We start from the raw sequence: 72,089 nt of genomic DNA on the forward strand, positions 1-72,089 counted from the left end.
ACATCTAGTTAAATTTAAAACAAGAAAGATGAGCCAATACTCTCTGCAAAGATTACTATTATATGGGATACATTAATAATGTTTATTATGTCCTCATAGACACTATTGCCCGTTTTAAGATGGCTGCTTGTTATGTTGTTTTCTTACCTTGTGCCTTTAAATATGTTATTCTTTTGTGTTCTTAAGGGCGAGACTTGGAATGTTTGTTGCATTCTCCTTGCTCATTCCACTTCCAGCTGGGAGTCAGTTGATGTCTTGCTCCGCAGACTGAAGCTGTGCTCCCTGGCTCTCTCCTGTTTACCAATAAACTCCTAACTACTTCCCGCGCAGAGGCTCATCATTGCAATTGGCGACGAGGGTGGGATTTGGCCGACCGTTACGTTGCTGCTGTATCTTTCAAGCGGTGGTAACGTTCTGAGGCACTGTACTGTGACGCGCATCGCTGGATCCCGACGCGCACTGCTGTGACTCACTCTGTGACGTCGTTGCGCTAGGCCACGCTGCACGACCCATACGTGGGTATTTTGCGGAACTGCTCGCAAGTCGAGAGAAGTGTTATTGTTCGGAGCAGTTGTCCAGCTTGCATTAAAAGTGTTCCTTGTTATTATTACTGCAACAGAAAAATTATCGGTTTGTTCAACAGGAGAGGAGGTCTGGGAGGCAGGTATTTTTGTGAATTATTTCATTTTTTTTGTGTTTTGGACTTTGACTGTCAAGTTTACTTATTGCTGTCATTACTTGGATCATACCTATAGGAATTGGCATTTATATTTCGAAGAGTTCTTTTCGGCCATTTCACCATGTTAGCCTTGCATGCTCAATAATCCTATGGAAGGGAGTAATAATCAACAAAGAGAGACAATGGCTCAACAATATTTCACCTTAAGTTCCCCTCACCCCTTTTGGTCTTCAGGCTCGCGACCAGCTATGGAATGGTTGGAATGGAAAAATTATTTCATTAATTACATCAGTGCTATTGATGAGGCAGGTAAGATGAAGCCTGATCAGAAGAAAATTATTCTTTTACATTCTTTAGGCCCAATGGGAATAAAGACTTATAATCGCAAGCCAAAGATACCTGTTACTGCTGAATTAAATGACTTTGATGCGGCATTAAAAGATTTCGATAAATATTTTGCGCTTAAGGTCTGCAGGGGAGTGGTGCGTTACAATTTTTTTCAAAGGAAACAAAACAAAGATGAACCTGTGGATGACTGCAAGTTTGGTGATTTGCATGATGAGTTACTAAGAGACCAGGTTGTCATGCATGGTAACAATTCTGTGATACAAGAACGCTTACGGGTAAATGGTGACTCGCCTTTGGAGGATATTCTCTCTATTGTAAGGAAGGCAGACATGTCAGGAAGATGTGCGACACAGCTTAAGGATTCTAACAAGGATACGGGAGCAGTGCTTAAGGTTCAGAGTAAGATTCGTGTGCAACAGCAACATGGTTTCAACAAGAACTCCTACCAAATGCAAAAGACAGGGTGGAAAGATCGAGAAGTAGAAGATAGATGATGTTATCGCTGTGGAAGCAAGGATCATTTAGCGTTTAGCAGGAATTGTCCTGCTGCAAAGAAGAAATGCAGTATTTGTGATTTGATTGGCCGTTTTAGTTAAATTGTGCTGGAGAAGGAAGAGTAATGTTAAGTACGTGTGTGATGATGAGGATTCAAATAATCTTGACACAAAAAAAGAAGGTTATGAATGGGAGTGTGTCAAGAGTATCCAGGGGAATTTCGTAATTAATATCACTGATGTTTCAGTGAAAGATAAACCTATTCGCGATATATCCATAGGGGGTGTAATAATCAAGGTGTTTGCAGATTCAGGATCACCTTATACTATAATTGATTAAGAAGTATGGAGAGAGAAATTTGTTAAGAAGGTTGGAGAACAACTAATATCTACTGATATTAGTCCGGTGAGTTTCACGGGCGAGAAGATCAACATGTTAGGGTTCCGTTGGTTGACTTTTTTATTTAAAAGGAGATCTGCAAGAGCAAAACTGTATGTTTCTGATTTTGGTCCTTCTGTCTTAGGTTGGATGGACCAAAAGAGTTTAAATATTATTTTGGATCCCAACAGTGAAGAAAAAGTATTAGTTGTGGATGACTCCAGAAGACTGCAGGATGATGTCAGCAAGTTATTTCCTAAGCTGTTTAGCAAGGACTTGGGGTCACTCAAAAGTTTTGAGCACACCATTGTGCTTAAGACAGATGCGGTACCTAAAGTTCACAAAGTGAGGCCTATTCTCATTCTAATAAGAGATGTGGTAGCAAAGGAATTGGAAGGGTTATTGGAAAAGGATATAATTGAAGAAATAGAAAGCTCGGAGTCGATTTCTCCGGTGGTGGTGGCACGCAAGGGGAACGGTAAAATCCGTTTATGCATTGACTTGCGCCACCTTAATAAAACATCGTCATAGATAGGTTTCCGCTGCCCAAAATTAATGAGATGGTATCGTCGCTTGATAGTGCCAGCTGGTTTTCCACCATCGATTTATCAGCGGCTTACCATCAAGTGATGTTGTCACCAGAGTCGAGGAAGTTGACTACTTTTATAACACCTTACTGTTGTTATCAATTTAAGCGCATGCCTTTCAGCCTCGCATCAGCGGCTGCTGTTTTTCAGCACCTGATGTACAAGTTGCTAGGGAAATTGAGTGAAACTAAATGTTTTCAGGACGATATATTGATTGCTGCGAGCAGTAAGGAGAAACATGACTGTAAACTTAAAGAAGTTTTAAGTGTTTTACAAAATGTGGGATTAACTGTGGAGATCAGCAAATGCAAATTTGCTCAAAGAAGTGTGTCTTATTTGGGACACGTTATTGGTCAGGATGGAGTGAAACCTAAACCATCTTTAGTAAACACTCTTGGTGATTCACCTGTGCCTACGAATAAAGAAGAGGTGAAATCATTTTTAGGGATGGCCGAATATTGCGCGTAAGGTGTTCAAAATTCGTGCCTTATTAAAAAAGAATACTAAATTTGAATGGAATGATGAGTGTGATGCTGAATTCAACTGTGTTAAAAAGGATTTGCAAAACGTAATTGCCCTACATAGCTTCGATCCTAATTTGGAATGTATTGTAACTACAGATGCATGTGACAAGGGATTGGGAGCTGTATTATCGCAGAAAGGTACTGATGGTCATGAAAGGATCATTTTGTTTGCTTCCAGATCTTTGTCTCCAGCAGAAAGTAAATATCCTTTAATCGAGAGGGAGGCATTAGCCTGCGCTTGGGCTTTAGAACATTTTCGTGTATTTGTGTGGGGTAAGCCAGTTTTGATTTGCACAGATCATCGCCCTTTAGTTAAAATCCTCACCTCTGAGGGCTGTGTTATGACTTCTGCAAGGTTGGCAAGAATTTCAATGAGGATGAAGGAGTTTGTTTATAGTTTGGTGTATGTGCCAGGAAGGGAAAATGCTATCGCTGATTGTCTTTCCAGGTTGCCGGTTCCTATGGAGGAGTGCTTGGAGGACCCGTGGGGTGAGTTCAGCATTGCATTTGTGCATGATGCTGGTGTCCCGGCTATTGGCAAGGATGAGTGGATGATGGAGCAAAATAAGGATTCAGTATTACAACAGGTGTTAGAGTGCTTATCCAAAGGATGGCCTCAGAAGGAAAATGTTATTGACAGTTTGAGACCATTTTATGAAATAAGAATGGAATTATCTGTTGTTAAGGATTTGATCGTGAGGGGTGACAGAGTCATTCCTCAGCAGGAATTGAGGGATAAGATTTTACTTTTGTGCCATAAAGGCCATTTTGGCATTGTGAGAACCAAGGTCATTGTTAAGAGTATATTTTGGTGGCCGTGTATTGACAAGGCTGAAATGAAGTGAAATGAGTCTTATAATGCGCTACTAAGCCCGGAGGCATCAAGGCGCCTTGAGAGATTTGTGAGAAATTGTGGGTTTTGTTCATCTGCGGATAAATCTTTAGGAACCTTAAAGTCACCAATGAGTGAAGGTTTCATACCTAGATTGCCATGGGAAACCATTGCAGTGGATATTTTTGGTCCAGTTGGTAAGTTTAGAGAGTATGGGTTGGTCGCTATTGATTTATTTTCTAAATGGCCAACTGTGAAAATTGGAGGAAATGTGGATACAGACGTAGTTTTAAAATTTCTTGACAAGATGTTTGTTTATGAAGGGTTGCCAGCAAGCATTTTAAGTGACAATGGTGTGCAGATTACATCCAAAAACGCCAAAGAATATTTTGACAGAGTGGGGATTAAGCACAAGACTACCACCTTGTATAATCCCAGTGGAAATGGCACTGTTGAGCGATTTAATCGTGTAATCAAAGGTGTCATTCAAGCTGCTATGAACAAAGGACATGACTGGAAACTGGAGGTGCAGAAGGTGGTTTGGGTGTACAGGGTCACCATGCATAATTATACAGGATTGTCTCCTTTTGTTATAATGAGGGGTAGGAGACCAAGATGTACATTTTTTCCAGCTTGGCTTTGTGATGGCACAATTCAACAATGGTCTGCTACAGAAGTTAGGGATAGATTGATTCAGGTTTATGATAAGAGCAAATTGCATTATGATAAAACCCATGATGTGAAGGAAGTTAGAATCAATGTTGGAGATTATGTTAGTGTGAAAAGACCTGGCAAAGTGGCTAAAGGTGGGAATCAATTTGGGCCACCACAAGTAGTCGTGGTATTTGTATGCAATGCTGTCCGTTTGGATGATGGAAGGGTGTGGAATTTAAAAAGCATTGCTTTGTGTTCAAAGAAAAGTTCTAATGTTTTACTTGAAGGTCTTAAATGTTCTGATGACAATGAGAATACTGAATGGATGGAAGACTTTATTGATCCAGAAGTTATGCGTTCTACGGATCTTCCTGTTGAAAATTTGGAAAGGGAGGATGTGGAGTGTGCTGGGAAGAACGGTTCTATGGTTCAAGAGTCTTCCAGTTCTAGAAACGTTGTAGATGAGGTAATGTCTGACACGAGTGACTCTACTGTAGAAGGTGTGACATCTGGAACTAGTTACACTCTTTTTGACTCCACAGATGCTGCCAAATCAACTGTAATTACACATGATTCTTCTGTTGATGGTACTAGAAGAAGAGTGCTTCCGGGATGGCTGAAAGAGTTTGTAATGTGGTTATAGAATGTAGATTATTGGGGGTATTTGTGTTATTGTTTTTTTTGCTTTCCCTTGGTAAGAAAAAAGGGGGGGGGTGTATTATGTTGTTTTCTTACCTTGTGCCTTTAAATATATGTTATTCTTTTGTGTTCTTAAGAGTGAGACTTGCAATGCTTGTTGCATTCTCCTTGCTTGTTCCAGCTGGGAGTCAGTTGATGTCTTGCTATGCAGACTGAAGCTGTGCTCCCTGGCTCTCTCCTGTTTACCAATAAACTCTTTCTAACTACTCCCTGCGCAGAGGCTCATCATTACACTGCTGCTTTTGTGTGCCACTCACGTCTCACATACCATCATAGAGTGTCACGTACAGGCGTTACTACTGTTACAACCTATGACCCTTAGATCGAACCACGCCCCTTGATACGAATGTCCTGTTCAGTGGCATCACAACACGCACGTGAGATACGTGCTGCATCATGCCGGATAACACAACACGTTCACCCATCCTGAATCCATTCTGGTACTTCTTATTTCCTTTGTAACAGTGCTCCCACTAGCGAGGACCATACACAGCTGCGTGTACTTTCAAAAAACTGGAAGACGATCTGAGTGTAAATATGGATTCCCCCTAACCCAACTTGATAAATCTGTATTCGTAAATCGCGAACTACTCACCCTTACGGGGCTCAAGGCTCGGGGGGCCTACGTGGAAATTAAGTGAGCTATTGCCCAGACTCACAAGGTGCTGAGCTGAGCTGCCACCAGTGCCGGGCATTGAACCATGAACCCTGTGCTCTGAAGTCAGCTGCCCTGGCTGCTGCACCACACCTCTCCACAGGCCTACAGGCTGGCAGAGGAGGGTAGGTCAAGGGCAGTGCTCCAGCAAAGATCACATGAGGTTTTTTTTACAGAAGAATGCCTCTATTTTTGAGGGTGGTTTTATAATTCTCTTACCCTTACTTTACCTTTTGGCACCCCTTGGGTGCACAAGTCTATCCGTAGCTGATCCACAACCCTATGCCTCACCTAAGGGGTACTCCTTCACAGACCTCTGGGTAAATAGACTAAAAGAAGCAATGTTCTGCTATTAATGACACCTAAGCAACATGATATATATTAGATACATTTGAAGTTTTCTAATCTGTAATTTTTATCTTTGTGATGTGAATTTCAACTATACTACCCACAGATAGAGGACCATTTAAAATAAGTGTGTTTTAATGTCTTGTTTTAACAAACGCCAACCTCCCATTCGCACAATGATGCCAAAGGGAGAACAACAGAACAACTGCCTTCTATGTTGTGTGAGTGTGTTCTTAGGTCTGTAGGCATACTGTTATAATTGACTTGTGCTATTCCTTTCTCTAGCTGTGTCTTCCCCTGCTGCTCAGCCAGGATGAGTGTTGGAATGCCTGTTGACCTCACAGAATTCTTGAGTGCTGGCTTGTGTGTGGAGTGTCAGTTGGGGGATGCAGGCTGAGCGGCAGGGAGGTTGCTCCTGGTGGGGCTACATTTCCATCTACCTATCTTCTTCTAATGAACTTACCTTGTAACTAAGCTTCAATAAATCCAGCCTGTTTTATATACCTGGCTCAAGGAAGTTCAATTTACCACATTTGGGGACGATTTTAAAGAACCTACATGTTGAGGAAGGAAGACTGCTTTCACACTATTACGGATACTGCAACTAAGGAGCCTACTTAAGAGATTGAAATTAAAGGTACTGAAACTTGATGGAAAAGCAACGCCCTGGTCAGTCCCACCAGTGTCCCTCGTCACCTGGACAGCCTGCAGCCCAGGGCATTTGACTTTCTACTACTGGTCTATTAACAGGTTAATACGTAGTCTGCTGTCACTCTGCTGCCTTCGATAAGGGGAGTCACTGTCCTGTTGCCTTGAGAGAGTGGCTCCAGTACCGGTGACCAGCCCAGAAATTTCCCAGTTGAAGTGCCACTGGCAAGTACTTCTTTACTTAAGGACCGTCGTGAAAGAGAAGTCCGCTTTTCCTGTGGGTCAGTCTGACATAAAGAAGAGCGATAATCAAATGTTTGGGAGGTGTGTCAGCACTTGGCTTTCTGGTGTACAAAATGGGTGAGGAGTCCCTGGAGTTGGTGCTACTGACGGCTTTGGGCAATGAGATGGAGCAAGCTCGTCGTAGTGAGGAGAATTGAGATTGGGCACATCGTTTGCTTTTGAAATGTATTCCTGAGGAGATTTTCACCGCTGGAGTGCGCAACTTTTAAATGGCTGCTACATTTCCTATACAGGAGCAGACTTTTGTGGGTAAGTCTACTTTGGTTTTATTATGGTCCTTGGCTGCCCCCTGGAAATTTGGCAGTTCAACCGCTCCTTAGCCCAATTAAAATATGGCACGAGCTGTGCGCAGCGGGCACACAGTGAGCTCGTGCAATCCTACCTGGTTTCCAAATGTGCAACGATGTCGTTGTGGATCTCATGTGATGTTCCTTTCGTGGATCCTTGCTGATGTTCGATGGATCATCAGTGAGATGTTTTGGTGTACAAACGGGCTGTGAACCATCCAGTGCAACGTACGCAGCGTGTTGCCATCTTGGGATTGGAGAATCTCTGCCGTTCATTATCTTCGTGATTACCTTGTGGTGTGCATGTTTTGCCAACCACATTCTTACATGCTTTGCCAACCGCCTTTTTTTTTTGGGTTGTCATTTTCAATAACGTTATTGGAAACATTGTCTTAACGGAGCAACAAGTAGGATCCTCCTTCATCCAAGAGCCCCGGTATTGGGTGTGTGGATATTTCGTTTGAGCCATTGTGTGTTTTGTTCTCTTCCTACGTAACTGTATGTACTGTTTTTTGGGGGAGTTTTTGGCGAACATTTAGTCTCCACGTGCAGAGGTCTAATATCTGCATTCCTGATGTCTTCTGTGTAAAAGCTGGATGTTTTAGGCTGAGTGATGCGTTTTGAATGAGATTCATAAAAGGGGGTGGTGATGGACAGAGTATCTGAATTAAGCAGAATACTCCTACCCATGTCAAAAGATCAGGGCTTGATCCATCACCGTTTTTTAGCTCACTGCACCATCCCAGCTCAGAACCTGGCTACATGCAAATTAGTCTAACCCTGGCCCAGTGCATCATGGGAACAGGGCAGACCAAACTACCAAGCCAATTCTTTACTGGAAAGGAAACAAGCTTCCGGGGACTGGTTTCTGGCATTGCAGCCGTCTTCGGCCCGGCTTGCTTGAATCCTGATGGTGCAGTGAGCAAGGAACTCACATCTGAGTATACCCTACCACACTTATGGTGGCCAAAACGATTCATAAAAGGGGGGTGGTGATGGACAGAGTATCTGAATTAAGCAGAACACTCCTACCCATGTCAAAAGATCAGGGCTTGATCCATCACCGTTTTTTAGCTCACTGCACCATCCCAGCTCAGAACCTGGCTACATGCAAATTAGTCTAACCCTGGCCCAGTGCATCATGGGAACAGGGCAGACCAAACTACCAAGCCAATTCTTTACTGGAAAGGAAACATGCTTCCGGGGACTGTTTTCTGGCATTGCAGCCGTCTTCGGCCCGGCTTGCTTGAATCCTGATGGTGCAGTGAGCAAGGTACTCACATCTGAGTATACCCTACCACACTTATGGTGGCCAAAACGATTCATAAAAGGGGGGTGGTGATGGACAGAGTATCTGAATTAAGCAGAACACTCCTACCCATGTCAAAAGATCAGGGCTTGATCCATCACCGTTTTTTAGCTCACTGCACCATCCCAGCTCAGAACCTGGCTACATGCAAATTAGTCTAACCCTGGCCCAGTGCATCATGGGAACAGGGCAGACCAAACTACCAAGCCAATTCTTTACTGGAAAGGAAACATGCTTCCGGGGACTGTTTTCTGGCATTGCAGCCGTCTTCGGCCCGGCTTGCTTGAATCCTGATGGTGCAGTGAGCAAGGTACTCACATCTGAGTATACCCTACCACACTTATGGTGGCCAAAACGATTCATAAAAGGGGGGTGGTGATGGACAGAGTATCTGAATTAAGCAGAACACTCCTACCCATGTCAAAAGATCAGGGCTTGATCCATCACCGTTTTTTAGCTCACTGCACCATCCCAGCTCAGAACCTGGCTACATGCAAATTAGTCTAACCCTGGCCCAGTGCATCATGGGAACAGGGCAGACCAAACTACCAAGCCAATTCTTTACTGGAAAGGAAACAAGCTTCCGGGGACCGGTTTCTGGCATTGCAGCCGTCTTTGGCCCGGCTTGCTTGAATCCTGATGGTGCAGTGAGCAAGGGACTCACATCTGAGTATACCCTACCACACTTATGGTGGCCAAAACGATTCATAAAAGGGGGTGGTGATGGACAGAGTATCTGAATTAAGCAGAACACTCCTACCCATGTCAAAAGATCAGGGCTTGATCCATCACCGTTTTTTAGCTCACTGCACCATCCCAGCTCAGAACCTGGCTACATGCAAATTAGTCTAACCCTGGCCCAGTGCATCATGGGAACAGGGCAGACCAAACTACCAAGCCAATTCTTTACTGGAAAGGAAACAAGCTTCTGGGGACCGGTTTCTGGCATTGCAGCCGTCTTCGGCCCGGCTTGCTTGAATCCTGATGGTGCAGTGAGCAAGGGACTCACATCTGAGTATACCCTACCACACTTATGGTGGCCAAAACGATTCATAAAACGGGGTGGTGATGGACAGAGTATCTGAATTAAGCAGAACACTCCTACCCATGTCAAAAGATCAGGGCTTGATCCAGCACCGTTTTGTAGCTCACTGCACCATCCCAGCTCAGAACCTGGCTACAGGCAAATTAGTCTAACCCTGGCCCAGTGCATCATGGGAACAGGGCAGACCAAACTACCAAGCCAATTCTTTACTGGAAAGGAAACAAGCTTCCGGGGACCGGTTTCTGGCATTGCAGCCGTCTTCGGCCCGGATTGCTTGAATCCTGATGGTGCAGTGAGCAAGGGACTCACATCTGAGTATACCCTACCACACTTATCGTGGCCAAAACGATTCATAAAAGGGGGTGGTGATGGACAGAGTATCTGAATTAAGCAGAACACTCCTACCCATGTCAAAAGATCAGGGCTTGATCCATCACCGTTTTTAGCTCACTGCACCATCCCAGCTCAGAACATGGCTACATGCAAATTAGTCTAACCCTGGCCCAGTGCATCATGGGAACAGGGCAGACCAAACTACCAAGCCAATTCTTTACTGGAAAGGAAACAAGCTTCCGGGGACCGGTTTCTGGCATTGCAGCCGTCTTCGGCCCGGCTTGCTTGAATCCTGATGGTGCAGTGAGCAAGGGACTCACATCTGAGTATACCCTACCACACTTATGGTGGCCAAAACGATTCATAAAAGGGGGTGGTGATGGACAGAGTATCTGAATTAAGCAGAACACTCCTACCCATGTCAAAAGATCAGGGCTTGATCCATCACCGTTTTTAGCTCACTGCACCATCCCAGCTCAGAACCTGGCTACATGCAAATTAGTCTAACCCTGGCCCAGTGCATCATGGGAACAGGGCAGACCAACCTACCAAGCCAATTCTTTACTGGAAAGGAAACAAGCTTCCGGGGACCGGTTTCTGGCATTGCAGCCGTCTTCGGCCCGGCTTGCTTGAATCCTGATGGTGCAGTGAGCAAGGGACTCACAACTGAGTATACCCTACCACACTTATGGTGGCCAAAACTATTCATAAAAGGGGGTGGTGATGGACAGAGTATCTGAATTAAGCAGAACACTCCTACCCATGTCAAAGATCAGGGCTTGATCCATCACCGTTTTTTAGCTCACTGCACCATCCCAGCTCAGAACCTGGCTACATGCAAATTAGTCTAACCCTGGCCCAGTGCATCATGGGAACAGGGCAGACCAAACTACCAAGCCAATTCTTTACTGGAAAGGAAACAAGCTTCCGGGGACCGGTTTCTGGCATTGCAGCCGTCTTCGGCCCGGCTTGCTTGAATCCTAATGGTGCAGTGAGCAAGGGACTCACATCTGAGTATACCCTACCACACTTATGGTGGCCAAAACGATTCATAAAAGGGGGGTGGTGATGGACAGAGTATCTGAATTAAGCAGAACACTCCTACCCATGTCAAAAGATCAGGGCTTGATCCATCGCCGTTTTTTAGCTCACTGCACCATCCCAGCTCAGAACCTGGCTACATGCAAATTAGTCTAACCCTGGCCCAGTGCATCATGGGAACAGGGCAGACCAAACTACCAAGCCAATTCTTTACTGGAAAGGAAACAAGCTTCCGGGGACCGGTTTCTGGCATTGCAGCCGTCTTCAGCCCGGCTTGCTTGAATCCTGATGGTGCAGTGAGCAAGGGACTCACATCTGAGTATACCCTACCACACTAATGGTGGCTAAAACGATTCATAAAAGGGGGTGGTGATGGACAGAGTATCTGAATTAAGCAGAACACTCCTACCCATGTCAAAAGATCAGGGCTTGATCCATCACCGTTTTTTAGCTCACTGCACCATCCCAGTTCAGAACCTGGCTACATGCAAATTAGTCTAACCCTGGCCCAGTGCATCATGGGAACAGGGCAGACCAAACTACCAAGCCAATTCTTTACTGGAAAGGAAACAAGCTTCTGGGGACCGGTTTCTGGCATTGCAGCCGTCTTCGGCCCGGCTTGCTTGAATCCTGATGGTGCAGTGAGCAAGGGACTCACATCTGAGTATACCCTACCACACTTATGGTGGCAAAAACGATTCATAAAACGGGGTGGTGATGGACAGAGTATCTGAATTAAGCAGAGCACTCCTACCAATGTCAAAAGATCAGGGCTTGATCCAGCACCGTTTTGTAGCTCACTGCACCATCCCAGCTCAGAACCTGGCTACATGCAAATTAGTCTAACCCTGGCCCAGTGCATCATGGGAACAGGGCAGACCAAACTACCAAGCCAATTCTTTACTGGAAAGGAAACAAGCTTCCGGGGACTGGTTTCTGGCATTGCAGCCGTCTTCGGCCCGGCTTGCTTGAATCCTGATGGTGCAGTGAGCAAGGAACTCACATCTGAGTATACCCTACCACACTTATGGTGGCCAAAACGATTCATAAAAGGGGGGTGGTGATGGACAGAGTATCTGAATTAAGCAGAACACTCCTACCCATGTCAAAAGATCAGGGCTTGATCCATCACCGTTTTTTAGCTCACTGCACCATCCCAGCTCAGAACCTGGCTACATGCAAATTAGTCTAACCCTGGCCCAGTGCATCATGGGAACAGGGCAGACCAAACTACCAAGCCAATTCTTTACTGGAAAGGAAACAAGCTTCCGGGGACTGTTTTCTGGCATTGCAGCCGTCTTCGGCCCGGCTTGCTTGAATCCTGATGGTGCAGTGAGCAAGGTACTCACATCTGAGTATACCCTACCACACTTATGGTGGCCAAAACGATTCATAAAAGGGGGGTGGTGATGGACAGAGTATCTGAATTAAGCAGAACACTCCTACCCATGTCAAAAGATCAGGGCTTGATCCATCACCGTTTTTTAGCTCACTGCACCATCCCAGCTCAGAACCTGGCTACATGCAAATTAGTCTAACCCTGGCCCAGTGCATCATGGGAACAGGGCAGACCAAACTACCAAGCCAATTCTTTACTGGAAAGGAAACAAGCTTCCGGGGACCGGTTTCTGGCATTGCAGCCGTCTTTGGCCCGGCTTGCTTGAATCCTGATGGTGCAGTGAGCAAGGGACTCACATCTGAGTATACCCTACCACACTTATGGTGGCCAAAACGATTCATAAAAGGGGGTGGTGATGGACAGAGTATCTGAATTAAGCAGAACACTCCTACCCATGTCAAAAGATCAGGGCTTGATCCATCACCGTTTTTTAGCTCACTGCACCATCCCAGCTCAGAACCTGGCTACATGCAAATTAGTCTAACCCTGGCCCAGTGCATCATGGGAACAGGGCAGACCAAACTACCAAGCCAATTCTTTACTGGAAAGGAAACAAGCTTCTGGGGACCGGTTTCTGGCATTGCAGCCGTCTTCGGCCCGGCTTGCTTGAATCCTGATGGTGCAGTGAGCAAGGGACTCACATCTGAGTATACCCTACCACACTTATGGTGGCCAAAACGATTCATAAAAGGGGGTGGTGATGGACAGAGTATCTGAATTAAGCAGAACACTCCTACCCATGTCAAAAGATCAGGGCTTGATCCAGCACCGTTTTGTAGCTCACTGCACCATCCCAGCTCAGAACCTGGCTACAGGCAAATTAGTCTAACCCTGGCCCAGTGCATCATGGGAACAGGGCAGACCAAACTACCAAGCCAATTCTTTACTGGAAAGGAAACAAGCTTCCGGGGACCGGTTTCTGGCATTGCAGCCGTCTTCGGCCCGGATTGCTTGAATCCTGATGGTGCAGTGAGCAAGGGACTCACATCTGAGTATACCCTACCACACTTATCGTGGCCAAAACGATTCATAAAAGGGGGTGGTGATGGACAGAGTATCTGAATTAAGCAGAACACTCCTACCCATGTCAAAAGATCAGGGCTTGATCCATCACCGTTTTTAGCTCACTGCACCATCCCAGCTCAGAACATGGCTACATGCAAATTAGTCTAACCCTGGCCCAGTGCATCATGGGAACAGGGCAGACCAAACTACCAAGCCAATTCTTTACTGGAAAGGAAACAAGCTTCCGGGGACCGGTTTCTGGCATTGCAGCCGTCTTCAGCCCGGCTTGCTTGAATCCTGATGGTGCAGTGAGCAAGGGACTCACATCTGAGTATACCCTACCACACTAATGGTGGCTAAAACGATTAATAAAAGGGGGTGGTGATGGACAGAGTATCTGAATTAAGCAGAACACTCCTACCCATGTCAAAAGATCAGGGCTTGATCCATCACCGTTTTTTAGCTCACTGCACCATCCCAGTTCAGAACCTGGCTACATGCAAATTAGTCTAACCCTGGCCCAGTGCATCATGGAACAGGGCAGACCAAACTACCAAGCCAATTCTTTACTGGAAAGGAAACAAGCTTCTGGGGACCGGTTTCTGGCATTGCAGCCGTCTTCGGCCCGGCTTGCTTGAATCCTGATGGTGCAGTGAGCAAGGGACTCACATCTGAGTATACCCTACCACACTTATGGTGGCAAAAACGATTCATAAAACGGGGTGGTGATGGACAGAGTATCTGAATTAAGCAGAGCACTCCTACCCATGTCAAAAGATCAGGGCTTGATCCAGCACCGTTTTGTAGCTCACTGCACCATCCCAGCTCAGAACCTGGCTACATGCAAATTAGTCTAACCCTGGCCCAGTGCATCATGGGAACAGGGCAGACCAAACTACCAAGCCAATTCTTTACTGGAAAGGAAACAAGCTTCCGGGGACTGGTTTCTGGCATTGCAGCCGTCTTCGGCCCGGCTTGCTTGAATCCTGATGGTGCAGTGAGCAAGGAACTCACATCTGAGTATACCCTACCACACTTATGGTGGCCAAAACGATTCATAAAAGGGGGGTGGTGATGGACAGAGTATCTGAATTAAGCAGAACACTCCTACCCATGTCAAAAGATCAGGGCTTGATCCATCACCGTTTTTTAGCTCACTGCACCATCCCAGCTCAGAACCTGGCTACATGCAAATTAGTCTAACCCTGGCCCAGTGCATCATGGGAACAGGGCAGACCAAACTACCAAGCCAATTCTTTACTGGAAAGGAAACAAGCTTCCGGGGACTGTTTTCTGGCATTGCAGCCGTCTTCGGCCCGGCTTGCTTGAATCCTGATGGTGCAGTGAGCAAGGTACTCACATCTGAGTATACCCTACCACACTTATGGTGGCCAAAACGATTCATAAAAGGGGGGTGGTGATGGACAGAGTATCTGAATTAAGCAGAACACTCCTACCCATGTCAAAAGATCAGGGCTTGATCCATCACCGTTTTTTAGCTCACTGCACCATCCCAGCTCAGAACCTGGCTACATGCAAATTAGTCTAACCCTGGCCCAGTGCATCATGGGAACAGGGCAGACCAAACTACCAAGCCAATTCTTTACTGGAAAGGAAACAAGCTTCCGGGGACCGGTTTCTGGCATTGCAGCCGTCTTTGGCCCGGCTTGCTTGAATCCTGATGGTGCAGTGAGCAAGGGACTCACATCTGAGTATACCCTACCACACTTATGGTGGCCAAAACGATTCATAAAAGGGGGTGGTGATGGACAGAGTATCTGAATTAAGCAGAACACTCCTACCAATGTCAAAAGATCAGGGCTTGATCCATCACCGTTTTTTAGCTCACTGCACCATCCCAGCTCAGAACCTGGCTACATGCAAATTAGTCTAACCCTGGCCCAGTGCATCATGGGAACAGGGCAGACCAAACTACCAAGCCAATTCTTTACTGGAAAGGAAACAAGCTTCTGGGGACCGGTTTCCGGCATTGCAGCCGTCTTCGGCCCGGCTTGCTTGAATCCTGATGGTGCAGTGAGCAAGGGACTCACATCTGAGTATACCCTACCACACTTATGGTGGCCAAAACGATTCATAAAACGGGGTGGTGATGGACAGAGTATCTGAATTAAGCAGAACACTCCTACCCATGTCAAAAGATCAGGGCTTGATCCAGCACCGTTTTGTAGCTCACTGCACCATCCCAGCTCAGAACCTGGCTACAGGCAAATTAGTCTAACCCTGGCCCAGTGCATCATGGGAACAGGGCAGACCAAACTACCAAGCCAATTCTTTACTGGAAAGGAAGCAAGCTTCCGGGGACCGGTTTCTGGCATTGCAGCCGTCTTCGGCCCGGATTGCTTGAATCCTGATGGTGCAGTGAGCAAGGGACTCACATCTGAGTATACCCTACCACACTTATCGTGGCCAAAACGATTCATAAAAGGGGGTGGTGATGGACAGAGTATCTGAATTAAGCAGAACACTCCTACCCATGTCAAAAGATCAGGGCTTGATCCATCACCGTTTTTAGCTCACTGCACCATCCCAGCTCAGAACATGGCTACATGCAAATTAGTCTAACCCTGGCCCAGTGCATCATGGGAACAGGGCAGACCAAACTACCAAGCCAATTCTTTACTGGAAAGGAAACAAGCTTCCGGGGACCGGTTTCTGGCATTGCAGCCGTCTTCGGCCCGGCTTGCTTGAATCCTGATGGTGCAGTGAGCAAGGGACTCACATCTGAGTATACCCTACCACACTTATGGTGGCCAAAACGATTCATAAAAGGGGGTGGTGATGGACAGAGTATCTGAATTAAGCAGAACACTCCTACCCATGTCAAAAGATCAGGGCTTGATCCATCACCGTTTTTAGCTCACTGCACCATCCCAGCTCAGAACCTGGCTACATGCAAATTAGTCTAACCCTGGCCCAGTGCATCATGGGAACAGGGCAGACCAACCTACCAAGCCAATTCTTTACTGGAAAGGAAACAAGCTTCCGGGGACCGGTTTCTGGCATTGCAGCCGTCTTCGGCCCGGCTTGCTTGAATCCTGATGGTGCAGTGAGCAAGGGACTCACAACTGAGTATACCCTACCACACTTATGGTGGCCAAAACTATTCATAAAAGGGGGTGGTGATGGACAGAGTATCTGAATTAAGCAGAACACTCCTACCCATGTCAAAGATCAGGGCTTGATCCATCACCGTTTTTTAGCTCACTGCACCATCCCAGCTCAGAACCTGGCTACATGCAAATTAGTCTAACCCTGGCCCAGTGCATCATGGGAACAGGGCAGACCAAACTACCAAGCCAATTCTTTACTGGAAAGGAAACAAGCTTCCGGGGACCGGTTTCTGGCATTGCAGCCGTCTTCGGCCCGGCTTGCTTGAATCCTAATGGTGCAGTGAGCAAGGGACTCACATCTGAGTATACCCTACCACACTTATGGTGGCCAAAACGATTCATAAAAGGGGGGTGGTGATGGACAGAGTATCTGAATTAAGCAGAACACTCCTACCCATGTCAAAAGATCAGGGCTTGATCCATCGCCGTTTTTTAGCTCACTGCACCATCCCAGCTCAGAACCTGGCTACATGCAAATTAGTCTAACCCTGGCCCAGTGCATCATGGGAACAGGGCAGACCAAACTACCAAGCCAATTCTTTACTGGAAAGGAAACAAGCTTCCGGGGACCGGTTTCTGGCATTGCAGCCGTCTTCAGCCCGGCTTGCTTGAATCCTGATGGTGCAGTGAGCAAGGGACTCACATCTGAGTATACCCTACCACACTAATGGTGGCTAAAACGATTCATAAAAGGGGGTGGTGATGGACAGAGTATCTGAATTAAGCAGAACACTCCTACCCATGTCAAAAGATCAGGGCTTGATCCATCACCGTTTTTTAGCTCACTGCACCATCCCAGTTCAGAACCTGGCTACATGCAAATTAGTCTAACCCTGGCCCAGTGCATCATGGGAACAGGGCAGACCAAACTACCAAGCCAATTCTTTACTGGAAAGGAAACAAGCTTCTGGGGACCGGTTTCTGGCATTGCAGCCATCTTCGGCCCGGCTTGCTTGAATCCTGATGGTGCAGTGAGCAAGGGACTCACATCTGAGTATACCCTACCACACTAATGGTGGCAAAAACGATTCATAAAACGGGGTGGTGATGGACAGAGTATCTGAATTAAGCAGAGCACTCCTACCCATGTCAAAAGATCAGGGCTTGATCCAGCACCGTTTTGTAGCTCACTGCACCATCCCAGCTCAGAACCTGGCTACATGCAAATTAGTCTAACCCTGGCCCAGTGCATCATGGGAACAGGGCAGACCAAACTACCAAGCCAATTCTTTACTGGAAAGGAAACAAGCTTCCGGGGACTGGTTTCTGGCATTGCAGCCGTCTTCGGCCCGGCTTGCTTGAATCCTGATGGTGCAGTGAGCAAGGAACTCACATCTGAGTATACCCTACCACACTTATGGTGGCCAAAACGATTCATAAAAGGGGGGTGGTGATGGACAGAGTATCTGAATTAAGCAGAACACTCCTACCCATGTCAAAAGATCAGGGCTTGATCCATCACCGTTTTTTAGCTCACTGCACCATCCCAGCTCAGAACCTGGCTACATGCAAATTAGTCTAACCCTGGCCCAGTGCATCATGGGAACAGGGCAGACCAAACTACCAAGCCAATTCTTTACTGGAAAGGAAACAAGCTTCCGGGGACCGGTTTCTGGCATTGCAGCCGTCTTTGGCCCGGCTTGCTTGAATCCTGATGGTGCAGTGAGCAAGGGACTCACATCTGAGTATACCCTACCACACTTATGGTGGCCAAAACGATTCATAAAAGGGGGTGGTGATGGACAGAGTATCTGAATTAAGCAGAACACTCCTACCCATGTCAAAAGATCAGGGCTTGATCCATCACCGTTTTTTAGCTCACTGCACCATCCCAGCTCAGAACCTGGCTACATGCAAATTAGTCTAACCCTGGCCCAGTGCATCATGGGAACAGGGCAGACCAAACTACCAAGCCAATTCTTTACTGGAAAGGAAACAAGCTTCTGGGGACCGGTTTCTGGCATTGCAGCCGTCTTCGGCCCGGCTTGCTTGAATCCTGATGGTGCAGTGAGCAAGGGACTCACATCTGAGTATACCCTACCACACTTATGGTGGCCAAAACGATTCATAAAACGGGGTGGTGATGGACAGAGTATCTGAATTAAGCAGAGCACTCCTACCCATGTCAAAAGATCAGGGCTTGATCCAGCACCGTTTTGTAGCTCACTGCACCATCCCAGCTCAGAACCTGGCTACAGGCAAATTAGTCTAACCCTGGCCCAGTGCATCATGGGAACAGGACAGACCAAACTACCAAGCCAATTCTTTACTGGAAAGGAAACAAGCTTCCGGGGACCGGTTTCTGGCATTGCAGCCGTCTTCGGCCCGGATTGCTTGAATCCTGATGGTGCAGTGAGCAAGGGACTCACATCTGAGTATACCCTACCACACTTATCGTGGCCAAAACGATTCATAAAAGGGGGTGGTGATGGACAGAGTATCTGAATTAAGCAGAACACTCCTACCCATGTCAAAAGATCAGGGCTTGATCCATCACCGTTTTTAGCTCACTGCACCATCCCAGCTCAGAACATGGCTACATGCAAATTAGTCTAACCCTGGCCCAGTGCATCATGGGAACAGGGCAGACCAAACTACCAAGCCAATTCTTTACTGGAAAGGAAACAAGCTTCCGGGGACCGGTTTCTGGCATTGCAGCCGTCTTCGGCCCGGCTTGCTTGAATCCTGATGGTGCAGTGAGCAAGGGACTCACATCTGAGTATACCCTACCACACTTATGGTGGCCAAAACGATTCATAAAAGGGGGTGGTGATGGACAGAGTATCTGAATTAAGCAGAACACTCCTACCCATGTCAAAAGATCAGGGCTTGATCCATCACCGTTTTTAGCTCACTGCACCATCCCAGCTCAGAACCTGGCTACATGCAAATTAGTCTAACCCTGGCCCAGTGCATCATGGGAACAGGGCAGACCAACCTACCAAGCCAATTCTTTACTGGAAAGGAAACAAGCTTCCGGGGACCGGTTTCTGGCATTGCAGCCGTCTTCGGCCCGGCTTGCTTGAATCCTGATGGTGCAGTGAGCAAGGGACTCACAACTGAGTATACCCTACCACACTTATGGTGGCCAAAACTATTCATAAAAGGGGGTGGTGATGGACAGAGTATATGAATTAAGCAGAACACTCCTACCCATGTCAAAGATCAGGGCTTGATCCATCACCGTTTTTTAGCTCACTGCACCATCCCAGCTCAGAACCTGGCTACATGCAAATTAGTCTAACCCTGGCCCAGTGCATCATGGGAACAGGGCAGACCAAACTACCAAGCCAATTCTTTACTGGAAAGGAAACAAGCTTCCGGGGACCGGTTTCTGGCATTGCAGCCGTCTTCGGCCCGGCTTGCTTGAATCCTAATGGTGCAGTGAGCAAGGGACTCACATCTGAGTATACCCTACCACACTTATGGTGGCCAAAACGATTCATAAAAGGGGGGTGGTGATGGACAGAGTATCTGAATTAAGCAGAACACTCCTACCCATGTCAAAAGATCAGGGCTTGATCCATCGCCGTTTTTTAGCTCACTGCACCATCCCAGCTCAGAACCTGGCTACATGCAAATTAGTCTAACCCTGGCCCAGTGCATCATGGGAACAGGGCAGACCAAACTACCAAGCCAATTCTTTACTGGAAAGGAAACAACCTTCCGGGGACCGGTTTCTGGCATTGCAGCCGTCTTCAGCCCGGCTTGCTTGAATCCTGATGGTGCAGTGAGCAAGGGACTCACATCTGAGTATACCCTACCACACTAATGGTGGCTAAAACGATTCATAAAAGGGGGTGGTGATGGACAGAGTATCTGAATTAAGCAGAACACTCCTACCCATGTCAAAAGATCAGGGCTTGATCCATCACCGTTTTTTAGCTCACTGCACCATCCCAGTTCAGAACCTGGCTACATGCAAATTAGTCTAACCCTGGCCCAGTGCATCATGGGAACAGGGCAGACCAAACTACCAAGCCAATTCTTTACTGGAAAGGAAACAAGCTTCTGGGGACCGGTTTCTGGCATTGCAGCCGTCTTCGGCCCGGCTTGCTTGAATCCTGATGGTGCAGTGAGCAAGGGACTCACATCTGAGTATACCCTACCACACTTATGGTGGCAAAAACGATTCATAAAACGGGGTGGTGATGGACAGAGTATCTGAATTAAGCAGAGCACTCCTACCCATGTCAAAAGATCAGGGCTTGATCCAGCACCGTTTTGTAGCTCACTGCACCATCCCAGCTCAAAACCTGGCTACAGGCAAATTAGTCTAACCCTGGCCCAGTGCATCATGGGAACAGGGCAGACCAAACTACCAAGCCAATTCTTTACTGGAAAGGAAACAAGCTTCCGGGGACCGGTTTCTGGCATTGCAGCCGTCTTCGGCCCGGATTGCGTGAATCCTGATGGTGCAGTGAGCAAGGGACTCACATCTGAGTATACCCTACCACACTTATGGTGGCCAAAACGATTCATAAAAGGGGGTGGTGATGGACAGAGTATCTGAGTTAAGCAGAACACTCCTACCCATGTCAAAAGATCAGGGCTTGATCCATCACCGTTTTTAGCTCACTGCACCATCCCAGCTCAGAACATGGCTACATGCAAATTAGTCTAACCCTGGCCCAGTGCATCATGGGAACAGGGCAGACCAAACTACCAAGCCAATTCTTTACTGGAAAGGAAACAAGCTTCCGGGGACCGGTTTCTGGCATTGCAGCCGTCTTCGGCCCGGCTTGCTTGAATCCTGATGGTGCAGTGAGCAAGGGACTCACATCTGAGTATACCCTACCACACTTATGGTGGCCAAAACGATTCATAAAAGGGGGTGGTGATGGACAGAGTATCTGAATTAAGCAGAACACTCCTACCCATGTCAAAAGATCAGGGCTTGATCCATCACCGTTTTTAGCTCACTGCACCATCCCAGCTCAGAACCTGGCTACATGCAAATTAGTCTAACCCTGGCCCATTGCATCATGGGAACAGGGCAGACCAACCTACCAAGCCAATTCTTTACTGGAAAGGAAACAAGCTTCCGGGGACCGGTTTCTGGCATTGCAGCCGTCTTCGGCCCGGCTTGCTTGAATCCTGATGGTGCAGTGAGCAAGGGACTCACATCTGAGTATACCCTACCACACTTATGGTGGCCAAAACTATTCATAAAAGGAGGTGGTGATGGACAGAGTATCTGAATTAAGCAGAACACTCCTACCCATGTCAAAGATCAGGGCTTGATCCATCACCGTTTTTTAGCTCACTGCACCATCCCAGCTCAGAACCTGGCTACATGCAAATTAGTCTAACCCTGGCCCAGTGCATCATGGGAACAGGGCAGACCAAACTACCAAGCCAATTCTTTACTGGAAAGGAAACAAGCTTCCGGGGACCACTTTCTGGCATTGCAGCCGTCTTCGGCCCGGCTTGCTTGAATCCTAATGGTGCAGTGAGCAAGGGACTCACATCTGAGTATACCCTACCACACTTATGGTGGCCAAAACGATTCATAAAAGGGGGGTGGTGATGGACAGAGTATCTGAATTAAGCAGAACACTCCTACCCATGTCAAAAGATCAGGGCTTGATCCATCGCCGTTTTTTAGCTCACTGCACCATCCCAGCTCAGAACCTGGCTACATGCAAATTAGTCTAACCCTGGCCCAGTGCATCATGGGAACAGGGCAGACCAAACTACCAAGCCAATTCTTTACTGGAAAGGAAACAACCTTCCGGGGACCGGTTTCTGGCATTGCAGCCGTCTTCAGCCCGGCTTGCTTGAATCCTGATGGTGCAGTGAGCAAGGGACTCACATCTGAGTATACCCTACCACACTAATGGTGGCCAAAACGATTCATAAAAGGGGGTGGTGATGGACAGAGTATCTGAATTAAGCAGAACACTCCTACCCATGTCAAAAGATCAGGGCTTGATCCATCACCGTTTTTTAGCTCACTGCACCATCCCAGCTCAGAACCTGACTACATGCAAATTAGTCTAACCCTGGCCCAGTGCATCATGGGAACAGGGCAGACCAAACTACCAAGCCAATTCTTTACTGGAAAGGAAACAAGCTTCCTTGCTCACTGCACCATCAGGATTCAAGCAAGCAGGGCCGAAGACGGCTGTAATGCCAGAAACCGGTCCCTGGAAGCTTGTTTCCTTTCCAGTAAAGAATTGGCTTGGTAGTTTGGTCTGCCCTGTTCCCATGATGCACTGGGCCAGGGTCAGACTAATTTGCATGTAGCCAGGTTCTGAGCTGGGATGGTGCAGTGAGCTAAAAAACGGTGATGGATCAAGCCCTGATCTTTTGACTGGGTAGGAGTGTTCTGCTTCATTCAGTTACTCTGTCTATCACCACCCCCTTTATGAATCGTTTTGGCCACTATAGGAGTGGAAGGGTATGCTCAGACATGAGTCCCTTGCTCACTGCACCATCAGGATTCAAGCAAGCCGGGCCGAAGACGGCTGCAATGCCAGAAACCGGTCCACGGAAGCTTGTTTCCTTTCCAGTAAAGAATTGGCTTGGTAGTTTGGTCTGCCCTGTTCCCATGATGCACTGGGCCAGGGTTAGACTAATTTGCATGTAGCCAGGTTCTGAGCTGGGATGGTGCAGTGAGCTAAAAAACAGTGATGGATCAAGCCCTGATCTTTTGACTGGGTAGGAGTGTTCTGCTTCATTCAGATACTCTGTCCATTACCACCCCCTTTATGAATCGTTTTGGCCACTATAGGAGTGGAAGGGTATGCTCAGACATGAGTCCCTTGCTCACTGCACCATCAGGATTCAAGCAAGCCGGGCCGAAGGCAGCTGTAATGCCAGAAACCGGTCCCCGGAAGCTTGTTTCCTTTCCAGTAAAGAATTAGCTTGGTAGTTTGGTCTTCCCTGTTCCCATGATGCACTGGGCCAGGGTCAGACTAATTTGCATGTAGCCAGGTTCTGAGCTGCGATGGTGCAGTGAGCTAAAAAACGGTGATGTATCAAGCCCTGATCTTTTGACTGGGTAGGAGTGTTCTGCTTCATTCAGATCCTCTGTCCATCACCACCCCCTTTATGAATCGTTTTGGCCACTATAGGAGTGGAAGGGTATGCTCAGACATGAGTCCCTTGCTCACTGCACCATCAGGATTCAAGCAAGCCGGGCCGAAGACGGCTGTAATGCCAGAAACCGGTCCCCGGAAGCTTGTTTCCTTTCCAGTAAAGTATTGGCTTGGTAGTTTGGTCTGCCCTGTTCCCATGATGCACTGGGCCAGGGTCAGACTAATTTGCATGTAGCCAGGTTCTGAGCTGGGATGGTGCAGTGAGCTAAAAAACGGTGATGGATCAAGCCCTGATCTTTTGACTGGGTAGGAGTGTTCTGCTTCATTCAGATACTCTGTCCATCACCACCCCCTTTATGAAGCGTTTTGAATGAGGACCTCGGGTGAGAGATCGCTCACCGGTGTTTAATGACTTTCTCTATTTTTTGTTATGTTTTACATGTCATGTATTGGTGTGTGTGTTTGTGGACATGCATTTGTTTTCCTGGTGCAATGCTGTTCTATTTTCAAGGGTGGTGATTACAAGTATGTGTTGAGGTTGTAGGGTGGTGAGTGCCCCAGTTCTGGTTTCTAGGGAGGTTAGTACCCTAGTACGTCGAGGTTGTGGGGTGGTGAGTATCCCAGTTAAGTTTTTGAGGTGGTGTGTGAAGTTGTGGGAGCTGTGTGTCCCAGTTCAATTTTAAAGAGGTTTTGGGAGCTAAGTGTCCCAGTTCAGGATCATTGGTAGGTGTGTTCCCCTATTACGTGGAGGTTGTGGGAGCTGATTGCCCCAGTGCTGGATCATAGGGCGATTGTATCCCCTGTTATGTGGAGGTTGTGGGGGCTGTGTGCCCCAGTTTAGTTTTTCAGAGGTTTTGGGAGCTAAGTGCCCCAGTTTGGGATCAAAGGCAGGTGTGTTTCCCTATTAAGTTGAGTTTGTGGGAGCCTTGTGTCCCAGTGCTCGACCATAGGGAGATGTGTTCCATATTACATGGAGGATGTGGGAGGTGAGTGCCCCATTTCTGGATGTTTACAAGATTTTCAATTTTTGCCTGATATGCTTGTTTTAATTTTGCCTAAGGGAGGGGGATGGGGTAATCCCAATGTGTTTATATTTGAGAATGCAATGTAAATGTTTAGTTTTGAGAATGCATTGTATATATTGATGTTTCTGTTTTCTTTCTTCACTTCTGCATTGCTGTTTCCCTAAGGAAGGGGGATATGTTATAATTGACTGTGCTATTCCGTTCCCTAGCTGTGTCTTCCCCTGCTGCTCAGCCAGGCTGAGTGTTAGAATGCCTGATGACCTCCTGGAATGCTTGAGTGCTGGCTTGTGTGTGGAGTGTCAGTTGGGGATGTAGGCTGAGCGGCCAGGAGGCTGCCTACCGTGGGGCTACATTTCCATCTACCTATCTTCTTCTGATGAACTTACCTTGTCACTAAGCTTCAATAAATCCAGCCTGTTTTATATACCTGTCTCAAGGACTTTCAATTTACCACACATACACATTATGGCCATTTGTCTTCTTTGTATTTCATAGGTGGAATTGCCCAAACTGCATCAAAAGAGGTGTAGTATTCAACACCCTCTGAGGGTACAGGATACATAATACTGGCCCTCATAGCTCACTATATAGGGCAGGTAATGTCCTGGTCCTGAAGAAATGTCAATTGACCCTCCTAGTAAAGAAGGCATGAAACTTGTCGACCTCACTAGTTTTACCTCTTTTACATGATAGCTTTTAGGGTACATTTTTACCCCTAGATTGTACCGTTGATTTTTACTCTGTCAAGGGACCCCAACAGGATTACAACGTGTCTGGTCTTCCTTAGACTTTTTTATGTCTCCCCTATAATCTCCCTATTCTGATTCCCTCTCATGCACTCAGCTCACAACATTAACGGATCAAAACATCTCTGACACAGAGCCCAGAGGCCCATCAAGCATTGCAGCGCTGGCCTGACGAGGAGTGTCCTATGATGAAGCATGACACCATACCAGGAGTGTGAGGGCATTACGATCTCACCACTCGGATTCCCCGCATCGACGAGGTCGAATCGGCTGATTCTGCCACAAATAAGGGTCCAGTCGGTGCTGCAGAGGTACTACCCCTTCTTGTGTTTTAAATCCTGCACCTCTGAGGAACGTGGTATAGGACCTCGTTAACCCCTTGGCCGCGGCGGTAATTCCGCCGCGGCGCTTGGGGGGAGGGGGGCCTGCGCGGCGCCGACATGCTGGTGACGGAACCACTCCGTCACTAGCCACGGGTGGGCTGTGCTAATGACGGAGTGGTTCCGTCACGGCCCCGCCCACCTAATAGAACACGCCGCGTAGGCGCAAAATCAACGCCGTGCAAGCGCGGCGGCCGGGCCATAACGGACCCACTCCGTCATTAGCACAGCCCACCCGTGGCTGGTGACGGAGTGGTTCCATCACCAGCATAGAAGGGGTTAAATATGTTGTTCCTCGTCCCCCTTCTTTGATTACTGATACATTTATTTCTGCATGTTATTACCCCAAATCTTGTCATCCTTGTTATTTCCCCACCGTGGGACTTATGAGGAAACTTGGTGATGGTAATTATCGGTGACATAACAGGGATTTTAGCGGGCTATTCATAATGAGGGAAGATGAGTTCTTTACATATTGCACACTTTGAAGTTTGTTCTAACCTGCTGGGCTGCAAATGGCTGCTTTTCACAGTTTCTTCTGTTTGAGGTTCTGTAACCTGGAGGCACATGGCACCCTGGGCTTATTTCAATTTTAAATACCTGCTCAAGACCATCTCCAGAGTCTATCTACAAAAGCTCTTTAGTGTTCAGGGCCCAGCAGGCATTGCACAGGCTCTCTCAACATAAATCTATAGCTCTCCACAGTGAACCTCAGAATGATACATGAACAGACATACAATGTTACATGTGAACACTCCAGAGGTTTCAATTCCAGAAGGCCCAAGGAAGCTCGGGGCACACATTGATCCACTGAAGGCAAAGGCCTCACAGGTCTGAATTAATGAAGGGAGCTTTAAGATGCCACCTCCTTTTCATCTTCTTTAAGACTGCAGTCCATGCAACACCTGACATATGCCAATAATTCTCTTCAGGCTAACCAGGAATTCATAGTAGCACCTTATGTGCCTTGAATTAACAGCACATGTAAGATAGGATCAGCATCAGCTCTGAGAACCACATCTACAGCTGGGATCAGAGGCCCAGATGGAATCTGTCCTACAAACCTGCTGCATGGTAATAAAGGGCTACATATGTTCTGCGGATGTTGTTAAGAGCATCACAGGACCAACATCCTCCAAAATCACAAGTCTATACACTTCTATAGGCTATTGAAGTAGCTGCAGCTATTTAGGAAGGACCTCAAACCCTGGTTCTTGGACTGGACTGCAGAGCCACCCACTCAGCGCCTTGAGACCCTAATGTTATGTTATGTTAACCAGCATTTATAACGAGCACAGCTACTCAGAAGTGTCCCGGCTCGAAAGCCTAGGCAGGGGAGATCAGAAATGGAAGATGCGACAAAAGAGCTAAAAAAGCCATGTTTTTAACTGCTTTTTGAACACCCTAAGATCGTGGATGTTCCTGCGCTTAAAAAGGCAGGCGGTTCCAGGCCAAAGCTGCCTTTACAGAGTGGGTGAGTAGTCACAATTTATTAAAAACCTGATTGACTGATTGAAAGTCCCTGTGCTCAGGGCCATCTAGGGAACTGCCTGCCCAGCTTTCAGGAGGGAAGCAAAACTGTCCTCTAAATCAGGGACAGCCACCTGGGAGGCGATTCCAAACCAGGTACCCCACATGAGCCTGTCCAAGAAGGAGGAGAGAAATCACTCGAGCTAGAGTTGCAACCGTTCATCCCGGTGGAAATTGTGGGCCCATTTTGTGCTGTTACCGTCTCAGGATACTGGTCCAAATTGTAATACAGAGAGAACCTCAGGCCATTCATGGAAGGAGGAGGCCCAGCTGTGGTGAGGTGAAGAGGCTTACCAGATTATTACAGAATATATATTACCATTACTTTCACTCCGCATGAGGTAAAAGATTATGGGGCTAATTTACAAGAGGACTGTGCCACCGGAGCGACACTCTGGTGGCACAGGCCTCTTAATTATAATTAATAAGCGAAACTGCCCTCGGTGGCTTTGCATGGCCTCATAGATAGGAAGTAAGACAAAGCAACGCAAGTCACTGCCTTGCCTTACTCTACATCAAAGAGGCGTTCCATGGGCATCGCTGTGGGTGCTTCCATGCAACCCCCATGGATTTGACACTGCACCAGATTTACAAAATCATGTAAACAAGGGGAGCGCCAAAACCGTATGCCTCCCAGAGCAGGCATAGTGAGGAGATATGTTTGCATTTCTCCTCGTCTTTAACTTTTTGCACGTGTGCTGCATTCTGCACCACACATAGAACAAGGAAAATGCCTCAGGGATTGTTTTTACACAGGAATGTGTTCCTTCCTGCACAAAACAATCCTGCATGCAACTTAGACAGCCTTGCACCATACTGCAAGGACGCCTGCATTGAGGCTAGGCGGACAAAACGATGCCTGCACAGTGGGAAAGGACAAGATTGTTTTGCATATCATAAACATGGTACATTCCTGCCCATTCCCTTTGACACGGGGCAGCACACCAAAGTGACTTGCCGCACTGCCCTGTGTCAAAAACTCGTAAATGAGGCCCTACAAGGGACCTAGGTATGCGGAGAGCCACAAATGACGTTTGCCCCAACCCACTTTTCAGCTTGTAAACAGGAGCGTAGCGTCCATTGGTGCAGCAGGTGCAGTGACACCAAGGCCCAGAGGCCGCACTGGCCCACTGAACCCTGACTATTGCTGTATTTCACATTTCAAAGAGGAAGGGGGTTCTTGCGAGGCAATCGTGTGCACACAAGTTTGTGCCTGTAATTCCCCAGCGGGGGCCTATTTATTACTACTACCAGAAGGAACTGAACCCCTTTGCCGCGGCAGTGCGGCACTTACGCAAAATGGGCGGGGCCGTGTAGGCCGTCGGATGCGAGCAGCACTACGAAGTTAGTACTCGCGACATCCAACGGCCGACGGCAGCACTTAAGGGGTTAAAATGGAAGCACGTTGCATAAGACAAGGATAGCATTGCCCAATTGTATCATTTTTGGATTCAACGTGTGTGCTTTCTCTGATCCTGCTTCCTCACCCTACACTGTTATGGATCTCCTTCTCAAGTGCTTTGAAGTCATGAAAACCACCAAACATTCATCACTAGAACTAGGTTGCACCAGCACATCCCACATGGTAGAGCAAGACGTAGAGGAAATCAAAGACCTCCCTTTTTATAGCCGTTAAATGTGGATCTTTAGGCCAAATTCAGCCTGCTAGGATAAACCAGAAGGAAGTCCAAAGGAAGACTAGAACCACCTGGGATACCATTGTCTGGGAGGATGTTCTAAGTGCCGCCATATCCGGAATTCAGACAACCTTCTGACATATGATCGCTCACAGTGCAAACGAATGCAAAATGAGATGGGAAAGCAACATTCATTCTCAAGACTGGACTGCTCATTTCTGATCCTTATGCAGCAGTGAAATCTCTAGTCCAGCCTTTGAACCAGCTGCTTTGCCCGCTGAGAAAACTGACCCTAATCCGCTGGTACCACCTGCTCCATTTGAACCTGAGCTGAGCAATGACCTAGATTGTTGCTTCTTCTCCATTGCGGAAACTGAATGAGCTATCGACTCACAGAAAGTGGGCAAGGTGCCCGGACTGGACAAGAATCCTGCGGATTTCTTTAAATCGGAGCCCTCTTTGTGTATTATTTATTTATTTATTTATTTTAGAGGTTTTATATAGCACTAGGTGAACCCAGGGGTATCAGAGCGCTTTACATTTTAGAGACAAGAAGGTCAATAAGACAGGGGACATACATAGCATCAATGTATATAAACAACATATAAGTCTCCGCCTGATAGATTTCAAAATTATACATATGGGAAATAAGCACATTAAAATATGGAAGATGTGAATAATCAAAAATATCAAAAGGCAACAAATTGAAAAAAAGCGGGAGGGGCAGCGGTGAGGGGGGGTTGGAGGGGATGAGGGCTGAAGGTGGAATAAGGGAAGGGGGGTACAAGGAGGAGTGAAGGTGGTAAACAGGGAGGGGGAAGTGACGAGGAGGAAGGGCGAGTAAGGCTGAAAAAAAGGGAGGGCGGATGCATCTAGGGTCGGACAGATGTGGCCAGTGGAAGAGAATAGATATGGATCAGGGTCCCCAGTATTTATTGAGGAGATGTAGTTTGAGTTCTTTTTTGAAGATAGTGTAGGAAGGGTTGCAGCGAAGGTCAGTTGGAAGGGCATTCCAAATGCAAGGAGCGTTGCCGGAAAAGGATCGAGACTGGGTGGTTTTCTTTTTTAGAAGGGGAGGGCATAAGAAGTAGGGTGTTAGTACTTCTCAAGGAACGGGAGCAACCGGCTTTAGTGAGTTTGTTAGCGAGGTAGGTCGTTGTAAACGTCGTTTACAATGCGGTGTTTACACCGCACGACCTTTACCACGCTGCCATTACATCGCAAGTCATTACTACGACTTGCGCTGGATGGCGCTCTTGGTAAAGGAATATTGTGATTTTCTATTCCAACACCTTCCCTACTGTTACGTGGGCTAGAGTTGGAATAGAAAATCATAATAATCCTCAATCCGCGCCCTCCAATGCAAGTCGTTGTAACGACTTGCGTTGTAAAATCCGCGATGTAAAGTACCGCGATCAAAATGATTGCGTTGTACTATCATACATCCCACGTAGCTAATGCCATTATGGTGGGTTCCTAAATTCCTGCCAGTTGGAAACGAGCAGAGGTGGTGCCTATATACAAGAAGGACCTAAAATCCAACCCCACCAATTATTGGCCAATAAGCCTAATTTACGGTGTCAAAAAAATCATCTGCAAGCAGGACACCGTGCAACATGTCTTTAGATTCCAACTTATGAGACGGAAGGTGGTAGATGTTAACAAGAGTAGCATATACGTTGCATTGGTTGACCTAAGGGCAGCCTTCGACATGGTCCTCAAAGCAAAGAACTGGCATACCATAGGTGATTTAGGGCTCCCACCTCCCCTTCTGGACATTATTATGTGTCTCCACACACACAATCACTCCCAAATCAGATGGGGTCGAAAAGGAGAAGTAACTGACAGAATAAAGGTCGCCAGGGGAGTCCGCCAAAGGTGCCTTCTGGCCCCAACACTTTTTTTCCTTCTCTTTTTAAATGGTTGTGTAGACTTTCTTTTGGATTTAAAAAATGATTCCCAAGTGTTGTGTGGTATGACAATACCAGCCCTATAGACAACACCTTGCTTCAAAAACAAAAAGAGGAATAGAAACTCTGCTAGCCAGGTTTAAGTTGTTCCGCACTAATCATGGCCTACGAATTAATACCAGCAAAAACAAGTTTATGGACATCCAGCCACGTAGGTTCTTTAAAGGGTCAATACATTTGGACGGTGAAGTTCTGGAGAGGGTCAAGATTTTGATTATTTAGGACTTGCCTATCAATTAGTAATTCCTGGGATAGCCAGATCTCCAGGAGCATGCCGGTATTAAAACACAGGGCCGCCGCCATGATGGGATTTGCCAAGGATACCATGTTTTACCCTGTCTCTCCACCTTTAAAAATATGAAGAGCCCAAGCTCTGGCAGCAGCAATATATATGGATCTGAGCTATGGGGCTACAGAAGTATTGACGCATTAGTATTGACGCATTAGTATTGACGCATTAGGTGTCATAGACATGTTCTTGAGGTCAGTACTAACAATCCCCCAAAGACCCCCTTTAGACTTGAAGCTAGACCTGGGAATCTAATCTCTTGCCCCAAAAGCAAAACTCAAACCAATCAAGTACTGGCTGAGCACTAGGTCTGCCATCAAGCTGGAACCCTTTAGAGTGTGCCTTAGTGATATCCTGTCAAGCCGAGGAGGAGCCGAGAGGCTGGTATGGCTAAAATTCATAAAGGAGACGCTAAATTCCATGGGCTTGACAGAGTTCTGGACTAATCCAGGTCCATCACTGGTTTCTCTGTCAAGAGTGTGAATACCCTTTTTGGGATCTTTAGGTGAGGAAACTGCTCTACAAAGTAAATTCAGGCTCACTAATAGATAGATTCATAGAAGTTAAACCTCTTCCCCTTTCGAGCAATACATGGACAATATTGATACACCTTTTATTAGAACATTGGAATGTTGGGAGCTTCATTGAAAACAATGGAGTGCTCCGGGCTTATGGCTGGTATAAGCCTGGAGCTCCAACATTCCAATGTTTCTTAGTTCACAGCTCCGACTGTGAACAAAGGCCTCAGGGAGCCTGAGGGGATTCCAATCCCCTCACGCTCCCATAAGGCTTTGTTCTTTTTTGGTAGAACATTCTGCCCGCTAGTGGCAGAATGTTCTAATAGCCTTATAGCCCTTCGTAGCTGGGCTATACCGGCTATTAAAGTCCCTTGCCCTTGTTAAAGGCCCTCGCCTTTGGCTCGGGCCTTTAACGCTGGAGAGGGCCTTTAATAGCCAGTATAGCCCTCTATGGCGGGCTATAAGGCTATGTTAAAGCCCTCTACATAAGATTCAAGCTTGGCACCTTACCACTAGCTACCTTTACTACCAAGAGGAAGTGCCCATAGTATGGGAGCAAGTTATGCCCAGTGTGTAATGAAGCAGAAGAAACTATAGAGCATTTTCTATTCTTCTGTGCGAGATACTCTGGGCAGCGTAAACGCTGGGTCGTCCCTCTGAGCCGTACCCTGGTCACTCCCCAGCACCAGATGCCATTAAGAATACGCAGATCAGACGCCATACCCTACAATTTATTTTCTATAGCTAAATACTTAGAGTGCATCTGGCCCATTCGAGCCAAGATCATATCCTCATCTCCCTCTTCAGAGTAATTGTGACGGATGCTCCTAAACCTATTAATTTGGACAGTAGTAGACCAATGTAATGTTTGTCGTAGCAGTCATCCTAATGTCTTCCTGCTCATCGTAGAGCGCCTCCTATTAGCATTCCTGCTCTGAGATTGTACAATGATTTCACGGGGAAGAAAGATCTGATCCTCAATCTTTATTATTATTTGTATTTAAGGGCAACCCTAGTTTAATGATGTTATCTCTGTTACAATGATTGTTCATACCAAAGCATATATTATGTAGGATTTGCATATTTTTTATTGGCTGTGTGAACATTTTATTCATTTTTCTGTATAAATTGACTATGAATTTCTGACGCTTGGCATATCATGTTTATGTACAGGTTGAAATCACATGTGTATATGTCTTGTTCAGACTTGCCAATAGTTTACATTGTGCTTTTATGGTCTTTAACCGAAATAAAGTGTTTTTAATGATGGTGGAAAACCAACGCTACCTGTACTTTATCGCGACACTAGGTCTCGGTGATGCCTACTGCATCTTTACAAAGCTCCTGGCCCTGATTGCTGGGTTTTTCTGCCTTCAGTGCTACCTCTGCTGCCCCTGGCTGAACAATGAGAGATACATCACAGGAGGAGTAGAGTCCTGTCTGTTCCTAACCTTCAGGACCATGTACTATCCTGGGCTCTCAGTGAAATATCAAGGACCCGCTGTAGTGTTTTCCAAAAAATTCCATCCAGGGAAGTTCTGGACTGCAGTCTGCAGACGGTTTTCAATCCTCTGGATGGTGTAACAATAATTAGTGAGATGGTGGACCACAGTTCCAGGATCTTCTGGGACCACCAAGAGAAATATGGGGACTGTTGCTAGTCTAAGTCTTCCATGTCCTTCTTCTCTTGGTGCCCATCTTCCGATGGCGAGCATCCAGTCATGATGGTCTGTTAGGATGGCAATTCTGCCTGCCCTCTTCACAGCTCACAGTAACAACCTATTCATCAGAGTGTGGGTGACGGGGGGCTGCTCTCAGTGGCTTGTGAACGAGCCAGGTTTGCCATTCCACGTAAACTTTCTGTTGCTAAATGTGATCTTTCTAGTATTGAGAGACCATCTGAAAGTGGAGAGATGAAGAGATGTGACGTTTCATGTGGGCAATGCCATGGCCAGTGCCTGGACACCCTCACGGATGACAAGAAGTGCTCTACAAATCTACTGATTGATTGATAGACTGATTGGCCCTCTGCTATATATGGATGTAAGGAAGTATCCATTCTATGCAACTCTACTGGCTGGTGGAAGACCTGCGGGAATGGAATCACAGCATCGCATGTTCTTGTTTAACCCCAGCATAGAACCTCGCATTGCAGAGATCAACGACATCAGTACAGAAAGCCTGGACAGGCTTCACCACTCCAAGTATGAGTGGGAAACTCTCCAAGAACTCCTTAGTCCCGTCTCTATGGGGTCATCCAACCGCAGACTCCTTTGACGCTCATCTAAACAACGGATTTACTTAGTTCTCACCTGAGTTTATTTTTTCCTTGGCTTGAATTGAGGTCACTCCTAAATACCCTTGCCTGTCTAACAAATATGTGTTCTTATCATACACTGAGAATGATCAGAAACGACCTGTCTGCTCTTAATAACTGACTATAGGGGAGCATTGAACTATCCTTCGAAGATGCTTCCATGACATCACAAATGAGAAATGTCCGTCTGTTGGCTTCACACACAAACCATGAATGAAATACCTTCCTTCAGAGAGACTTATGAGCCTATTTATGAGAGGCTTGCGCGCCAAGCATCACAAAATGCGATGCAGGGCGTGCTACAAAATTCATGTATTTGTTTAATTGTTTACTTACCTCCAATCATCCATATTCCGGTGTTTACAACCCCCACCCTGCCCCTCCCCGCCCCGCTTTTCTGCCCCACAGAACTCCCTCCACGGCCCGTGGCTGCTTGCAGCGCTTCCCTACACTAATTCCCCATAAACGAGGGCTGTAGTGTCTAAAACTGACTTGCCGGAGTTTTATATTGTAACATAAGTTGTGTAAAGTAGCGAACACAGTAAGCATTATGCTGATTCATCCATTGTCTCTAACATACACCAAAGCTTTTCAATAAAACCCTACCTGTTTTCCATTTGCAAGCCCTACTTAGCAGTCCTTAGTACCATTTCTGTTCAAAACAATGAATACATATTTTTGTATACAACAATGCTAGTTTCTTCTGCCTCACTGTAAAAATTGTTTATTAATAGCATTGCTCTTGTAATGTGAAATATTTGCCAAAAAGGAGACCGCATACCAATTTCTACAGACACATGTGAGTGCTCGAGGTGTCTTTTGTTTCAGTTCCTGACTCTTTTATGTATTTTTTTTGTATTGACTGCCTTGTTCAGTTCATTCCTTAAATCTCTATCCACTTTCATTGCATAATCTGTGGGACTATTTTTTACATATAGCAAAAAGCACCTGATCGAACAGACAAAGTGGTATTGTAATCGGTACCTTAGATTTTCTATTGGACCTGCAAGTACTGAGGACTGAAAAGCTGCAATAGACCTGGTTATTCTCTCACCCACCATTGTTGCCTCTCATTGTTAGTAAGGCCCTTAAATGTGATATGGTCTGTGTACTAAAAAGAGGTATAAACTTTTGTCGTACAACTACTTATAATGTTGTTGATATCAAAATTAATGTTTATAAATTTGTAAGACAACTTGAAATAGATATTTTTTGCAAATCAAAATTGCAGGAAATAAAATGCATAAACAAAGTGATGTGGTGGGTATGACTTTGCTATTGTCAATTACTAAATGTGAGGACAACCCAGTTAAAATTCATAATGTATTACAAGACTTAGAATTATGTACTGACTTTAGCGAGTGCAGCGGACTAAAAAGGAAATCTAAGTGGACCCCACAACTGTCGAGTTGTAATATTAGTGACTTATTTCACAGAATAGTTATAAAATGAATTGATGATTGAATAGCAGTATATCTCACAAAAGATTGGGTCTACAGCAGTGTCATCACCACACAGGAATACCTTGCACTACAGGATTTGAGAACGGACAGTAGTCTAATAATCAGGGAAGCAGACAAGGAGGGTAACATAGTGGTAATGGACAGAGACAAAGATGAAGAATACATTTTTAGACAACTGGATGATGTTACCTGTTATATGAAACTAGACTATAATCCGATTCCAGAAGTCTCTAATATAATTAATACTAACCTTAAACTGTAGCATGAATTGGGATTACTTGATGAGGATGAATATGTCTATCTAATGGTGGAACACCCCAGATTTCCCAGCATCAATACGTTACCTAAAATACACAAAAACATGCTTTCCCCACTTGGGTAATATATCGGGCAATAGGAGCCCGACTCAGAGACTGCCAGAGTATGCTGATATTTTTTTACGACCATATGTATCCTACCCCCGTCGCATATCAGGGACATAAAACACTTATTGAATGTACTCAACGACGTGACATGGGAAGATACTATGACCCTAGTGACCATGGATGTGGTTATACTCTATACAAATATACTTCACCAACATGGCATCACTGCTTTGATGTATTTTCTATATAAGAGACAACTAGATCTTCTGGATCACTCTGAAATGATAGAGATGTCCATAAAATGATACCTGAGAATAATGTGTTTCTGTTCAAAGACATGTGGTTCAAACAGAAATGTGGGACTGCCATGGGCTCAAATTTTGCACCGTCTTTTGCCAACCTTTTTATGGGATAGCTTGAGGTTATGCATGTCTGGGGCCCAACAAGGGACAAGTGGAATGCACACATACACCATTGGGGCCACTACATTGTTGACTGCTTAATGATATGGACTGGTAGACAAGTAGAACTAATGATTTTTTTAACATTTATGAATGACAATCCTAACAATATTTCCTTTACGATGGAACATAGCCAAGAGAAGATTGCATTTCTTGATCTGGAACTATATATAAATGGAGACAGGATTGAGAGCAGGATGTACAGAAAAGCCACAGCTTGTAACACACTACTTCATGCTAGTAGCTCACATCCCAAATGCCAGGTTAACTCAATACCAAATGGAGAGATACTCAGAGCTAGACGTAATTGTAGCAATGACTATGATATCCTAGAGAATATGAAAGATATAGGAGCCAGACTCCAGATGTGCGTTACGAAGAGAATATTATTTTGAAAGCAAGCAACAAGACCAGGGCTCTGGGACCTATGAATACATTAAGGGATGTACAGGACCCAATAGTGGGAATAAGGTACCTATACAGCTAAATACAAACTATCATCCTTTTTTACAAAAACTGTACAGTATACTTAGAAAACACTGGTCCCTGAAACATTACGAACATTTCCCATCAATTCCCTGGGATTACATATAAAAGGAAAAACAAGATACGTAATATCATTAGTCCTATTTATCCTAAGCTTGAGACTCCTGAGAGATGGTTACACAAGAAAACTATAGGTTCATGTAAGTGTGGACACTATAACATGTGTAGAATAGCAGTGAATGGTATCAAGTAATGTTCTTATAATGACATGAGAGAATATAAGATAAATGTGCACATTGATTCTACCACTAAATATATTGTATGTATCCTCATCTGCAAAAGTGATAAGATTTATGTTTGGAGCACGATCAGGTCACTCAGGGAGTGCATTTCTGAACATTTCAGAACATTAAATCAATGTGATGAATGATATCCCGTGGTGGTTTATGCAAAAGAATGTGAGGCTCAAGATGAACATCTTAGCTATAGGTTCCATGGGATTGAAGCAGTGCGTAGAAATATGAGGGCGGCAACCATGAACTGAGGTTGTGCCAATGTGAAGCACGGTGGATCATGAAACTGCAGGCGGTGGAATCAGGTTTGAATTATGATCATAAGCTCCAATATGGTCACACAGATATTTATATACATTTATTTTCCACAACATAGCCTTTTCTGATTACTCCTAGCGGAATTGGGTACTGAGACTTTGCAATGATGATGAAGTAGTTTAGCAATATATGGCTTACACCATCGACATTATGAGGTTGTTTACACCATTCCATGAACACCAATGCAGAATCTGTGGTTCTTCTGAGACAACACATAATTATGACTGATTTTGTTGCACATACTAATATTTAGTTTGGACACGTATGAATATACTGACAGGACAATACAATGATAATATTCAGATGACTATAGTTGCTATAATATGACATAATATTCCCTTAATTAAATGATGGAGTGCGGGTTTTCGATTTCAACTTTGTCACCATGTAGTATTGTTATGTGACAATAAAATTTAGATGGGCACTAGCAAAGTCAAGATGGCAGCAAAGCGACATGATCAAGGATTAGTCAGTTTTCTATCTCAATAGCTGTGGCATAATAAAAAATAGCCACTCCAAGATGGCATGTATGCCGCACGCCGATACATAGCGGTCTGAATACTCTCTGTCGCACTACAAACAGCTATGGAGGTAAGATGAGATAATACAATTACTATCTTAATCTATATGCATTTAATCATTTTGGGCTGATTATGATTCTACCTCATTGTGAAGGTATATTATGTAACATTGGTTATAATTTTGATGCACACCAATTGAGTTTGGACTGAAACTCAGGGATTTGAGTTTTTTTTAAATATATGTAATACGGCAACCAGTGTCAGTTAGCATTACAATAGCATGATATAACTTTCGAGTGAGATACAGGAGATTCTATGCTAACATCGTGGAATAGAGGGGCATATTATCAACAAAAGGTGATACATTATCGCCGCTTTTATCGGCAGAACACTGCAGATAAAACGGCAGTAATGGGCTTGATAATATGCCCTTGAGAATTCCCATAGAAGCCCATGTTCACACCAGAACCTGCGCTTCTATGGGAATTCTCAAGGGCATATTATCAAGCCCATTATCACTGTTTTATCGGCAATTTTCTACCGATAAACGCGGCGATAATGTATCGCCTTCTGTTGATAATATGCCCCCTAGTGTATATTATTACGATGTTCCTGTTCAACTAGAGATAACATTATGGACTAGTTTTAACATACCATTCAATGAGGCTGAAACGGCACATTATATCACCATCTTACCGAGATACGATTAGGACTTATTTATCCATCTTAACACTGGCAGATAGAACCAATATATGGGACATCTACTACATGATTTTGCAGAAAACGAGCATACGCTGCAAAGATACTATTGGATGTATTGGGTAAGATCCGTGTGCTATATTTAGCTTGAGAAACAGTTGAATAATTTGAGATACGGATGTGTTAGGACGCATACTTAATAACATATTTACATCTGGGCACAGAAGGTACAACTTCAGATACTGGATTTGAATTTTGAAGAACAATTGTTAGGTTGAGTTGTTGTCTGACTTGTCCCCTTTTTACTGGGTGCCTACTTTACGGATTAGTCTTTTTCATCTGGTGATGGCTAATATTTCTCCTTTTGGCTTCACGATGATCTTACCCTGTGGATCTCTTTTTAATTTACTTTATCTAATGCTCTTAATTTTATTTTTTTGCCTAACATAATTTTGATCACTTTTTCAACTTTATGCATAACTAATAAAGAACCCCTATTTGGGTTGCTAAATAACATTACTTCTGTTCCAGACCTTCCTGAACATTTGTTCTTTGTATCTGGTCTTGAAACTGGCTTTTAGATTGCCCCATCTCATAGACACTAACACTGACTCTGGTGGTGGAGTATGAACCTTATACAGTTATAATGTCTGACTTGGGGATGGTTATTGTTTATTTTGTAGCCCTGATGAAGTCGCTGGTATACTATTACCATATGACGAATTACGTGTTGGCTGCAATCGTAAGGCTTCCTATGGCATTATAAATTTTGCTGAATCTACGTGAAGATTTGAAAGAGAATAAATGAAACATCAACCATTACAACACTATTTGGACTACTAAATTTCTTTGATATGTTTTTTGGTGCTGAGAACCAACTTAAGTTAGCTGACATGATTTGCCCACACTCCCAGTTGCTCGTATATTGTTATTTTGTGCTCCTTTTTGTTTGAATATAAATTATTCACTTGCTTGCGCTCTGAGATAACTATGATTTAAGGGAGGGAGGCATCAGTCTATTCAACAGGCTTAAGTGTTGTGTGTAATAGGTTTGCTTAGAAAGCGGTATTCTATATTGAGACACTCCACATCCCTTTAGCAGATTGCCCTCGCGACCTTGCACATTTTGGTTAATAAATCCAACCTGACAGAGGGGGGTTAACCACTGAAATCCAGTAGCGCTGGTGCCATTGAAGAGTAGCGGGTGCGGGGAAGGTTCGGGGGAACGATGGACAACAAATAAAATACAAAAATATATTTTAAAAATAGCTTACCTGCAGCCAGCCGCATCACACTCTTCTGCTCCAGTCCACTGCAGGCACATGACACCAGACTTTTCTGTGGCCAATCCTGATGCTGCTCTCATGCAGCATCAGGAATGGCCTGAGTGCTCTGAATTTGCACTTCCAGTGAGACTGGTTGACTATGCCTGCTGTCTCCAACCCGGCAACACAACGAGTTGAAGTGCTGACAGCCAGTCAAATTTTAGTAGGATTCGCAAGTTCACTGCAAGGGTTCACAACCTTAGAGATCTATATTTTTTAAAGATGGATATCTCAAAAACTACTGAACGGATTTACTGCAAGCACGCGCACTGAACACAGCTTCAGTACGCATGTCGGTTTGGCCATCCTGAGATGGCCGGCCAAACCCAAATGCGCATTGAAACCAGTGCATACTACTCCCCCCTCAAGTGATTGGCATCCCCCTGGCTCCGCCTCAAAAGACTTGGCCTGGAAAGGAAATATAAAATGATAATAAAACAAGTTTTTATCGTTTTATTTTTCCGTTCCTGACGTTTTGAGGCAGCTGGTGAGGCGTTGACTCTCCTCTGCCATAGCGGAGGGCCGCCACTGCTGACGTCTTGTTTTAGTATGGACTTATTGGAATTTTATAAATATTTTATCTCTATATCCCCTCTTCTCAACAGTTTTTGCGATTTTGCACATTTTGTGAACAAATCCATATTGTAGGGGGGAGGGGTCGTTTGTTGAAGTCCTGTCATAGCATGCTCTTGATTTTGTTTATTAGTATCTGGAAGGGCGAGATTTTGATCGATACCTTATATCTATTGATCTAAACCTCGATCTGGTCGACTGAACCTTTGTTGCCTGTCTTTGAGGAAGAAAGTACATCCATTTCCAAGTTAGTTCACCCAATAAAGGACTCTGCTCCCAAAGATCACAAACAACTTCTAGCTTTCAAAAGTTTATTGTAAGGATATGATAAGCTGCAAATACAGGCATCTCAGAATGAGATTCACGAGATACACAGGTCCAACTACATACATGTGCTCTCTGAAAGCCCTCAGACGAGCAACGGAAATCACTAACACAAGTTCTAAGAATAATAAAGCTATCAGCATTGACGCATATCTCTCCTTCATTTAAGTTGGAGGAAAACGCACAGGTTAGGCTGTCCCTACCCTGCTCTAGATGGTATCCCTACTTAACCAAATCCCAACCTAACAAAGGTGTCAGCAGTGAATGACCCCCAAGGGAAGTCACCCACTCTTAGTCTCTTGGTGAAAACCTATAGTTCTCCAGTCATGACCCCTCTCTGCCTACCCATCAGCTCTCTAAAGGGTCCTCAGGCATCTGCTCTAACTCCACCCAGGGGTGCTGTCCCTAATACAAAACAATCAACAACATTTGAGACGCCCCTCACGAGACGCCCCTCACGTGGTGTAGCTTCTGGCTTTTTCCATGATGCTTTGTATTGGGCCTCATACGTTGGAGTTGACCTTGCTTCTCAGACTCTTCCCCGGCCCGCTGATACCCCTTAAACATTCCGGAACCCTCCTCCATGTCTGGGCCGTCTACTGAACAGACCTCTATTCATATTATTTATAATTGGATTCCCCCTTTTCTCTTGCAGACAGCCATCTGCAGCCAAGATCCCAACTCTCATAGACTTTCAAAAAGGTTCGCAACAATTCTTAGCCCAGACATGTACGTGTAAACCAACGTTAAAACATTTCAGGCCTACAACATTTCTCATAATGATTATAGCATTCAACTCCTTCATTAATTAAAGCATGTTAATACTCTTATTCTATTATTCAGTAAACACATTTATAAATCATGGCCCATTAATGCAATGACCAAAACATTAGTACAATCTATGTCGTGAAAAGAAACACCTTCCCTTTAGCTCTGGCCCTGAGGCCTACCACATTCTGCGTTTAACCACATACCATCTTACATTTTAACAGCTACACGACATGGATTCAGGAATGATCACATCTAATAAAATCATATAGTGTCACACATTTCTGTATTAGTTCCACTTCTACTTAAATCTCTACATTAGCTATACATTCAGAATATAATTGCAGATACTATTAGCACTCATGGCATTTCTCCTCATGATTTGTGCTTACTACAGGTAAGTGTGATGCACTCATACATTTAGGTCAGTTTGCGCTCTCTCAGTTCCCCCCTTTGATGACCTCTCGGGGTCATCACTAACTTTAAACTGCAGTTATTGGTAGCATAACTTGTCTCTGCGCTTCCAGAGCCCTCAGACTCCTGTACTGATTTTCTTGTATGGCAGCCAATCTCTGCAGCTGCTCTCTTTGGGCCCTTTCTGACCTTCTTGTTCTGTACCATTTGAATACCCTCACCAATCCCCACAATATGATCCCACAGATCAATATTATGATGATAGGTTTTAGTATATACCACACAAAGCTTTTGCCTAGGGTGGAGATCCACCCTCCAACTGCACTCATTCCGTGGCCCACCTTTTCCCAGACATTTTCTCTACTCAAGTCTTCGATCTCCTTGTGAATATCAGTTATGTTCCTAATAACTTTCTCAAGGGGCTTTGAATTGTCTGGAATGTAAGTACAACATTCCTGGACCTTCAAAGCCTTACAGACTCCGCCCTCTTTTGCTAGTAGGACATCTAACGCAAGACGGTTCTGAAGAACCATAGCCCTTATCGATTGCATCTCTCCTTCTACCAGCAGTAAGGACTGAGCAGTGCTGGCAGACAACCTGTCGACGACTGTTGCCAGTCGTCTAATTTTAACGTCATTAAGGATTAGTCCCAAAAGAGGGAACATAGCTCCAAAGACATCTCCAACCATTTCTGCATCTCCTACATCTCTCCTTCCCCTCGATGATGTCTTGCCCTCAATGATCCTTAAGTCTTGTGCATGATATATTTTGGGGAAGACAATTGCTAGGTAACATGATCCATACCAGTTGTCAGGTAGTCTCACGTAGGCATTTCTTCCACATACAAAATACACATTTGGAATCACTTGCATTCCCTTCAGGAAATCTTTAGTATAGTACTCTATATTGAAAGCATGTTCACAGTCGACTTCTCCCACATATACATTTTCATAATACGTTTTGGCTCGGTGAAGACATAGCTTTCCTCTCTGCGTCTTATCTAAAGCTATTGGACCACTACTACCCTTTCTCTTGTGTGCCTTCTCTTCCTCGGTCCAATCTGTTTTCCATTGTCCTGATTTTTTCAAAATCTTTTGTCTCCTGTAACGATCATCTACCTGCCCTATGAACTTCTTCTCGACTTCTGACACCTTGCATGTCAGGTTATTTCTACGGGCATGTGAAGTATCTAAGGTAATCCAAGGAATGAAGAACTTGGCCAATCTGTCTTCACTCTTCCAGTAGTCCCATTTGTTCATCTGCTTATAATTTGGGACTTCTGGCAACACTGAATCATAATTGGAGAAATAGTATTCAAAACTATCTCTCTCATAAAATATACTAAGCAATAAGCTACATGTAATGCCATATGTCAGCGGGAGGTGATGATATCGAATGCCTTCATCTACAGACGCCGGCAACTGCATGCAGACGTAACAATCCTTAACCTCCATGGCATCCACGTATTCATATAAGAGTTTAGCATAAGCATTTGACCTAAAGTCTCCTTGGGACTCATCTACGTGTAACCTGCGGGCTTCTGCAGCTAATAACGCTTTCTCTTGAGTGTTTTCCCTTTTCTCACCAGCAACAGTAGGTGTAAGCGTTTCTACAGATTTCACATCAGTTACCTTCGCCTCTTCCTCATGTCCCTTTACATAAGAAATTGTTACCACTAAAGCTATTAATATTATCACTCCTACTATTAGTGTACCTATTATACATTTAGCTCTGCGGTTCTGGGTGCCGGCTTCCATTTCGTCAGACAATATGGCTCTCTCTTATCTTGGCAAAAGTTCTTTTCTTCTCGTTCCTTTACAGTCTCTTTTTAATCCTTTTGTCTTTAGAATCCACACAACTGGAAGCTGACAACCTTCTTCGCAAAAGTCCTTTAACAGTTCAATAAAGACAACCCTAGCCCTTCTCCATCAACTCAAGGGAAGTTCCCTAATATTCTCTGCTTCCTGGGCGCTAGGTAATCTTCTTTTTCTGCTCGCTTTATTTACAAAGTCCTTAACAGTCTACTATCAGGTTTGTGCTTGCAGCTTCAATAGCAAAGTTCAGTATTTCCAAACGAAGATTGTGCTCTTCATGTGCTGTTATCGTTGTACCAAAGTCGGGGAATTGCAATTCTGAAAGAAACATGTGTTTTAACTTGCTGAGGCGGGGAGGTCTGGGGAGCATGAATGTTAGTGACCCTTCTTGTTCGACTCCGGGTACCAACAGTCGTATTTCCACGGTGACGATGGGCTCAGAACTGGACACCACCACCGCTCGGATCCTCCCTGTCTCCTGTTTCACAGACATTTGTCGCCAGATATGTCCACTCAGGTGTGGAGTATCTTCTGTTAGGCACACGCACTCTTCTTGACCTTCTTCGGTCCGGTGCTTCAGCGCCCTGAGCACCTTCTTCCGGGTCTGAGTCTTCTGATATCGGAGGAAGGGTTATCTCTGGAGTTGACCTCAGGCTAGAGCTCCTTCTTTGCGGCCAATTAGCTTCTCCACGTGCCCTTCTACTCCTTCTCCTTCTTGTCTGTTCTCGCTCTCTGTCAGACCTGTCAGTGTCTGACTCGTACTCCCAGCTACTTTCTCCTTCTGTAGCGTCGTCTGTTTCGCTGTTGTACTGACCGTCCTCAGCTTGGTCAGACTCGTTCCCTGCTTCCGCTGGCACCTCTACAGCTTGACTAGCCCCCTCTGTGGCTTCTCGGTCCTCAGTTGGACGTCTATCCGAGAGAGGAGCTGTTTCTTCCAGAGGTGCTGGAACCCTTCGCGTATGTGACGCGTGGATCCAATTGGGCAGGCCTCCCACCTTCACAGCTGTGTTCGTGATCAGGATGATCTGGAAGGGCCCACGCCAACGAACATCCAGGCAGCTTCTTCTCACATGTTTTTTCACCAGGACCCAGTCCCCAGGATACAGGTCATGGCACGGGCCCTGGCACGATGGAACCTCGGCAGCCTGCACCTGAAGGGACACAGAACGAATGGCGTCAGACAGCCCCTTACAATAGTCCAGGATCATATCATCTGTGATATTTAACAGTGCAGCAGTTGGGACAGATGGCAGCCTCATTGCTCTCCCCATTAACACCTCATGTGGTGACAACCCTGTTCTTCTGTCTGGGGTACTACGAAGGCTCATGAGGACCAATGGCAGGGCGTCAGGCCAACTCAGGGTCGTTGAGGCACAAACTTTTGCTATTCTGGCCTTGATCGTGCCATTGATCTGCTCCACAATTCCTGAGGCTTCTGGTCGGTAACTGCAATGCAACTTCTGATCGATATTTAGAGCTGCACAAATCATCTTCACAAGCTCGCTGTTAAAATGCGTTCCCCTATCTGATTCCAAAAAGGCCGGCACCCCGAAGCGCGGAATGAGTTCCCTAAGCAGTAACTTGGCCACTGTGAGGGTGTCGCACCTACGTGTAGGGTATGCCTCAACCCATCTGGAGAATACACAAACAACCACCAGGACATAGCGGAGGCGGTTGCACCTTGGCATTTCAATGAAATCTATCTGCATTCGATTGAATGGACCTCCAGACCTTCCTATGTGGCTCAGTGCAACTGGTGTTCTTTTTCCTACGTTCAGCTGCTGACAGGTCACACAACGCTGGCACACTGCTTCTGCTGCTATTCTAAACTTAGGATTGTACCAGGTCTGTCTAAACACTCTCAGCATAGCATCTCTACCTAAGTGTACGGGACCATGTATGAGTCTGGCCATTGGGCTCACCATCTGATTGGGCAACACTGCTCTGCCGTCTGCTGAGACCCAAAAATGGGACTCACCCATTACACATCCTGCCTTTTCCCATGTTTCTTTTTCACAATCAGGAGCATTTTCTTGCATGTTTGACAGTTCATCCCAAGTATCAACAGTTTCCAATATCATGGCTAATTCAGTCCTTACATTTATTCCACCCACTTCCACCTCTGTGAAAGAGTACCCTTGCTCCGCGCAATACCGCGCAACTTCATCAGCATATCTATTGCCTTTCGAAACGAAGTCCTCATTTCTGGTATGTGCGGTGCACTTTACAACTGCAATACCTGCTGGGCATTGCAACGCCTCTAACAACAGGCGCACAAACTCTCCATTGCGAATGGGAGAGCCTGAAGAGGTCATGAACCCTCTTTGAGACCATAACTGCCCGTAATCATGAACCACCCCATAACCATATTGGCTGTCGGTGTATATGGTGACTCGAATTTGATTGCTTGCCAAGCAAGCACGTGTCAAGGCAATAATCTCGGCTACCTGAGCGGAGTGTACTCCTTCCAGGCACCCAGCTTCCACAACTCCAGCAATTGTACAAACAGCATAAGCTGCTCTCAACTGCCCAACTTCGTCTCTTACACATGAGCCATCGACAAAGAAAATTTCGTCTGGGTCGGTCAGTGGCTCATCTACGATGTCGGGTCTGGGTTTGGTGCATAGTTCAGTCACATCGAGGCAGTCATGGTCTGTACATTCATCATCATCCTCGATATCATTTGGGAGTGGCATCAAGGTGGCAGGGTTCAAAACAGAGCATCTCTTGAGGGTCACATTCTCTGCAGCAAGAATAACTTGCTCATAGCGCGTGAGCCTGCTGTTGGTCAGATGCTGTGTTTTGGTCCTGGTCATCAACAGTTCAACAGAATGGGGCACGCACACCTCTAACGGGTGCCCCATGACGATATTTTCACATCTTTCAATGCTGACACCCGTTGCAGCAACGGATTTGAGACATCCGGGCAACGCTGCGGCTACTGGGTCTAAAGTAGCCGAGAAATAAGCAACTGGTCTACGGGCATTCCCATGGATTTGGACTAACACAGACAACGCGCAACCTTCTCTCTCACAACAGTAAAGAAAAAATGGTTTATTGTAATCAGGCATTCCCAATGCCGGAGCACGACACAGGTCCTCTCGCAGCTGTAAGAATGCCATCAAACAGTCTTTGTCCCATGGTACCGGATCGCTCACCTCCTTGTGCGTCAGTTTTTGCAAGGGCTTTGCTTTCAGTGAAAAGTTCGCGATCCACTGTCGGCAATAACCCACCATCCCTAGGAACATCCTGACCTCTCTCTGTGTTTTAGGCGCATTCATTTTCATGATCGCCTCTATCCTGTCTGGTGACACCTTTCGTTTTCCTTTCTCTATTCTGTGTCCCAAGTACTGCACTTCTGTCAGGCAGTACTGCAACTTTCCCGGGGACACCTTGTGCCCATTGGCAGCTAGGTGATTTAACAAAGCAATGGAGTCCTCCCTGCAAGCTTCTTCTGTTTCTGACGCCACGAGGAGGTCGTCTATGTACTGGACCAGAACTGACTTCTGGGGCAGCACTAGACTTTCAAGATTTTTCTTCAAAAGCTGGTTAAAGATCGATGGGCTCTCTGTATACCCCTGAGGGATACGACACCATGTTAGGACGCGATTTTCCAGCTTAAATGCGAAAAGAAAATGGCTTTCTTCGTCCAGAGGGATCGAAAAGAAAGCCTGACAAAGATCAATCACAGTGAACCACTCAGCTTGGAATGGAATCTGAAACAGTATCACTGATGGATTCGGTACCACTGGACAACACGAAACGACTATGTTATTAATCTTTCGAAGGTCCTGTACTATCCGAAATTTCCCATTTGGTTTCTGCAGACCCATAATCGGGGAGTTGCATGGACTACCCACGATTTCTTTCAGTATTCCCTGTTTAATCATGGACTCGATCACGGGTTTTATGCCTGCAATCGTTTCTGGAGTCAATTTATATTGGGGTGTTCTTGGGAACTCAGCATGCGGTTTCACTACAATTTTCACTGGGTCCACCCCTTTGACCAATCCTATCTCTTCCCCAGTGAAATCCCATACTTCTGGTGCCACTGTCTCTCTCAAGTCCCAGGGGAGCTCATCTACTGTCAAAGTAGGGTACAGCTCCACGCATATTCTTGAGTTTGCAACTTTGAAGTCTGCGTCATCATCATTGGTCAATACCTCCACTCCCTGTGGTGTACAGTATATTGTACAATTCAATTTACACAACAGGTCTCTCCCTAGCAGACACACAGGGCTTGAATCGCAAACCACAAATTGGTGCTCATCGCTGTACTTCCCTATTTTCACCTGTACCGGTTCTGTCAATTGGCTGGTTATTCTCCTGTTTGCGACCCCTACCACTTGTATGGTCTCTCCAGACATGGGCAGGTCTGGAACTGCAGCTGATCTGATCGTGGACCTAGTGGCTCCTGTGTCCACCAGAAATGTCGTAGGGCACCCTGCTACTTCTGCTTCCACATAGGGTCCCCTCTGGTCCACCTCTAAGGCTGCCCCGAGGGTGCAGTCTTCTCTTTCCACTCTCTGTCCGGTTAATGGGTCCACATAATAGCACTCTTCACCTTCTACAAACAGGGGCATTTGTCTATAGGTCTTACCCACAGTCCCTACTCGAGGAGGTTGCGGGAACTGGGCTCGGGGAGGAGCCCCCCCCCCCTTTGAGCACCTTTCCCTGGTATGTCGTCACCCCTCTTGTAGGTGCGCTCTGGACCTCTTCCTCCTCTATCTCTTGTTCTCCTATCTCTACATTGTAGGGACACTCGCGTTTCCAATGCCCCACCTCGTTACACTGGTGGCACCTAGTCGTTTTCTTCAAGGCAGCTATGTCTATTCTGGGTCTAAAGGTAGAACTCTCCTCATTGCCCTTGTTCTGACTGTACTGCTTCTTTCCTCCTGTACCTGTTCCTTGCTGCTGTTGCTGCGGTCCCCCCTTTCCTGCTGACTGCATCTGTACCACCATCAACTTTTCTTTTAGTTTCTTAGCCTTGGAGTCTATCTCATCACAGCAGTACCTGGCATATCTCAGTATTTCGTCTAGGGGCTTACTTTGCCAGCAAATCGAGTGTTGCTGAATCATTAAACTAATATCCGGTCTCAGTCCCAGGACGAACTTGGACACAAATTGCCCTATGTCTTTTGGATCCATTACATCCAAGCCGCTATACTGTTTAAACGCCTTCAGCAATCTCTCGTAATATTCGTGGACTGTCTCTTTGGGTTCCTGTCTGGTTCGGTCTATTCTGACCCAATCTATGTCTTGCATTGGCACTTTCTCTTTCAGCCAAGTCATCACTCTCTCGAATTTTGCCATCACAATCTCGGACGGCCCATTAGTCTTAGCATCTCTCTCTGGCTCCGTTGTGGGCCACTCAGCGCTAACCTTGCATGCTGTCCACAGATCTCCTGGTACTACAATGTCAAACAGCGTGTTCAGATCTATCCATAGGACCTTTGAGATTTTTACAAACCTCTCGACTTGCTTGTACCACTCCACTGGGTTTTCCCGCAATTTGGGGAAGGAAGTGGTAAAAGCAGCTAAATCTCCCCTACTCCAAGGGACATGCACATAGTTCCCATTTGCGACTTCACGCAAAGGGTATGCTTCTGTTCCCTGCAGCCTTCCTGGTATCATACCAAGCGTGCTTCTCCTGCCGGTCCCTTTCTTGGACCACCTCTCTTCCCACTTATCTAGAGCCCTCCATGTCCTTATTCCAGCGATCAGTTCCCTTATGTGTGTTTTCAGCCCAATCGTTCTCCTCTCATCTAGGTCTCGATCTGTGTAATGTAGCCTGTGGTTACCCTGTAGTGCTTTGGTTCTTGACAGGTCCACCATATATTTGCCTGCTAGTTCGACTAACTTCTCGTGGACTGCTCTCGCCTTTCGAGTGATGTCCTTTGCCATATACAGTATTTCATCCTGCTCATACATTTCCATTCTTTCTAAAGGCAGGGTACCATCTACCATGTCATCCAGGTCTGACCTTAAGCTGGCGACATCGAGTCTCTTGGCTTTTATCTCAGCTCGCAATATGTCTTTCGAAGGGGGCTCACTGGTCTCCCTACCATCCCAACTCCGAGCTCTACGTTTGGGCTCGGGAGAGTTAATGGGTGCTCTCCCTTGCTCCCATCTCTCCAGGTCCCATGCTCGGCCATCCGATCTTGGAAGGTGATGGAACACGGGCCTGTTACCCCTACTCTTGCTCTGCCCACTCTCTTCTTCTTCTCTCCTCTCACCGTACACCTCTCTGTTATTTTCCCTCTGGTCGCTACTCTCCCTTTGCCTAGTATCACTCAGTATCCGATACGATCCTTCCTGGTTCCCCATATTCCCTGGGCTGCGCTCGTGTCCGTCATCACAGGGACTATGGTGCGACCTCTCACAACTCCCATTCAGTTCTCTGGTGCCGGGCACACAGTGTGGACACTTAAAGCTGTTTCTGTACTCTTGCGCTCTCCTCTCCCCTTCACTGAGTATTGGGCGCGACACCCCTCCACTCCCGGGGCCCCCGTTTTCCAGGTCTGTTCTATCTCCACTCCGGGCCCAATGGGTGACTCCCCTACTATCTCTCTCTCTACAGTCCCACTCCGGGCTGCTCTCCCCAGCCCCGCAGTGAGTCCGAGCTCTGCTGTCCTGACTTTCCCTTTCAGCTTCTGCAGCTATGATGCTCTTGTGAGCCTCCACTGCCTCATCCCACTGCTTCATGTACTCATTTAGCTCTTGAAAGGATTTTCGTCCAGATCCCCTCAGATCCACTGGCCATCTAGGGCCCCCAGGATCCCCTCCTGGGTCCCCTACTGGGTGCACCGGAGTGCTCCATTCTCTTGGTATCGGCATCTGACTTGGGGCCTTAATCGTATCGTTCCTCCTTGCCGTCCCTGCTCTTTCTCTGTCCTTCCGTACCCGTTCTTCCCCTCTTGCTCTTTCTTGGTCATATATCGATATTATAGGACCTATGGTAACAGGTACCTGTAGTGCATCTGGTAATGTGTAGGATGTGGCGCACTTCGTTTCCGGCGCTCTTTGTACCACAAACCTACCGACCACCTGTTGCACCTGACTAGGCTGGGACAGCTCTTTCTTTGCCTCAGGATCCCACTCTGAACTGGGAAGCGGTCCATGCTCTCCTGCATTGCCCCCCTTTTCTCCTTCACTATGCCCGACCTCTCCCCCTGCTCTATTATACGGGGGTGGCCTGTCTGTCAATAATCTGTTTATCAGGCTGTCCTCTGTTTCGCTCTCATCATCTTCTTCTAGGGGGCTTTTATTTTCGGGCACCTCTAACACTGGGTACAGTTTATTTACTTCCATGTTATGCACTCTCCATCTTTTAGCATCCGCATCCCACCTGGCATCCTGCACTGCCCTTACCGATCGTTTCACCCTTTCTTGTCGTCTGTTCATATTCTTTTCATGCGCTGCCCTAATCCATGCTTCAAGGGCTTCAAACTGGGTCGGTCTAGGCAAGGGTCTCATTGAGGTCATGACTGATTTTAATCGATGTAACACCTCTAATCTGAACGTCCCGTACTTCGGGAACGTCAGTTCCTCATTTCCTTCCGTAATCTTACTCCACTCTGATATCCAAAGGATCGTATGCAACCCAACATTCACTGCCATGTAACGAGCCGGCGTACCCTCCGGCGGGGCTTCTTCCCCTTCATACGATCCCCGCTTCTCTTTTTTAAACACCGCTCTCAGCCATTTAAAACACTTCATAATTATGCGCACAATATCCAGCCTCGCTACTCTGTTTACTTCCTGATGACAATCCACCAATCCTGTCGCGGCTTTGCTAACTTGGCCTATCGCAGCGCGGTCTTTCTCCGGTCGGCCAATCACGTCGCGACCCTGTCTGACGTCTTTGCTAGCTGGCCTATCACAGCGCGGTCTTTCTCCGGTCGGCCAATCACGTCGCGACACTTTCTGACGTCACTTTTCTCCGCTTCGCAGCAGCACCCCTCCTTTCTCAACTCGTCTCCCGGTTATGCATGCGTCCCATTCATACACCGAAAAATGACTACTTCCGACCAAGCGGTCACTTCCCTCGACTGTACGTCCACAGTCTATATGTAATTGTCAACACAACTGACGAAATGTCTATCGTCTCTCTGATAGGTTGCTTACACACACAGTAACTTCCGACCAGCGTCCGTTACTCACGCACTCACTCTTACGTTCCCCCTATCTCGGTCTTTCGGGTGATCAATGGTACCTCATGACCCCCTTCACACTAGTTAACAATTACTCTGGGTGTCCGATACACCCGAACCACTTAAGCTCTCCTTGAACTTAAGATTTCCACCGGTTGCGCGCGCTCACAACCTGTTCCACAGTCACTCTACAGACATTCAACTCCGCCAGACATTACAACATAGATACAATACAAAACACCGCAATCTAACACGCATAACCCTTTATACTCACTCTCGACCGATACTGCTGCTTTTTCTGTCTCACGTCATCCGGATCTTCTTCAGCGGGCGGTTCTTCCGATCATCGATTTCTAGGGGCCTTGGGGTAAGCTAACCTGGCCTAGGTTACCGTCCTCAAGAAGGCAACCATCCTCTATAGCTACCAACTGGAAGGGCGAGATTTTGATCGATACCTTATATCTATTGATCTAAACCTCGATCTGGTCGACTGAACCTTTGTTGCCTGTCTTTGAGGAAGAAAGTACATCCATTTCCAAGTTAGTTCACCCAATAAAGGACTCTGCTCCCAAAGATCACAAACAACTTCTAGCTTTCAAAAGTTTATTGTAAGGATATGATAAGCTGCAAATACAGGCATCTCAGAATGAGATTCACGAGATACACAGGTCCAACTACATACATGTGCTCTCTGAAAGCCCTCAGACGAGCAACGGAAATCACTAACACAAGTTCTAAGAATAATAAAGCTATCAGCATTGACGCATATCTCTCCTTCATTTAAGTTGGAGGAAAACGCACAGGTTAGGCTGTCCCTACCCTGCTCTAGATGGTATCCCTACTTAACCAAATCCCAACCTAACAAAGGTGTCAGCAGTGAATGACCCCCAAGGGAAGTCACCCACTCTTAGTCTCTTGGTGAAAACCTATAGTTCTCCAGTCATGACCCCTCTCTGCCTACCCATCAGCTCTCTAAAGGGTCCTCAGGCATCTGCTCTAACTCCACCCAGGGGTGCTGTCCCTAATACAAAACAATCAACAACATTTGAGACGCCCCTCACGAGACGCCCCTCACGTGGTGTAGCTTCTGGCTTTTTCCATGATGCTTTGTATTGGGCCTCATACGTTGGAGTTGACCTTGCTTCTCAGACTCTTCCCCGGCCCGCTGATACCCCTTAAACATTCCGGAACCCTCCTCCATGTCTGGGCCGTCTACTGAACAGACCTCTATTCATATTATTTATAATTGGATTCCCCCTTTTCTCTTGCAGACAGCCATCTGCAGCCAAGATCCCAACTCTCATAGACTTTCAAAAAGGTTCGCAACAATTCTTAGCCCAGACATGTACGTGTAAACCAACGTTAAAACATTTCAGGCCTACAACATTTCTCATAATGATTATAGCATTCAACTCCTTCATTAATTAAAGCATGTTAATACTCTTATTCTATTATTCAGTAAACACATTTATAAATCATGGCCCATTAATGCAATGACCAAAACATTAGTACAATCTATGTCGTGAAAAGAAACACCTTCCCTTTAGCTCTGGCCCTGAGGCCTACCACATTCTGCGTTTAACCACATACCATCTTACATTTTAACAGCTACACGACATGGATTCAGGAATGATCACATCTAATAAAATCATATAGTGTCACACATTTCTGTATTAGTTCCACTTCTACTTAAATCTCTACATTAGCTATACATTCAGAATATAATTGCAGATACTATTAGCACTCATGGCATTTCTCCTCATGATTTGTGCTTACTACAGGTAAGTGTGATGCACTCATACATTTAGGTCAGTTTGCGCTCTCTCATATCTTACCTACTTGTGCGGAAGCTACAACTTATTTTGAGCCCTCGCACTTTCCCTTTTCGGGTCTCTTCTGCGTTATTGCACATGATGGCACTTTCAGAAACATCTCAACAGATAGAAGAAACACTAACTTAACAGAACATAAATCGAGGCCAATAGCCCATGCTAGGAATCCAGCCTTGCAGTGTGTGTTTCTTGTTATTGTTCAGAATTTGAGTCACTTTCTCTTTCAGAGCACCAACTGGAATGTAATAACAATGGTTCTCTTACAGATGATTCTGCAAATTGGGGCATGGTGTTAGTAATATTGCATTTTTTTTGTTTATGTCATTGAATGTTTTAATCTTTTGCAATAATTTTAATTAACCGAGCAATAATAAATAAACTTGAATATTACTATAAAACCATTTTACATCACATGTAATTAAAAAAGATTTTCATGTTAGTATACTCTTCCAATTTCTCCATTAGTGTCTCAAATCAAAGTTGAAATAAAATCTTGTTTATGGAATATTTCATAATTCCTTTTGGACAGTTTTTTTTTCTCAACAATAACAAGTCTTCGTGAGAGATTCACTAAACTGATATAGATTTTTGACAACAATGGATAACAGGTTCTACAGGACTTTTGTTAGCATTAAATGACACTGCACCTGTTCAGTAATGAAAGGTTTCAGTATTTTAGACTGTACACAAGGGCTTAGGCGCTTCCCTTCAATCTGCGTCCATCAACCCACGGGTACACCCTCGAGTACAAAGACACACACACACTGCGCATGTGCGAGACCAGCAGATGGGCAAAAATAGACTTTTCTGCTGCCGAGCGAGGTTCGGATCCCCACCCCCTTTTCTCTGAGCTCCTGGATTTCCGTGCCGACAGGGCCGTATTAAAAATCACTTCTTATATAGTGTTCTAGTATTCAGAGTGGAAGTTGACAGTACCGAATATTATCAGATGTTTAAAAAACACTGTTGAATTTCAAAGTAAAAAGAACGGCGCGCCAAAATTAATTTCTGAAATTAGACTTTTGTGTGTGAATGCAATGGGTAGGTGCATTTTTTTTTTTTTGGAGAGTTGAAGTTTATTGATAAACTGTGCGATTATTTAAAATCATTACAGTGTATAAATATGCAGTTTGATTCAGATAAAATACAATAAAATACAGTAAAATACGCCCCCCCTCCCCCCGCCCCCCTGCTCGGCCTACACCGGTCGGGGATCATTGGTGCAGCTATGTGGTCTCGATACTGACTGTGTTCACTGGTATTATACATTATTAATATTAAAAAGAATTAAAGTTTTTAGTGTCATCATGAGACCTTGCTACTAGAGTCTGGAAGGGGTGTAAAAGTTCGACATCCTCAGTTGCACTGTGGGCTTTATCGGCCCCTGAGTCGGCCCCAGCTTTTCGGCGACTCCCTGTGTTATCTGTGGATTACCAACTTTAGGGCGGCGGGTCACAGGGCTCTTCGGGATGGTGTCCTTTAGTTGGTTTTCGAGTGCCATTTTAACTTGATGGATGAACTTGCCTATCCTGGCTAATAAACATGTTGTGGTTTCAGAGAAACACCAATCCGAGGCCTCTCTGCAAGTTCTGAGACCCAGGATACGTAGGGCTGGACGTAGCAATCGCTGTCGGTCACTGGCCAGCTTAGGGCAGCAACTTAGCAAGTGTAGCCAGGATTCTCTGCGATAATTGCAAAGTCGGCAGGCAGTGGCTCCGTCCAAGCGTGCCCAACGTGGGTTAAAGTCCATTATCCTGAGGGCCAAGAGGCGCATAAACAGAGTTTTTTGTCTTGCTTCTATTGTTAGTGAGTCTTGGAAGTATGGTTGAGGTTTACCAGGAATATAGGACTTGTCCAAGGCCAACGTTAGTGGGTTGGGCCGGAGCGAGGAAAGATCTAGCTCAAAGGAAATAGACTGGACTTGGCGCTTGATGGCTTTTGCCCAGGCGGAATATGGGATTTCGTGTAAGTGCAGATTCCGCCCGTCGATCTTCAGAAGGTCAATGGCCAGTTCCACCTTGGCTTGCCATGGGGAGCCCTCCTCCCCAAAGATGGTTTTTAGCGAGTGCTTCAAGGTGTTTTTGGGCGACTTCAGAACTCTGATGTAGTATTTTAGCAGTTCCTTCAGTAGTACCAGTTCAGGACGTTTCAGGCCTATTTCCAGTCTCACCCTGTTATTCCGCGCCTGTTTGGGGGCTCGTAGCACCATCTTATAAGCTTTCACCTGAGCCGCTTGGACCACTTTTTCAAAAGCCCCTGGATAGGCTATATGGCCGTACGTGATGGCAGGGATCAATTTAGCCCTAAGTACTGTCAGCATCGGATCTGCAGAGGGACTGGCCAGGCCGTGGCTTAGACGTCTTAGAGATGTAATTATTTTATCAATCTTTGGTTTAAGCGTCTTCAGATGTTTGAGTGCAGTGGCCCTCTCTGATACCCATGTGCCCAGGTAGTTGTAGGATGGGGCCGTGGTGATACGGTGTTCCCCCATAGACCATGAAGCTTTTGTTTTGTGTGGATGTTTGCCAAAGATTATTATCTTAGTCTTGCTCACATTAATGAGTAACTCGTTCTCCTTGTTGTATGTGGCGAGACTGTTTAAGGCTCTTTGGAGGCCTACCCTGGTGTGACCCATAATTACTGTGTCATCTGCATACTGGAGCGTACCCAAAACCAGCTTCCCCAGTCTGGGCGTTGCTAGGTTGGCATCTTTCAGGGCTTGCCCCATGTCTGCAGTATACAAGTTGAAAAGCAAGGGGCCAGGACACACCCCTGCTTTAATCCCGAGTTAGTGGCAATTCTTGTGGTTGCTGAGGTGGCGCTTAGTTTCACCTGAACCCAGGTCCCCTCATAAAGTGCTTTTATGGCCTTTAGAAGATCTCTGGGGATCCCCCAGGACTCTAGTTTTGCCCAGAGCCGGCTTCTGTTCACGCGGTCAAAGGCCGTTGAATAATCGATAAAGCAACAGAACAGGGGCAGCTTATTCCGCATGTTGGCCTTCTTAGCGAGGTACGAAAGCGCTATGATGTTATCCAACGTAGAACAGTTAGCCCTGAAGCCAGTCTGTGAGGGCGGGAGTATGCCGTTCTTATCCACCCAAGTTTCCAGGTCCTTAAGTAGAAGGCGGGCATAGACCTTGGCTTCAATGTCAAGGAGGGCTATCAGTCTGTAATTAGCCGGGTTAGAGTGGTCACCTTTTTTATGTATAGGAAAGAGGATTTAACCTTTCCAGGAAAATGGCAGGGTTGCGGTTGCGAATGCGTGGTTAAATAGAGGAGTAAGTTTGGAAGCGAAAAATGCAGGATCTTTCCTAAAGACCTGTGCGGGGATCCCGTTAGGTCCAGGGGCACCATCGGTTCTGATGGCTTTGATGTGCTTTACAATCGCCGCCTCCGAGAATTTTCCAGATCGAGTCGGACTTAATTCTTCATTCGGGGCACTTTCAGAGCTGATGGTAGCTGCCGCCGCCTTTGACCAGCCGGATATGCAGTGAGACATCCGATTTGGCTCACAGGTGTACAGCCCCTTTGCATACTGTTCCCAAACTTTTCCTCCAACACTGTTAACCTTCTGTACGCCTCCTTATGACAAGCTGTTGATGTAACGCCAGAGCTTACTATTATCTTTGCCTTTGATTATGGAAAACACAGTCAACCAGTTCTGATCGGTCCGTTTTCTTTTCAAATCCCAAATGTTCTTTTTGTACTTAGCTCGCAAAACAGCAATGGGGGGCCCCCCTGGCAGGTAGATACCTTTCTTGTTTGCTCTCACTGCCTTGTTAAGCGCCTGCTTAGGCAGCTTAAGACTGTGGATTTTTTGGTGGCCTAGGATTACATTTTTTTGACCGCTTCTTGATTGGCGAGTGTTGCCCAGGTACTTCAATAAGTCATTGGTCAGTGTTTCCCATAGGTGTATTATACTATCTTGTGGACTTGGTACTGTCACCCTATTGGCTACAAATGCATTAAGTCTGTGGCTAAGATTGGTCGACCATTTTATTCGTTTAAGGACTAAATGGTGTTCTTCGCCTGTGGTCATACCAATTGCGGCGTAGGGGTCTGCCTGTTCTCGTGTCAGGTTGAATGTGACACGAAGGGGCCTATGGTCGCTTTCGGCTCTGTCGTCCACAGTGAAATTGCGAAGTTTGTTGGCCAATCCTGCATTGATGAAGATATAGTCTATAGTGGAGACATTCCTGAAGGTCGGGTGGGCGGACCATGCGCAGTTGCGCGTTTTTTATATCCCATGGGTGGATTGCAAGTTGTAATTTGCTAAAAGTTCAATCAGTTGAGCTGACTTCCTGCTAGGTGTAGTCATGGGTATCAGGTCCAGGCCTCTCAGGTTAAAGTCACCGACTATGATTACATCGTGGTGCAAGCGGCTTATTAATAGATCTTCCAGGGCGGTGGTGAATGATTCCAAGCCGTGTGGAGAGTGAAGTTTTGCAGGGTGGAGGTAACAGTTGATTAATAAAAGCGGGCGGGTTGTTTGGTCCACTCTCAGTCCTTCTATTGAGATAGCTTGTAGGTCAGGTGGCTCCAGAGATAGTTCTTTTACGTTAAATTTACAGGCGTGGCTTACGAAGATTGACAGACCCCCTGACGGGCGACCAAAGATCGTCCTTTTGGTTGCTGATTTAAAGTATTCGTGGAAGCCAGCAATTGGTGAGGTGGACCTCGCCCAGGTCTCCTGGATACATAATATGTCCCCCTGTGCGAGATAGTCATGGGTGGCGGTAACCCTGCGGATGTTATTTAACCCTGCAATGTTCCATGAGATGATGCTAAGGTTACGATCCTGGCCTGTTGATGGGCATGCGCGACTGGTGTTTTCATGTGAGTGGGAGGGGTTAGGAGCCCCGTCTCCATGTGTCCTCTGGGGGGGCCAGTCCTTGCTGAGGACGCTGCACGATGCGCTGTTTTTCTTTTAACAAGATTTTTATTTTTAGCGGGGATCTAGGCCTCCCAGGTTTCACTCCCCCATCAGAGCTTGTGGAATTTGTGCCTTTGAGAACAGAGATGGATTGTTGTAGGCCACAACGTGGTCTGAGGACATGCGGATATTTTGGAACTCTGGGGGCGGTGACTTCTATACCCCATTCTGCCAGTTGCAAGGCTTCATGGAGGACAGCTTTTTGGGCTTGCTGGTTTGCTAGTCCGACTATGGTGGAATCACCATGGGTGTCGGTCTCCAGGCTCTTGAACATCACCCATTCGATCGATCATCCCCGAGGTGATGTGTGCCAGGGAGTCAATGTGGCCGAAGAGTCGTACGATGTTTGACCTGTGCATTTTTGAAATTCAGCTTTTTAATATGCGACGAATTAAAAGGTCTGAACCGGTTGCTTGTGGACAGAATTAACAATTTACTTACGAATTCCATACAGCCTAATTCTGCACAGTAGTCTGCCCATTTCACAGCCCCGAGACTAGAATCATTTTTGTCAGTAATGCTCTGAAGTGGCTGTATCTTTCACGTCTATGGATAATTACGTATTTGTATAAATCTCTTATTCATTAGAAAGCGAGTGCAATTCAAACCTTTCTCTATGGCAACAGTGTTATCACAATTAAAAAATGAATTACTAGGGTTTGGGGCTGAAGGGAAGGATTAGAAATTCACATTTTAATTGCAATTTTCAGATGAAAGGGCAGCGCTGTGGTCTTGCCTTCAGCAGAGTCGTAACAAAGCTTTCAGCCTATCATTGGCCAAGCTGTTGTGTGTCAGTCACCAAAGTGTTTTGAGTCAGCGACCAAAGTATTGTGCCTCAGTGACGAAAATCATTGTGTGTCGTCAGTGACTGTGTGTTGCATGTCAATGATCAGGGAGTTGTGTGTCAACGACCAAGTTATGGTGCGCCAGTGACCGCTTGTTGTATGCCAATGACCAGGGTGTTTTGTGTCAGTGACTAAAGTGTTGCACGTCAGTGACCAAGTTGTTGTACGTCAGTGACCAGCCGGAGTTATGCATCAGTGAACAAGGTGCTGTTAGTCAGTTATCAAGGTGTCGTACGTCAGTGACCGCGTGTTATATGTCAACAACCAGGGTATTGTCCGTCAGTGACAAAAATGTTGTGTGTCAGTGACCACGTTGTTGTGCATCAGTGAGCAAGGTGTTATGTGTCAGTAGTCAAGGTGTTGTGCATCAGTGACCGCATGTTAACACCTTCGCTACGGCGGCTATTCTGCCGCAGCGCTAAGAGTGCGAAGGGGCCGCGCGGTGCTCACACTCTGGTGACGGAACCGCTCCGTCACCAGCCTCGGGTGAGCTGTGCTGATGACGGAGCGGTTCCGTCATGGCCCCACCCGCTCAATAGAACGCGCCGTGCATGTGCGAAATCAGCGCCGCGCAGGAGCGTCGAGCGGGCCATGACGGAACCGCTCCTTCATCAGCACAGCGCCACCGTGGCTGATGACGGAGCGGTTCCGTCATCAGCGTCGAAGAGATACTAAATGTCAATGACCAGGGTGTTGTGTGTCAGTGGTCAACCTGTTGTGCATCATGGAGCAGGTGTTGTGCATTAGTGCCCAAGATGTTGATACGTCAGTGGTTCAGGTGTTGTGTGTCAGTGACCAAGGTGTTGCACGTCAGTTACCACTTGTTGTGTGTCTTTGGCCAACATGTCGTGCATCAGTGGCCAAGGTGTCGTGTGTCACTACTTCCTCACCTGTAGCGGAACGATGGACTTCTTAATCTGTGCAATCGCATGTTTGTCATTATATTCCACGTTGGTACCCAGGAGCAGTTCGAACATTTAGGCCATGGAAAAACACCCAGCTTTGTTTCAATGTAGCCACGATGTCTGCATGCTAGCCATCAATGTCTGCATGCTAGCCATCCCTGTCTGCATGCTAGCCATCAATGTCTGCATGCTAGCCATCAATGTCTGCATGTTAGCCATCAATGTCTCTGTGCTAGCCATCAATGTCTGCATGCTAGCCATCAATGTCTGCATGCTAGCCATCGATGTCTGCATGCTAGCCATCAATGTCTCTGTGCTAGCCATCAATGTCTGCATGCTAGCCATTAATGTCTGTCTGCTAGCCATCCATGTATGCATGCTAGCCATTAATGTCTGCATGCTAGCCATTAATGTCTGCATGCTATCCATCAATGTCTCCATGCTAGCCACCAATGTCTGCATGCGAGCCATGAATGTCTCCATGTCAGCCATCAATGTCTGCATGCGAGTCATGAATGCCTCCATGCTAGCCCTCAATGTCCGGCTCCCTTCAAGTGCTTGAGGCTAGGACTGAAACATCCCTCCGCCACCCACAAAAACTAGCAGCAATATCCTTAAAAAATCTTACTATAACAAAAGACAGAGGCCCTGATTGCAGCTGGCCTGCGCGCACCACCGTGCTAATGCTTGTCGGGTGCAATAAAGCCACACCCACAAGTTTTCACAGGTGCATATCAGCAGGTTAAGTGTGCTGATACATACCGGGGGGAGAGGATCCCCAAGTACTGTGTTAGGAAAGCACCAAGGGCCAGATGTATCAACACTAGATTTTGCGAGTCCTTAATAGCAAATTCGCTATTATGGACTTGCAAAATGCAATGTATGTAGGTTTCGCAAATAAAATTGCGATTCCTACACATTCCTTAATTGTGACTCGCAAATTGCGACTCTCAAATAAGGAATGACTTCCCTTTAATGCCTATGGGCCTAGAGGCCCATATGTATGAATGGGAATTGCATGTGCAATTTGCGAGTACCTTATAGGTACTCGCAAATTGTTCATTCAATTTCAAGGGTGCCAATTGGACACCCTCTTGCACCCCTAAAATAAGGATGTGTGCACATGTGACGCACATACATGCCATAAGGGAATGTATGTACGCCACATGGCACCTAGAAAAATACAAAAAAGTGAATTGTTCTTGGAATTTGCAAATTACCATCAACTTGAAGTTGGTGGTAATTTGCGATTTTTTAAAGCCAGGTCGCACATTTTTTTGCTTTCTGCATTGCATTTAAGGAATTGCAAATTGCGATTCCTGAAATGCATTTGCAAAATAGGTAATTGCAAAAATTGCAATTCCCTAATTTGCGAATGTCTTTTGAGATGATACATCCCAAAAGTTTTTTACCATTTTTAAACGGGCCACTTCTGCGAACGGTAAAATGATTGATACATCTGGCCCCAAATTCTGCAACTGTGCAGGTAAAATGCCTTCTTTTTTCAACTTGATAAATATAGAACTTGAGCGCCATAAATATCACCCGGGCACTTAGAATAAGGCCAGAGCAAGCAAAGTACTGGCATAATGCGTAGTGATCCAGGCAGTTAACGACAGACTCTGAGATGTGCGTTGCCTTTCAAGAACAGGTAGATTAAAAAAGTCTAAAAAAACGTTGGGGCATATTAACAAGAAACCTCATTAAAATTATTGCCGTTTTAGCGGCAGGAAACTGCCACTAAAACGGCGATAATGGGCTTGCTAATATGCGTTATTGAATTCCTATAGAAGCCCATGTTAGATGTCCTGCACATCTAACCTGGGCTTCTATTGGAATTCTATAACGCATATTATCAAGCCCATTATCGCTCTTTTAGCGTCCGTTTCCTGCCTCTAAAACGGCGATAATTTTAACGAGGTTCCTTGTTAATATGCCCCGTTTTCTTTTCTTTGTACTGCGAGGTTTTTCGTAAGAGGCAGCACTACCTGAAAGTAAAATAAAAGGCCAACGCAGTATGCAAAACACATAGAAAGAGGTAAACGCCTCTGAGGATTGTTTTTGTGCAGGAAGGGGCCATTCATGCACAAAAACAATCCTGCCTGTAGCAGAGGCACCCTTGCACCATGGTGCAAGGATGCCGAAGTAGGCACTAGGCAACAAATTGTACACCAGCACAGGCAGAAACTACACAAATGCACCGTAGTTCATAAATATGGTGTATTCCTGCCCTTTCACATTGACGTAGGGTAGCACAGTGCAGCAAGAAGACTTGCAGCGCTGCCCTACACTAATTCCCCATAACGAGGCCTGTAGTCTCTAAAACTGACTTGCAGGAGTTCTATACTATAACATAAGTTGTGTAAAGTAGCGAACACTGTAAGCATTCTGCTGATTCATTCATTGTCTCTAACATACACAAACGCTTTTCAAAAAAACCCCGCCATTTTCCAATTTGAGAGCCCCACTTAGCAGTCGTTAGTACCATTTCTGGGGAAAACAATGAATACATATTTTTGAGAATGACAGTGCAAGTTTCTTCTGCAACACTGTAAAAATTGTTTGTTAATAGCATTGCTCTTGAAATGTGAAATATTTCCAAAAACAGAGACCGAATACCCAATTTCTACAGACACGTGAGTGCTCGAGGAGTCTTTTGTTTCAATTACTAATTGCTCTCTATGTGAATCATGTTACTATAACTTTGCCCCAACAGACTAGCAACTGAATTGCAGTTTATTGAGGTTTCTTATAAAGATGGAAGGGAAAATGGCAATTTTAGAGAGATGGTTGGGGTCTGGCTGGGTTTCCTGAACTGGCCGGTACAGGTAAGAGCGATGGGGCGGGGGAAAGTCAACAGACGACGGAATAGGTCAAATAAAATTTTCTATAAATAAAACCACTTACATTGCACTCACCGCATCACCGACTTTTATTTTGTTTTACCTATTTCATCGTCTGTCAACTCCCCCGCCCCAGCCCACCGCTCTTACCTGAACTAGCCGCACCTGTTCCTGACTCTTTTATGTATCTTTCATTTTATTGACTACCTTGTTCAGTTCGTTCCTTAAATCTGCTAGCCGCGTTCATTCCAATGTCTGTCGGACTAATTTCACATATAGCAAAAAGCACCTGATGGAACAAACAAGGTGGTATTGTATTCAATTCAATCTTTATTCGGTTAAAAACCTTATAAGATACAGTACATATAGTTTAAAAAAAAGAGAAAAAAAAATACAAGCAGATACAAAATCACAGTTAAATTAGGGTACAGTTAGCAGCACGTAATTTCTTGTAGCAATAATATGAGGTATGTAATTACATATCCCAGAAGGTTTTTAAATTGGAAGACAATTCATCACAGTCGGCTTGCCTCATCTCACGAGATCACTTAATAAATATAAAAAACAATAAAATATTTTCCATATAAAAGATGCACCATGGTCACTAAAAACAAGCAACACTTTACCATTTAGTAAACAATATCATGTTGAACTGACCAGTTCATTTTACCTCTGCACTTAGCTTATAGATTCAGTTCTAGCCAACGGTAATACAGTGTAAAGGTAGATAAAGTTAGATTTTAAGACCTTTTCTCTTTCTGATCAAGGCTACACATAAGAGGAAACGGCTCAGACTAAACACTATCGTTTGAGAGGTATCTCCCTTAAATATTCTGAGCCCAACCCTAATATGGCGAAGGCCTAACATTTTGCATATAGGCTTTAACCATTTTTTCCTTGCGTTAAGATATGCAGGACATATAAATAATACATGAGATTCATCCTCTTTCAACCCCATTTCACAAACCTCACATACAACTGAATCAGTATTCCTATTTGCACCCTTATTACAGTGCCATTTGGTTGTCCTGTCCCTCGTTTGCAAAATGCCATACCGGAATTTTAAATATAGACTTTTAGCGAACGGGGGGTAGATTTCATCCATAAGAGGCTCTAATTGCATATTCATTTTTACTTCAAAAAATGTTAAGGTCAGAGTTCCTATATTGGGGTTGGCTAACACTGAATCACTTATAAACTCCCAATACCTTTGTTTCAGAAGTTTTTTTGAGCTATTAGTTAGCGAGTCTGGGTCTGACCAAAAATTGCTCAGCCCCAATTTTCCAAACCATTTTTCGACATACACTAACCATGGCAGATAGGTGATATTTTTTATAGCCATTATCTCTCGCAGTGCTTCTCTGTAGTCTACCAGCTCCTCTGTAGACCACAGGCGGACCCAGTAAAGCAACGGGCGAAGAGAAGCATAATCATCTGTGCGTCGGAAATTAAGGTCCCACAATACGGGGGTCAATGGTGTGGAACCAGGTACACCTAGGAGCTGTCTAATGAAGGAATTCTCGCGTACTAGAAAAGTATCCTTCAATGCATAACCCCAAAGGTCCGCTCCATAGAGGGAAGATGATTGTGCTTTACATTTAAATAATTCAATGGCCGGTGAAACTGATTTAAAATGACTGTTCTTGTGCTTTTTTTAAATTGGGAACTGGTTTTGAGTCAACCTCAGTTTTGCATTTTCTAATTGTGTTTTCCATGATATTTTGCTATCTAAAATGATACCAAGGTATTTAAAATTAGGGACTTCTTCAATGATTTCATCATTTATTTTAAAAACTTTGTTAAAACCTTTATGAGGATTGATTGTCATGACCTTTGTTTTTGAGGAATTAATTTCCAATTTCCTGTCATGACAGTGCAAACTAAATTTATTTAAAAGATTCTGAAGTCCTCTAGGTGTCTGAGAGATTAAAATCGTGTCGTCTGCAAATAACAATGCCGGAACGGCTGCACCACACAATTTGGGAGAGTCATGCTCGCAGCCCAAAAGGGTGTCGGGAATATCGTTGACATAAAGGGAGAATAGGGTAGGTGCCATTACGCACCCTTGCCTAACCCCTTTGGATATATTTATTTTCTCTCTTAGCTCCCCATTTGGTCCCCATCTGACTCGTGCATAATTATTCTCATGCAGTCTAATTAGTAACTGTAGAATGTTTCCGGGCACACCCATATTATTTAGTGTCTTCCATAGGTCTGCCCTGGGAACCATATCGAAGGCTGCTTTCAAGTCGACGAAAGCCACATATATGTGGGAGCTCCTTATGATAGTATATTTCCAGACTAAACATAAAAATCTAAAAACCTGGTCCACTGTGCTTATTTTTGATCTAAAACCAGCCTGGTACTTCGTAAAAATAGAATGGTCATTGATCCATAAGGCAAGGCGACTAAGAAGTTGGCGGGCAAAATTTTTTTGCAACACGTCAATCAAACTGATAGGACGATAATGCGAGGGATTCGACCTATCACCTTTTTTGAATAATGTTACAATCTCTGCCCCCTTCCAAGTTTCGGGGACAGAAGCTCCACTAGCAATTTCGTTAAATAATAAATTAATGTAGGGAGCCCAAATGTAATTCTCATGCTTCCAGAGGTCCCATGGTATTCGGTCCGGGCCGGGGGCCTTTCCTGGCTTAACTGCTTTGATTGCTAAAAGTGTTTCATTCAAGGTAAATACAAGAGGGGGTTCATGCAATGCCATCTCTAGGTACATATTGGCCAGGTCTTCATTATCATGTGGGTTGGCACAAGCATATAGTAAAGAGAAATGCCTAACCCAAGTCCTTTCCTCAAGAAATCTGTCTTTGGTTTCTGTGGCCCCTTTGGTGCCACTAGCAATAAGGCTCCAGAAGAAGGTCTGGTCTTTGCGCTTGCAAGCATCTAGCAGGTCAGACCATACCCTCTCGTCCCATTCTTTTTTGGCCAAAAGTAAAATTCTTTTATACTGAGCTCTTTTAATTTTAACATTGTCTGATGAATTTTCCCTAACTGCAGTAATTAAATCTGATTTGGCTCTCCGGCATTCCTGGTTATACCAAGAATTACCCATTTTTTTACATTTGTGAGCGGCATTTGGTCTTTTTACCACTCTAGTCAGGATCTCACTGAGCTGGCCAATTAAATGGTCATGGGATTCTGTCAGACAAGAGCTATAGTTTGCAGTACTATTCTCCACCAAGGGGGACATGTGTCTAACGAAGACGTGGTAGATCTGGCTAATAGTATTTGTATTTCCTAAGACTGCTGGCCACTTTAGGGACCTACGATTGTTTGCTTCTAGGGGGTCTTGTGATTGGTAATTTTGTCTCGCTCTCTTATTGGTAGGATTAGAAATCAAATTTTGAATAGATAAAATCAGAGGATAATGATCACTCTCCATGCGGTCATCCACTTTTAAATCCACTACCATAGGCCATAAGTGTAAGGAAACTATAAAATAATCTAGGTGACTAGAACAAACACCTCTAATGAATGTTGGCTTACTGGGACAATCTGAAGGCAAACGCCCATTACATGCACGCAGCCCACGCTCAAACGTTAAGCTCAGTAATTGTAGGACACTCACAGTGCAGGCTACTTTGTAAGTCGTGTCAACCAGGGGTATATTGTTGACACTATCCTCGTCTTTATAGATGTCTTCAAGACCCAATATGGGCTCGAAACTTCTATTAAAGTCGCCACCTACAATTACCGTTGCATTCTGATCTAACCCTGCCATGATGTTACCTAAGTGGGTTATGACTGGCGATTCTTTGCATGCTTGATGTGGTCTATTATAGACATTAATCACATAAATAGTCTGGCCCTTGGGTTTTTTTTAGTTCAATCATCAGAAGGTCGGAATTGTTTGTGTCTATTTGCTTAAGGCTTATCCCCCCTGTAATTTTGACCCATATTGTCAACCCGCCAGAAGGTCTGCCCCCATTTGTGTTTATTGCAGGAATAAAAAAAGATCTATAATCAACCTTAAAGTAGTTCTCTAACCCCCAAGTTTCTTGGAACAGGATAAGGTCCCCGCTGGCAAGATATTGATGCCAAGCTGGATCCGATAGATTTTTTCTCAACCCTGCAATGTTCCAGCAAAATATTTTATCTATTTCTAGCATTTCTTGGTTTGCCTGTGCCTGGGGTTGTCTAGTATTCTCGAGGACATCAGTATTCAATGATTGCGCCACTGCATTTTGTCTAGTGGGATGGTAGAGCGGCAATTCTGCCATACAATCCAATGCATTTTGGTTGGGCTCAGCTTCGGGGTTATACCTGGGAATGGCATCCCTTACTTCGATGGAAACCCCCCCCCCCTTGAGTCAATCACAGTCGTTGAGACCAGCCAAAGCCCCAAACCTGTTGGAGGTGCTAATTCCACAATTGTAGGACGGAGCCCCAAAACCCCATCCATTTATAACTGTATTCCATCTAGGCACTGGGGTATTAGGGTATGGCAAGTTCTGCTGGTCACCTAACCATCCTCCAACGTAATTTCCATTACGTGTCGCCCCATACACATTGACATGATTATACGGGCCCCGTCTACTCACTAAGTTCCAATTTGGCCCTGGGGTAGTCAAACAGGGCGTTTTTTGGTGGTCACCTAGCCATGCACCAACCCTATTGCCTAGGACAATATTAGAATCAGTTACCATAGGTCCCCCACCCCATCTGTTATTTCTTGCCATCCAAACTGACTTCAGGGCATTTTGTTTGGGTTCTTTTTTCAACTCATTATAGAAAAATTCCAATGTAAGGGGGATTATGGTGCCACTTCTTCGTTGTGGGGGAAGAATATTGGGCAGAATATTCGGAAGTGTTGCTGAGTTATGGAAATTTAACTCGACACAATCGCCCTTCCATTTTTTAAGATTATTCCCAATCCATGTAACCCTCCTTGCCATTTTAACTTCATCAGCTAACTGCTGTTCTCCCCACTGCGCCATCCTCATATTATTTGACAGCCAATGTAATGCCTTACTTGTTAGTGATGATGTTGATTCTGTTTGGTCAGGTGATAGGGTAGGTACATTTGCTAGTACTAATATCAAAGGTGCAGCTTCTAGTACAAATTGTGACGAGTCTTTCTCAAGGCTATAGGGAGCTGGTACAGGCGGTGGGTCTATTGAGACCTCTTTCACTGGTTCATGAATGATAGGACTAAATTGTGGGTTCTCCGGGGGATAGCCTCTAGTGGAAGTGCATCTGATACTATCCCACCCATACTATGTGTCTCTTGACGTTCATGCTGCTTTGTAACACTCATTGAAACAATGCCTATCGCATCAACTAATGTGTCTTGAGTACCTCCCAATTTTTTTATTACCGCAGAGAGTTTGTCAATTTTACTAATCAGTGGCTTAATAAATGTCTGAATTTTTAACTCTAACAGCTCTGAGATTTTAGACAATAAAGCTTCATCCAGTAACTCCCTAGTGTTTTCCTCCTCATACTCCCGACATTTGCCTTTGGTTTTTGGTGATGGAGTAGCTTTATTCTTCCCTGACCTTCCCCCCCCACGATTTTTTTGCGTTTTACGACACGCTCTAACTGCCCTAGTCGCCCGCTTTACAGACGGTGCTTCTTCCATCACAATGTCAATATGTGTGTCCGGGTCAGTATCCGTATGTATCTCCATGTCAGCCCCATTAGGTCCACTTATATCCATACTGGCATTGCCTATGGAGTCGGTTTCAGGGGCAACGCTGCTAGGGTCTTGTTGTGTAGCATCGGTTATTTGTGGGTTTGGAGTGGGACTCATAGAGGGGAGGATGAGTGACTGATACAGACCCAGCCATTGTCTTCGTTCACTGTTTATCTTATTGACCACCTGAACAAGATAACTATCCATAGTGTTCTTTGGTGTATCAGGTGCCACAGGAATATTTCTTTTAGACATGTTTGTGTTGCAGTTAGAGTTTATCTTGTGCCCACAAGGAAATAGAAGGAAGAGAAAAGTGAATACAAGAAGATCTTACTTCAATACCAGATGTAGTTGTGTTTTTCCTCTTCCTGTTTAGAGGTAGTATTAGGGCTGTTAAGACTTCTCCAGGCAGATCCCCTCCTCTTTCCAGGCTTCCTAAGCGGGTCGGTGGCAGCTCTAGGTAGCTGGTTGCCGACCCCAGTCTGAGAACCAGGTCTAGAGGTCAACAGCACATGCTATCATGTGACGCAGGTGATATTTACTTAGTACTCCTTTATAGATGTTATAGGGGTGGCCTAGCCTAGCCTCCTCTGGCCTCTGAGGGCCACAGAGGGCCCGCCCTTGGCCCGGGCTTTGCCCGGCGTCCCGCGAGACGGGGGTGACGCTGTATTTGAGCGCCTCCTGGCGCGCAAATGTCGCGGAGTATGCCGCTGAGGATGCTGGGTCTTGTGGTCTTTCAGGCCTCACACCACGCTCCACTCGGCGGTCAGACCCCAAGCTGGAAAAGAGGTCGGGCGGCGGGAGGCGGGTGGGCAGTGACCCAGGTTGTCTCGGTCCTCGCAGGGCAAAGAGTCTACAAAAGTGAACAGGAAGCACAGCAGGTGAAGTCACAGAATGCACAGATTCCCCCCCTCGACCGGGGTGACGCTGTATTTGAGCGCCTCCTGGCGCGCAAATGTCGCGGAGTATGCCGCTGAGGATGCTGGGGCTTGTGGTCTTTCAGGCCTCACACCACGCTCCACTCGGCGGTCAGACCCCAAGCTGGAAAAGAGGTCGGGCGGCGGGAGGCGGGTGGGCAGTGACCCAGGTTGTCTCGGTCCTCGCAGGGCAAAGAGTCTACAAAAGTGAACAGGAAGCACAGCAGGTGAAGTCACAGAATGCACAGATTCCCCCCCTCGACCAGGGTGACGCTGTATTTGAGCGCCTCCTGGCGCGCAAATGTCGCGGAGTATGCCGCTGAGGATGCTGGGTCTTGTGGTCTTTCAGGCCTCACACCACGCTCCACTCGGCGGTCAGACCCCAAGCTGGAAAAGAGGTCGGGCGGCGGGAGGCGGGTGGGCAGTGACCCAGGTTGTCTCGGTCCTCGCAGGGCAAAGAGTCTACAAAAGTGAACAGGAAGCACAGCAGGTGAAGTCACAGAATGCACAGATTCAGTACTTTTGATTTTCAATTGGACCTGCAAGTCCTGAGGACTAAAAAGCGGTAACAGACCTGGTTATTCTCTCAACCACCATTGCTAGCTCTCATTGTTAGCTCTGTCTAGTTAGGCCCTTACAGGTGATATGATCTCTGTACTTAAAAGAGGTATGATCTTTTGTCGTACGACTAATTATGATGCTGTTGATATATAAATTGATGTTTATTAATTTGCTAGACAAATTAAGATAAAGAAATTTTTTTGCAAACCAAATTGAAGGGAATAAAATGCATAAAGAAAGTTATGTGGTGGGTAGTATGTCGATACAAGATGTGCATAATATGACTTGTTGATTACTGAATGTGAGGACAACCCAGTTACAATTCATAATGTATAACAAGACTTGGAAATATGTACTGACTTGAGCGAGAGCAGCGGACTAAAGAGGAAATCTAAGTGGACCCCACAGTTGTCGAGTTGTATTAATATTGACTTATTTCACAGAATAGTTATAAAAGAAATTGATGATTGGAACACCAAGATATCTCGCAAAAGGTTGAGTCTACAGCAGAGTGACATCACCACACAGGAATACCTACCCTACAGGATTTGAGAATGGGCAGTAGTCTAATAATCAGGGATGCGGACAAGGGGGTAACATAGTGGTAATGGACAGAGGAAAAGAAGAAGAAGATATTTTTAGACAACTGGCTGATGTTACCTGTTATTTGAAACAAGACTATAATCCGATTCCAGAAGTCTCTAATACAATTATTACTAACCTTAAATGGTGGCATGGATTGGGATTACTTGACGAGGATGAATATGTCTATCTAATGGTGGAACACCCCAGATTTCCCAGCATCAATACATTACCTAAAATACACATAAACATGCTTTCCCCACCTGGGTATTATATCGGGCAATGGGAGCCGACGGACAGACTGCCAGAGTATCTAATTTTTTACAACCATATATATCCAACCTCCTGTCACATATCAGGTTCACAAAACACCTATTGAATGTACTCAACAACGTGACATGGAAAGATACTATGACCATAGTGACCATGGATATGGTTTCACTCTATAGAACTATACTTCACCAACATGGCCTAATTGCTTTGAAGTGTTTTCTATATGAGACCACTAGAACTTCTGGATCACTCTGAAATGATGATATAGATGTCCAAAATTATACTTGAGAATAATGTGTTTCTGTTCAAAGACATGTGGTTCAAACAGAAATGTGGGACTGCGATGGGCTCCAGGTTTGCATCGTTTTTTGCCAACCTTTTCATGGGATGGCTTGAGGTGGTGCATGTCTGGGGCCCACCACTCAGGGCCAAGTGGAAAGAACACATACACTATTGGGGCCACTACATTGATGACTGCTTAATTATATGGACTGGTGGTCAAATAGAACCAATGGATTATTTTTACATTTATGACTGACAACCCTAACAATATTTCCTTTACGATGGAATATAGCCCAGAGAAGATTGTATTTCTTGATCTGGAATGATATATA

The 72,089-nt window shown here is 45.5% G+C and overlaps 1 protein-coding gene across 1 annotated transcript; it reads right to left on the reverse strand.

Annotated features, from left to right (window-relative positions):
- Positions 1-27,432: 27,432 nt before the first annotated feature.
- On the reverse strand, positions 27,433-52,437 carry LOC144790958 (uncharacterized). Its single transcript, XM_078665577.1, has 3 exons — positions 51,903-52,437; positions 49,468-51,830; positions 27,433-27,535 (listed from the first exon to the last, which is right to left on the reverse strand). Exons 2-3 carry the CDS (start codon positions 51,696-51,698, stop codon positions 27,433-27,435), a joined length of 2,334 nt encoding a protein of 777 aa, XP_078521703.1. The 5' UTR covers positions 51,699-51,830; positions 51,903-52,437.
- Between the last annotated feature and the right edge of the window lie 19,652 nt (positions 52,438-72,089).

This window comes from Lissotriton helveticus, chromosome 11 (assembly GCF_964261635.1).
Source record: "Lissotriton helveticus chromosome 11, aLisHel1.1, whole genome shotgun sequence".
Classification (NCBI taxonomy): Eukaryota; Metazoa; Chordata; class Amphibia; order Caudata; family Salamandridae; genus Lissotriton; species Lissotriton helveticus.

Bases quoted from the DNA above. Each gene is read 5' to 3' on its own strand.
- LOC144790958 (XM_078665577.1), bottom strand. From the start codon at position 51,698: ATGAAGTGTTTTAAATGGCTGAGAGCGGTGTTTAAAAAAGAGAAGCGG. The intron at 27,536-49,467 runs GTACAAGCAAGT...CTTCTTGGACAG, and splicing joins CGGGAAAACCCAGTGGAGTG to GCTCATGTGGGGTACCTGGT.